Source organism: Lynx rufus, unplaced genomic scaffold (genome assembly GCF_022079265.1).
Source record: "Lynx rufus isolate CCGP_SWC_20201006 ecotype Redwood Valley unplaced genomic scaffold, mLynRuf1.p SCAF_36, whole genome shotgun sequence".
NCBI classification, from domain to species: Eukaryota; Metazoa; Chordata; class Mammalia; order Carnivora; family Felidae; genus Lynx; species Lynx rufus.
In genome coordinates, this window is record NW_025814852.1 from 1,229,431 (window position 1) to 1,290,378 (window position 60,948).

Here is a 60,948-nt window from a genome sequence, read left to right on the forward strand (position 1 = left end):
ATTTGGTTCTAGCCTAATATACTTGAAACCCCAAATGGATGACTTCCACAGCAAATGCAAGCGTCCAAAATAAATCAAAGAAGACCAGAGAAAAAGTAGACAGGTCCCTCTGCCAGGCAGACAGACAGACAGACAGATCGATAGGTGCAGAGCCCCCGCCCGCTCCCCGGCCACCAGCATCAGGAGGGCACAGACAGGTGCTTCAGGGACAGAAGGTCAGCAGCGGGCAGCTCCATTACCTCACGCCTGACAGAGACTGGCAGAGACAGCACAGTGACAGAAAGCCCTACCAGGAATAGTGCCCTTGCACGGCACCAAGGGGCTCCTCCCTGCTCTGTGTTCACAGATGGCCAGTTCACCCCTACGACCGCGCAGGGGGCAGGCACCAGGTACGCCTCCCGATCCACCTGCCCGATGGGTCAGCCGGCCCGGCGTCAATGCACACAGCCACCCAGGACACCCCACGCATCAGCACGAAGCCCCTGAATGGCATAGTCGCCCCTGGGATCTAACAGGGGGGCATCGGGGTGAATTTCATACCCAGAAGACATCTCTGAACAAACTAGTTTCAGGTAACAGAAGGCGAAGGGGAATGGCTTCTCTGTAGGTGGTGAAGTCTGTTAAAACTCCTTCCTGTAAATTCTCTAAATGGACATGGGGAGGTTTCCAGCGTCTGCCGTTACGTGCTAACTTCTGCGTGGGAAAGGACGGCCATGAGCACGTATGCAGGAACCCGTGAGAAGACACTCAGGAAGGAGCACACATCAGTGAGTTAGTGATCTACCGCGAGGAACGCAGGTGTGCAGGCAACAAATTGGCGGGCGCAGCTTTTCATGCAATTTTAAGTTTCGAACCAGTTCATACCTTAAATATTTTAAATGTAAGACAAAAATAAAAACTGAAAGGCAGCAAGCCATAAAATGATAAACAAGCAGAAACAAATGAATCTAACTTCTATAAATTGACCATTTCAGAGAAAAATTCCCAACCTTTTTTTTTTTTTTTTTTTTTTGCCAGTGACATGTTTTAATGCCATACGGAGATCGATCTGCCATGAGGCGTGGTCAGTTCCAAGATTAGGGAACATGGACAGTGATGGAATGAGTAGCCTCATCGAGAAATCTTGGCCGGATGCCACACTCTCTGGTCACCCCATGTTCACTGTGCTGTGTGCCCACCTGGGGGTCTCGCCCCTGCGACAGTGCCCCACTTACTCGTACTCAATCTTGTGTGGACTATATTCTAGGGAAAAAGAAATCTTAACATCAACCTAGTAGTAACATTTGTGTTGGTGACAATACGGGTGTTCTTTTCAGCTGGAATCCAATTTGAAACAGATGGAACTTTAGGCGTGGGTCTGATCGAGGACTCATTTAGAGCGATCTGGTACCAGGGAAGGAAGGAGGGGGCTGGGGACAGCGGAGCCAACCTCTTGCCACGCACAGTTACGAGGACAAGGGACAGGGAAGGACTCATGTTGTCATTGGAATAAATGAAAAGGTCAGTGGAGCAAAGTAGACTGGCGGGAAATTTGTGAAGAAATTTAATGGAAGGTAAGAGTGGCATTTCAACTCGAAGGAGACTTAAGTCTTCTTTAGTGAATGGCACACAGCCAGCTGGAACCTGTGTGGTGCGAGCCTCATAATGTGAGTTGGGGAGTCACCCCTCGGCTTGTGGTTTCTGGAAGAGTTTTTGCAAGATTCACGTTACTGCTTTCTTAAATGTTTAGCAGAATTTAACAGTGAAACCAACTGTGGTTTGAGATTTTGATGGTGGGGGAGATTTTTATCTATAAATTCAATTTCTGCAATAGATCTACGTCAATTCTGGCTATGCATTGCTTCTCTAATAAGCTTTGATACTTTGCATCTTTCCAGGAATTTATGCAATTGTCCAAGTTATCAAAATTATTTCCATAAAGTTACTCAAAATGCTCCCTTGATATTCTTCTAGAGTCCGTAGGATCTGTGCTGGTGTCACATTCTTCATCCCTAATAGTGATACACGCCAGCTATCTGGGTTTTCCTGATTAGTCTGGCTAGAGGTTTATCCATTTTCCTCATCTTGTCAAAGATCAAACATGATTTGGGTTGATTTTCTATATTGCTTTTCTGTTTTCCATGTCATCGATTTTTGCTATTACATCATTTCTTTCCTCTTGCTTACACTGGTTTTGACTTGTTCTCCTAGTTACTTAAGCTACAGACTTAGATTTTTAAATTGAGCATGTTATGTGGTCTAATGCTGGAAGCCGAGCTCTCCCAGCCTGAGTGGCAGGGCCCGGGCTGTGGACAGATTGGTGACTGCAGGGAGGCCCGCCGACAGGGAAGCTTCTGGTACTCACGCTTTTAGGTAATTTGGCTTTATTTATTTTTTTTTCCACGTTTTTTTTTTTTTATTTATTTTTTTGGGACAGAGAGAGACAGAGCATGAACGGGGGAGGGGCAGAGAGAGAGGGAGACACAGAATCGGAAACAGGCTCCAGGCTCTGAGCCATCAGCCCAGAGCCTGACATGGGGCTCGAACTCACGGACCGCGAGATCGTGACCTGGCTGAAGTCGGACACTTAACCGACTGCGCCACCCAGGCGCCCCTAGGTAATTTGGCTTTAAAAGTACCTGGGGTATTGTCTGTTGGGGAATCGCCCTCAACAGGCCCTCTGGGAAAAGAACCATTAGGAGAGAAAATAAAGTTCCACAAGAAATTGTGCGGCCTTACGTTTAGCCCTGGCCATTCCCCATGGAGACTCCTTTACTTACAGGAAGGATAGCCTTGTGCATTTGCCAGCAAAGGCGGCCATCGAAGCAGAGACATATGGATCCGAAAGCCCCACTCCAGTAACTAAGGAGTGTATCTATGGACACAGGTCACTCTGACCCCTAGGACCGCTTGGCCCCCAGGAGGCATTCCAGATGATGATTGAACCTCGTCGGTTAAAGTACAGAATGGTTCATTGGTTCCTAGGTGCATTGTCTCTCTGAGAATGTATAAGGCGTGGGTTTCTAAGGCCCTCTTGGCCCCCTTCCTGGCACCTGGGACCCAGGCGAACGCTTTTGTTCTTCAAAACCACGAATGGTTCAGGGAAACAACTAAGAGGTTGTGTCCCTGTAACTGTTCCACTTGAGGTGTTGAGAGATAAATGACCTTTCATGAAAACAGCAACGCAAATACTTTATAAATTATAGATAAACATAGATACATAATAAAAACAATAAAAGAAATCAATCAACAAGCAAAGGGCAGGAGGGAACGTTATGATAAAACAATCATGTTATTCCTTATTGGGTGATTATACAATGGAACAATTTTAGAATTGGGTAATGTTAGAAAAACATAGATGACGTACGTTACAAGGAAATCACTAGTATATATAATGCCACGTTTACTGCAATAAATTGGCCAGTTCAACACACTGCTGTTGACTGTGTCCATTTTTATTTTAGTTTTTTATTTTCCAGTTTTTTATTTTAGTTTTGTTTGGTTTTCACTGACACCGTTCTTCCTTCGGGAACCCCTGGTTGCTGGAGCTGGTCTCCGGCAGTCTAATAATAAGCATCAATGCCACAAATTCCCTTCAAAGTGCTGCTTGAGCTGTGTCCACATATTCTAATAGATTTCGTTCTCATTTTTACTTAATTCAAAATACTTTTCTGTGAAGGAGCAAATCATATCTTTTGTCTATTGAGTTCTTGGTACTTCCCTATTGATTCGTAGGAGCTGTTTATGTATTAAGGAAATTAGATTTTATTTGTGCTATCAGTTAAAAGAGTTAAACATAATTTTCCTCAGTTTATCATTGCTTTTCTTGCTTGGCTAGTGGTGTCATTTTAAGGTGTTTCCTCTATGTGGCTAAACTCACCGGCGTTTCCTTTTGTGGCTTCCGATCACCGTCACAGGGCTTCGATCATCTTTAGAGAGGCTTTTCTTATTCTAAAGTTGAATTCCTGGATGTTCAATATTTCATCTTTTGTGCTCAACATCACTCCTCATCAGGGAAATACAAATCAAAACCACACTGAGATATCACCTCACACAGAGTGGCTAAAATGAACAAATCAGAAGACTATAGATGCTGGAGAAGATGTGGAGAAACGGGAACCCTCTTGCACTGTTGGTGGGAATGCAAACTGGTGTAGCCACTCAGGAAAACAGTGTGGAGGTTCCTCAAAAAATTAAAAATAGATCTACCCTATGACCCAGCAATAGCACTGCTAGGAATTTACCCAAGGAATACAGGAGTGCTGATGCATAGGGGCACTTGTACCCCAATGTTTATAGCAGCACTTTCAACAACAGCCAAATTATGGAAAGAGCCTAAGTGTCCATCAACTGATGAATGGATAAAGAAATTATGGTTTATATACACAATGGAATACTACGTGGCAATGAGAAAGAATGAAATCTGGCCTTTTGTAGCAACGTGGATGGAACTGGAAGGTATTATGCTAAGTGAAATAAGTCAGGCAGAGAAAGACAGACACCATGTGTTTTCACCCTTATGTGGATCCTGAGAAACTTAACAGAAGACCATGGGGGAGGGGAAGGGGGAAAAAAGTTACAGAGAGGGAGAGAGCCCAACCATAAGAGACTCTTAAAAACTGAGAATAAACTGAGGGTTGCTGGGGGTGGGGGGGCAGGGGAAAGTGGGTTATGGGCATTGAGGAGGGCACCTGTTGGGATGAGCACTGGGTGTTGTATGGAAACCAATTTGACAATAAATTTCATATTAGAAAATATTTCATCTTTTCTCCATCAAGAATTCACTTGCTTTAATTCATGAGTTAGCACTCAAACAGTATTTTCCAACTATCCACCCTGTTCTCCCGAAACCGTCTATAACTACTGAGTTCTCCCACATTCGTGATTCTCATGTGTATTTTGGTCTGTTCGGAGGCTTCTCATCCATTCTCCTGGGCTGTCCACGTGCCAGAACCCCAGTGGTTTTGTTCTGTGTGTTTCCTTTTGGAAGCACAGCTGACCCACAACATTACGTTAGGTTCAGGTCAGGTGCACAACATCGTGATTCAGCATCTCTGCACGTTGTACTGTGCTCACCACAAGCGTGGCCACCATCTATCACCATACACACTATTGCAACATCACTATGTCCCCCATGCGTCCCCCATGCTTCACCTATCATCCCTGTGACTTATTCATTCTGTAACTGGGAGCCTGTGCCTCCCACTCCCCTTCACACATTTTGGGCACGGCTCCCTCTCCTCTGGCAGAAAACACTTTTCTAGAAAATTGTCTGTTTCATCCAACTTTTCATTTATTCCGTGAAGTTAAATAAAAATTTCCCTTCTAACGGTTCTTTACTTTTTTCTCCTTTTGTGGTTATTTCCCATATTTGATGTATTTTTTTCTTTTTCCTTTTTATCTTGACTAAGGCACCTAATGGCTTCCCCATTTTATTGATATTTTTCAAGAACCACCACTTGACCAAGTAATGGTTTTTCTATTTTCTTTAAGTTTCTTTATTATTTATTTATTATTTTGAGAGAAAGAGAGAGAGGAAGAGAGCGCAAGTGGAGGAGGGGCAGAGAGAGGGAGAGAGAGAATCCCAAGCAGGCTCTTTGCTATCAGCACAGACACCTCCCCTCCCATTTTCCTATTTGCTAATTCAGTAATTTCTGCTTTTATGTTTGCAGAAATGTAAATATTATCTTCCTTATCCTTTATTATGGTTATGTTGTTTTCACCCCTAATTTTTGAGTGGTCGAGCTAACCAATTCCTTTTCATTCTTTTCATTTATTAACATCATCTTTAGGACAATAGATTTTCCCAGATCCCTCAGAATCTGATGTGCTATGTGTTCATTTTTATTTTCTAAATACTCTGCAATTTTCTCTTTCACTCAAGAGTTGCCCTACAATCTCTATGTTCTTGCTGTAAAAAGAACCACTGACTAGTCTAGCTCATAATCCAATTTTGGAGGGGAAAATCGAATTTTGATCATCCTAAAACGTGAAGGGTCCCCTGGTTTGTCCTCTGGGTACCAAGCGTATCTGGGTAAGTGGAGAAAGCCTGGGAATGACAGGGACCAGTTTAGGACTCTGAGTCCTACTTTGACTCTCTCCTTGTAAATATTTATCAGCACCAGCTGAAAGCCCTAATTACCACTTGCAGCCCTGAGACTGAACTGGTGTTCACCTCCTTCCTGCCCTACTCAGTTAATGATCAGACCCAGCTGCCACTCAGGGTTACTGGGAAGTCTCAGCAGGGGCCAAAAATGGGGCCAGCAAGACACAAAGACCCATTATGAGGAAGTGCCTGAGGACTCTGCAGAATCTGGCAGGTGTTGGGCTCACTCTGGGTTCAGGCGGATGGCCCCGCACCGGGTCTAGGAGGGCCCTGCGAGCTGGAAGTGACGTTTGTTCCAGAACCTGCTTCTGGCTGACCTCAACAGCCCTGGACTCTAGGCCAGCCTTGGCCACTAACTGTGGGTCAATATAGGTCAGGCACTTGGCACATTAGATCTCGTTCTTGACACCTGCAGAGGAAGCTGGCTGGGAGGTGTCAAAAGTGACAAAGGACACGAGAGCACCTTGGAGAGTTGGAGGAATTGTGAGAATGAGACGCTAAATGTCCTGTCCAATAGGAGTTAAGGAAGCCATTCGTCCATTTTTCTACCATCCATCCATCCATCCATCCAGTTATTTACCATCCATCCACTAACCATCCATCCATCCACCATTTATCCATCGGTATACCATCCACCCATCTATTTAACATCCGTCACTCCTTTTCTCAAACACCATTTAGAGCGCTGTGTGACCTGTTTTGGGAATCTTTGCTGTCTCAACGCTACCTCAGTAGAGCCCCTTGAACAGTCAACCCTGGGATAAATACTGCAGAGGTTTCCTGTGTAGAGTACAGGTAACTTTCAAAATGCAGAAACAATTGTTTCTGCTACACGAATGTGGATTCATTAGTGTTATTGGTGACGTGACAGATACACATATCAAGCGAGGCTGACAGATTCCGCTGGCAAAGAAACAATGAGTCCTTTTTAGATTCAGAAATTGTATTACTTACACAGCAAAAGCGAGATCGGAAAGGGTGCCAAGTCCCAGGTCCCTGCCCCTCCCTGCCCACCGCGTCCCCACGTCCTCCTTCCTCTCTGGAGTTGGTCAACTTGCCGGCCATGCACTTGTCCACCTGGGCCCAGGGACCCGAGCCCCCCTCTCTGCCTACCTGAATTCCCACTCCCATGACAGCCTCCACCCCACCCCCAGACCCGCAGAGGGAGCGAAGGTGAGCTGACTGCCCGTGCTTCAGGGGCACCTAGAACCTGTCTGAGGGGGGCTTTGGGAGGGGGCACGGTCCTCTGTGCACTCTGTATGCCACTGGCCTGCCCAAACATCTGGGACTGCAGCCTTTGGCCCCAGAATGATGACCTGTGAGCCCAGGTGGCCACGCAGGAGCGAGGTGGCTGTGGGGTCCTCACGGTCCTCAACAGAGCACGTGGCCATGTCCGGCCCAAGGGCACGCAAGCTCAGAACAGCGGTGTGAACTGGGCATCACACAGGGAGGGGACCAGGAATGTGACAAGGTGGGCCCCTTGCGCTCGACAGTCAGCCACCCACGGGCATGATGTCTACAGACCCAGGGGCTGGCATAGGGATCTCTGGCCATTGGTGGAGCCCCGGGGCCCACCTTCCAGGACACAGCTGTCCTCAGTGCTGACTCTGACCTGTTGTTGCCCAAGATTGCGACCTGGGAAGTGTTCCTGGTGCTGGCGACCAGCCTGGACCCACGCCCCAGACCTACCCCTCTGGGGCCTACCAGGAACCGTCCAGGCCTCAGGGACACAGGGGCCTTCCTGTTTGGACTGGAGTGGGGGAGTCAGTGGCACTGGAAGAGGGCCTCAGGCTGTCCTGGAAGATGATGTCCTCGGGACCTTGAGGATAAGCCACGGGGCATTCGGGGAACCGCATGGCTGGGGTCCCAGAGGTCCTGACTTGCAGGCCCCGGCCCCCATATAAGGGCCCGAGCCCGCGGCCTGGCCTTCCTCAGTCCCGGGAGCTCAGCGCCACCCGAGCCGCAGCCATGAAGTGCCTCCTGCTCGCCCTGGGCCTGGCCCTCGTGTGTGGCCTCCAGGCCGCCACCATCCCCCCGACCATGGAGGACCTGGATATAAGACAGGTGTGGGCGTGTGGGGTGGGTGCTGGGGGGCCTACAGAGGGCAGGAAGGCCTGACTGCAGAAATCTAAGGGAAGACCAGACGAGGCATAGAGCTAGGCCAGGCCTTTGTCCCCCCAAACGCTGGCTCCGACCACCTGCCTGTTTCCCTCTCACTCCCGGGCGGAGTCACCCATGACTCTGCCACACTCCGAAAAGGAGCTCACCCAGGACAGCGCTGGGGGGAGAGGGCAGCTATTGCAAATATGCCAGAACCCCTTGGGGTGTTGGCACACGGTAGGAGGTCCTCAGATGCGCCCTGAGTCCTGACGTACCACAATCGCGATCCCACTCGAGAAACCCCGGAGTGTAGGGGACAAACCAGCAGGCGGGTCGGAAGGAGAGCCCGCTGTGGGGCCGGGGCCGCCTCCCCGCCCCCGATGGCAGCTCAGGCCCCTCTCCAGGTGGCTGGGACGTGGCACTCCATGGCCATGGCGGCCAGCGACATCTCCCTCCTGGACTCGGAGACCGCCCCGCTGAGAGTGTACATCCAGGAGCTGAGACCCACGCCCGGGGACAACCTGGAGATCATTCTGCGCAAATGGTGGGTGACCGAGGCCCCCGGGCTGGGGGCCGGCGAGGGCCTGGGCCCAGGGCGGGCGGGCGGGCAGGGTCCTGACGGGAGCTGGCTCCGTGTGGGTGGTTCCCGGTGGCCTCGGAGGCCCAGCCTATGGCTCCGGGCCGACGGGCCGATCACACAGGGCGGCCGCAGGTCAGTGTGCAGAGAGGCCCGTGTGGAGGCCGCCGGTCAGCTGGGGCTGGGGCCCTGGGGGCCTGGGCGGTTCCTGCCACGAGCCCTGTCTGCCCTGGAGAGAGGGCCGGGGTACCCAAGGAATTCTCACTGTGATCGGTGATGAGATCCTTAGAGGCACTGTGACCAATCCCCCCGTGGACGGGGTCAGTTCTGAGCTAGCCCCCGCCCCCCACCCCCAGCAGCTTTCTGGGCTGGCTTCGTCTATCCCATTGTCACCTTGTCCGAGTCACCTGCTCAAGGCCACAGGGCCACTCACATTTGGGCCAACACCTCATGGCCTTGCTCACAGCCGGCCTAGGGCTGGGTGTCCTCAGGGTCTGTGGACGCTTCCTGGAGCCCAGCTCCTGTCCCTCCACTGGGGTTCGGGGGTGACCCCCACCACTCTGGCTTTTCAGGGAAAACCACGCATGCATCGAGGGGAACATCATGGCCCAGAGGACCGAGGACCCAGCCGTGTTCACGGTCGACTGTAAGTGCCCCCACCCCGTGCCCGTGGGGCCACCCCCTGGTCAGCCCCCCTTAGGTGCCGTGGACAGAGTGCTCCCTCCCGCTCTGAACCCCCCACCCCCGACCCCCGCCACGTCCTGACGGCAGGGAAGAGTCAGAGGGGTGTGTGGCCTGCCCTGAACGCCAGGCCCAGCTTCTCCTACCCTACATCGCAAAGGGCACTCCCGGGGAGGGGGGGGTGGATGAGGCCTGGGGACCAGCCCCCGCCTCTGGGGCTCAGTCTCCTCCAGGCCCCTTGGCTCCCTGCTCAGGTAGGAAGACGGCGGAGAGGCATCTGGTTCCCTGCGAACCCGGGCAGGTTCGGTCCTCGCAGGGAACGCCTGAGGGCAGGCCTGCGGCAACTCCCCTGCTCAGGGACCAGCGGCCTGTGGCTCCTTAAAAATACCCAAATAAACCAGACCGGTGGGCAAACACCCTGTGGATTTGCCGGTCAATCCTGGAACCTGCTTCTGGAACGTTCTGGGCCTCAACTCCAGCCTTTCTGCCCGGGCCCTGTCTCCTGGGCCTAGAGGCCTCATCCGGGGCGGGCCCCGGGCCCACCCCCTAGCTTCCAGCCCTCCTCTGCCACCAAGGACGGCCACCGAGCACCCACCCCAGCACCTCCCATTCTTAAGCTATGAGCAGGCTTTCCAGCAGGACCTCGGGTCATCCTGGGAAGGTGACGGGGGCCTCCGAAGAGCTGGGCGGTGCCCGGCAGGGACACTGCTGGCCCACCCGCCGCTGTCCTGCTCCGAGCCCTGCCAGGCCCACGGCCCCACAGACTTGGGGTCCCCACGCGCTTCCGTTGGCTCCCCACCTTTGAAAAACAGACATCACGGCCCTACCCACCGCGATAATTCTCCATTTCCTTCTGCCCATTGATGTCCACGTAGAGCCGCGACTCCAGTGGGGCTCCGGTTCTGGATTATTTTGTCATCGCTCCCAGGACCTGGGCACCTGTCACAGGAATTGGGGGGGGGGTCACCTGGGTCTTAGCGCCTGAGCGTGTGCACGAATATCTGAAAGGTTGAAGGGCACAGCCAGAAGTGGGGACGAGCCTTGGGCCAAGCAGGGCAGAAAATCCCAGAAGGCTTTGCTGCCGTGCGGATTTTGAAAGACATGCCCACGGTCTCGGCCCAAGTGCAGGGGGTGCCGGTCCGGCGCAGCCAGGGCCGCTCGGAGGGCCCCCCGCGGGGTCCCTGCCAGGTGTGGGCCGTGGAAATGCACGGCAGGTGAAGGGGAGGCCCGAGGTGGCGAGGGGGGTCGTGGGCCGGATCTCAGGTCTCTGTTCCGGCCTCTTCTCCAGACCAGGGGGAAAGAAAGATCTCCGTGCTGGACACTGACTACACCCACTACATGTTTTTCTGCATGGAGGCCCCAGCGCCCGGCATGGAGAACGGCATGATGTGCCAGTACCTGGGTGCGTAGCCGCCCCGGGGCCACCCTCCAAGGCGTGGCTCGTGAGCACCCCGGGGGCCCCGGTGGGAGGAAGGGAGCAGGGCTGCCTCCTGGCCTCCATGGCTCACGTTAGCAAAGGTCCTGGGGTGTGATCCGATGTGGAGTCGTCCACACGGGGAACCCTACCATTGTTCTCAGGTGCTCTCTCCCAGGGCTCCCGAGGGGACCGTGGGCTCTGGGCCAGCAGGACGCTCCCTGGCCAGTTGACTCACGGTGTCTTGATGCGGCAGGACAGCTGATGGCCCGGGGGCTGTGGGCCCTCTTGTCCTGTGTCCATGCAGACCCCCCCGGTGCTATCCTGGGACTGGGCCGGGGGAGGGGCAGGGACGCTGGAGGGCAGGGGGGCTGAGCCCCGGAGGCCACCCCGGGAGCTGACCTCAGGACGCCAGTGTGTCCTTCCTGCACTTGCTCTCTGGACGGGGGGGACCTCGGGCTCCCCAGTGTCATCAAAGCCCCGCGGCCCAGGGACTGACCCACTGCCCCCCCCCAACGCCCCCCCAGCCAGGACCCTGAAGGCCGACAACGAGGTCATGGAGAAATTCGACAGAGCCCTCCAGACTCTGCCCGTGCACGTCCGGATCATCCTGGACCTGACCCAGGGGAAGGGTTAGCTCTGCCCTCGGTTGCCCCCTCCTGGGCTTGCTGTCCCAGCTCTGGGACCCATCAGTGGTTCTGTAGAAATCAGGACAGCGTCATCCTTCATCATTGGTCCCCATTCCCGGGTTGGGGAGGGGGTGCAGAGCCCCTGGGGCGGGGTCCCCCTCCCACCCCTCTGGGCCCAGGGCTGCCCCGGCGACCTGTGACCTCTCCCCCCCCCCGGCTCTCTCTCCTCCTGCAGAGCAGTGCCGCGTCTAGGTAGGTGAGCTCCTGCCCGACCCGCCTCCTGGGGTAACGTAGCAGCCCTGCCCCCACGTCCTGGGCACGTGCACGGGTGGGGGGCGTCCCGGGGGACCCCAGCTCCCCTCCGTCGGGCCCGGCCCCTCTGCGGGAATGGCTGGAACCCGGCGTCTCTCCTGCTGACCGCGGGGGCCGGGCTGGCTGTGTATCCACTCTCTCGAATGGCCTTTGTGGGATGTCGTTCCTGTGTCCCGGTCGAGCCCCCATGCGGACGTCCCCATGGGCTCTTCTGGGCAAGGGCGTGGGGTGACCAGCACTCAGCCTGAGGTGGAGAGGCCGTCCCTCACCCCCAGGCTGGGAGGGGCCGGCGAGGGTCCGACAGGCTCCCCAGGAATCACAGGGGAGCCCTGGTCCGTTTCAGGGCCCAGAGAGGACGACACCCCTTCCAGCCCCGTCGGGGGGACTCAGGGACCGGACCTGCCGGACCTGTTCATCCAGCCCCCAGGCTCCTGGGGTGGGGGGGTCCCAGCCTGGGGTCTCCTGCCCTGAGCCCCTCCCCCTCCAGCAATAAAGAAATAAAGCAGGGAACAGTCTGCCTGGGTCTTTCCTGGCCTTGCGTGTCTGGGGATGAGTGGGGATGGCGGGGGGTGAGGCGCAGGCCGGGGCGGGGTTCGGGCTTCTGCACCTGAACAGCCCATCACATTTGGGGACCAGCACACATGATGGGGGGGCTCTTTTCAACCTGAAGAAGGAGATAAGAGGGCACAGGGGCAGCCTGCCAGTTCATACTGTGGGGCAGCACCCAAACTCCACAAAGGATGAGAAATGAAAACTCGCTGGTCACGTCACCTAGTCAATATTGACAGAAAACTATCAGTAAGTTACTTTCCGATCCAATTCCATGCTCTCTGCAAAATGCGGCCCATGACCCTCCAGGTCGTCTTCCAGGAACTTGAGCACGATCGCTACCACCGGGAAGTCCCGGGGCTTCAAGCGTCATGTGCCTGTGAGTGCGTGGCTCTGCCCTGGATGATATGACAGAGATTTCCCCCGGGTCGTGGTCTGGGCGAAGGCAGCAGAGGTGGAAAGAAACTTGTTTTCCACTGACTTTAATGTACAGAGCCACAGAAACAGGGATTTTCAAATAACAAACTTTACATATAACAATATATACACATGTTTATATATGTGCCCAGTTATATACACATGTTATATGTCATTTTATGTTACATTTTATGTAACATTTATGTTACAGCAGGCTCCCGGCTCCGAGCTGTCAGCCCAGAGCCTGACGCGGGGCTCGAACCCACGAACCGCGAGATCATGAACTGAGCCAAAGTCGGGACGCTTAACCGACTGAGCCACCCAGGCGCCCCTGAAGTTTTTAAAATATAGATGGAACGGAACATTTCTAAAAAAAGATCGATTACCAATATTGGCTAAAAGGAAAACTCGAACAAGATTTGTAAAAAATGTTTAATTAAGGAACAGTTGACATAATGCTATTAGGTTCAGGGGTACACTGTCGTGATTCAGCAGCTGTACCCTACAGAATGCTCACCACCTGTCACGGCACAGGGTTGTTACAGGATTATGGGCTGTATTACCTGTACTTCCCATCCCGTGACTTATTCATTTTATAACCGGAAGTTGGCACAGCTCAACCCCCTTCCCCTCTTCTGTCCAACTCCCTCCCGCCTCCCCCTCTCTGGGAACCACCAGTTTGTGGTTCTGTATTTATGTATTTATGTCTTCGTGTTTTGCTTTGTGGTTTGTTTCTTCATTTGTTTTGTTTTTTAGATTCCACATATGAGTGAAATCAAATGGTGCTTGTCTTTCTCTGTCTTTCAGTTATCATAATACACTCTAGGTCCATCCACGTTGTCACAAGTGGCAAGATTTCACTCTTTTTTATGGCTAGGTAATATTCCATTGCATACACACCCATCTTCTTTATCCGTTCGCCTATGGAGGACATTTGGGCGGCTGCCCATCTTGGCCATCGTAAATGGTGCTGCCGTGATCATGGGGTACGTGTATCTTTTGGAATTAGTGTTTTCATTTTCTTCAGGTAAGTACCTACAAGTGGAATTTCTGGGTTGCATGACATCTCTATGTTTAATTTTTACCAAGAAAACTTTAAAAGAACAATAACTATAGAAAATAAGAAACAGTTCCAGATCTTCTGAACGTATGGGTGAGAACCAGCACACTGCCATCAGATGGTTCCTGGATCACGCAGTCGTTCCAGGGTGTAGACATAGATGGGTGGGAAATTGCTGGATTCTCCTATAACAGAGCTGGGGGATGAGGGTACAAGAGAAGAAAGGAGAGGACAACCATCCTTTTGCAACAAAGACAAATGTCTGAATAATTTATTAGCAGGCTGAATCCAACAATGAATTCAATACATCATGATTTAACCCAGACAGTGAAGGACATTTCCATATTAGGAAATACCAAAAACTCACTGGCTAAGAGACTAAGGGTGACATGTGCATATAAGCACTTTTAATTGATTTTTTAAAATATATTTCGGGACGCCTGGGGGGCTCAGTCGGTTGAGTGTCCGACTTCAGCTTAGGTCATGATCTCTCGGTTGGTGAGTTTGAGCCCCGCATCGGGCTCTGTGCTGACAGCTTGGAGCCTGGAGCTGCTTCCGATTCTGTGTCTCCCTCTCTCTCTGCCCCTCACCTGCTCGTGCTTTCTCTCTTTGTCCCAAAAATAAATAAACATTAAAAAATATATATACATATTTCAAAAATATCATACCCTCTCATGAGGTAAAGTTCTCACGTATCAAGAGAGTCATTCAACAGAAGCTGGTTTATGCTGCATTAACAAATGAACTTAAAATCTCAGTGGCTGCAAACATCAGATTTATTGATTGTTTACGTGCAATTCCCGTCACAGGTTAGCAGGGATACTGCACCTCAGGGCCACTCAAGGATCCAGGTGATCAAACAGTCACCCCCAGGAGGTTGTTGGTCACCACGCTACAGGGAAAACACAGACACCCACAGGGCCTCAAACCGTTGCTCAATGCTCCACCCTGAAAGGCACACACATCCCACCCGGCACCCCCTCCCCCCCTCCCCCAACCATTGGCCAGAAGTCACTCAACGAGGAAGCCAAAAATGCAACCCTTAACATCCCTAAACTGATCATTAACAAAACAAAATGAAACAAAACAGACAAAACAAAAAAAAAGTAAGCAGCTGACATCATTCTTAATGGTGAGAGACTAACTGCTTCCCCCTAAGACTGACAGCAAAGTAAGGTCGGCCTCTGCCAGTTTTCCTCTTCAACATCATGCTGAATGTCTTAGCGCAGTAAGATAATCATAAGAAAGGAAAAGCATAAACACTGGCAAGGAAACATCTAGCATGACTGACAAAGCGCGAAGGAGAGAAGATACAAATTTTAACTCAGGAATGAAAGAAGGGATATCATCACAGCCACTGCAGGAATCAAAGGATAATAAGGCAATACTATGAATGCTTCTGTATACATACATTTGACAACTTAGATGAAATGGACCAGTTCCTTGAAAAATACAAACTACCCGGGAACGCAAGCTGGGGCAGCCGCTCTGGAAAACAGTCTGGAGGTTCCTCAAAAAACTAAAAATAGAACTACCCTATGACCCAGCAATTGCACTACTAGGTATTTACCCAAGGGACACAGGTGTGCTGTTTCGAAGGGGCACATGCACCCCCATGTTTATAGCAGCGCTATCGACAATAGCCAAAGTCTGGAAAGAGCCCACATGTCCATCGATGGATGAATGGATAAAGAAGATGTGGTATATAGATACAATGGAGCATCACTTGGTAATCAAAAAGAATGAAATCTTGTCATTTGCAACTCCATGGGAGGAACTAGAGGGTATGTGCTAAGCGAAATTAGAGAAAGACAAAAATCATATGACTTCACTCATATGAGGACTTTAAGAGATGAAACAGATGAATATAAGGGAAGGGAAGCAAAAATCATATAAAAACTGGGAAGGGGACAAAACAAGAGACTCATAAATATGGAGAACAAACTGAGGGTTACGGGAGGGGTTGTGGGAGGGGGGATGGGCTAAATGGGTCAGGGGCACTAAGGAATCTACTCCTGAAATCACTGTTGCACTATATGCTAACTAATTTGGATGTAAATTTTAAAAAATAAAAAATAAAATTAAAAAAAAGAAAAATACAAACTACCACAACTCATCCAATATGAACTAGATAATTTGAATAGCCCTACACCTATTGAGAAAATTGAGTTCCTAATTTTAAAATTCCACAAAGAGACATTTCCAGGTCCAGGTGATTTCACAGGAGAATGACACTAACTTTGTAAAGAATTAGTGTGAATGCTACAAAACCTCTTGCAGAAAATAAAAGAGGAAAGGACATTTTTCAGTTCATTTTATGAAGCTGATATTACTCTGATACCAAAAGCCCACAAAGATTTTTTTTTAAAAAAAGGAAAACTACAGCCTAATGTTTCTTATCAATATAGATGCAATTCTTAACAAAATATTAACAAATGGAATTCAGCAACGTAAAAAAAAAGAATTATACACCATAACAAAGTGGGATTTATGCCAGGGATGCAGGGCTCCTTCAGCACTTGAAAACCAATCAGTGTAACCCTCTGTATTAGTAGGCTAACAAGGAAAAATTATATGATCACATCAATCAACGTAGAAAAAGCATCTGACAAAATTTGGCATTCCTTCATGATTTTTTTTTAAAAACTCAGAAACGTAGGAATAGAGGGAGCTTCTTCAGCTTGATCAAGGCATCTACATAAAACTTAGAAACGTGGTACTTACTGGGAAATGATGAAGACTCTCATCAATGATGAATGGATGGTGAATACTCAGGAAAGTGGCAAGGACACCTGCTCCCAACTCTCTTATTCATCAGAGCGCAGGAAGCTCTAGCCAGGGCAAGAAGTCAAGAAAAGGTAACAAAAGACATACAGATCTTAAAGGAAGAAATGAAAGTATCTCTATTTGCAGATGACACATTTATGTAGAAAATCTTAAGGAATCAACGAAAACAACAAAATCTCCTAGAATTAATGAGATCACCAACGTGGCAGGATACAAGATAAACATACAAAAATCAATTACATTTCTACATACTAGCAATGCACATATAGACACGGAAATAAAAAACCAGCACCATTTGTAGGCGCCTGGGTGGCTCAGTTGGTTGAGGGTCTGACTCTTGATTTCGCCTCAGGTCATGATCCCACGGTCATGAGATGGAGTCCTGAGTCGGGCTCCACGCTAAGCATGGAGCTTGCTTAAGATTCTCTCTCTCTCCCCACCTCTGCCCTTCTACCCTGCTCATGGTCTGTCTGTCTGTCTCTCTCTCAAAAAAAATTATATATATCTATATCTATATATATATCTATATATATATCTATATATATCTATATATATATATCACACCATTTATAATCACTCCCAAAAGAGTGGAACACTTCAATGTAAATCTAATGAGACATATACAGAATCTGTATGTTGGAGACTATGCAATCTTGCTAAAGGAAACCAAGGAAGGTCCAAATAAGCAGACTTACTGTGTTTATGAGTTGAAAGGCTCAACAGAGCAGAGACGTCAATTCTCCTCAAGTTGATATATGTTTTTTAGTACCATTCCTATCAAAATCCTAGGGGGGTGTTTTGTAGACATAGTTAAGATTATTCTAAGATACATATGGGAAGGCAAAGTACTAGAGTATCTAAAATAACTTAGAAAAAATAATAAAATGGAAACTGTCAAATTTTAAATCTTATGATACAACTCAAACAATCAAGACTGTGGTATTTGCAGAGGCACAGACCCACAGATCAGTAGAACAGAGCAAAGGACCCAGAAATAGATTCGCACAAATACACCCAACTGACCTTGCTGTCTGGAGAATTTTTAAAACTCCAGTTTTTAAAATCCAGAGTGGGGCATCCCTAAAACCATGCTAAACCCTTCCTAATTTGTGATCGAGCTCAGGCAAGGCTCCCAGCACACAGTGGCCTCTGCTTGTCTCATTCTCCACGGGTTTCCTCCTAGGAAGGAGCCTTTTTTCCCCTCCAAATCACAGCCCGGCTCTGCTTGACTAGCCAGGGGGCACCTTGGAGATTCTGCTACTGCCCACTTTCCGCCTAATTGTCAGCTGCTCCCTTCGAAACCCTTCAGCTGAGCTGCCTGGTCGGGGGTTGGGTGGGGAGCTGTGACAACGGGACACCTGTTCCACTCCAGAAGGATGCGGAGATATTGGGGTTCAGAGCAAACAGTCGTAAAGCCCTGTGCGACAAAAAGTCTCATGAAAGAATTCTTGAGACATCTTTGGTGCTTTATGAAAGCACGGGGACAGGTCCGTGGGCAGGAAGAGCTGTGAGAAGCGACTGCTTACCCACCGCCAAGTCTGGAGGGGGCTGGGGACAGCACAGGCCTCCAAGGGATTTGGGAGCAAGGTTTCCAGGGCCCCGAGAGGGCTCACTATTGTTAGGAAAAGGTCACGTATTACCGTTTAGCAAACCCTCAGTCATGAGACCTTTCAGATGCGTATCAGGGGACTTTACGCTTGGAGTTTGATTGCTACCTTATATCTTGGGGGGTAGAGGTGAAGGATGTTTCCAAAAGGATTTTTACGTGATAAAGGACACTTACAGGATCCCGGAGGTCGGGATGAGGTTAAGCTAAGATCGCCTTTTGCCCCTGGCGAAGTGTCATCACCGAGGCAGCTGGGCTCCCAGAGGGCGGTGACTCTGCCTGTCCCAGGGACTTGTCCAGGGGCTGGACTCAGTGAGGAAATTTAAGCTTTTCCTTATGCCTTTGTTTCCCACATCACAGAACACCAGTCCCCACGACCCACACTCCCATAGACAGCCGTTGTGGTCCTTTCCGTGGCCCGTCCCTATCTTTTAAAAAATTGAAGTCTGTTTCCCGCCTTAAGCGCCAAGCTCGGGAGCAGCTCAGGGCTGTGTCTTCCGGGGCCTCAGGGGGCATGTGGCTCCGGGACCTCACGGGTGGAGTCACCAGCCACACTGATGACGGATCGGCCTCCAGGGTTTCACGATCTGGTGTCGCCGCAGAGGGATGCCTCGCCCTCTCTGTTACCCTAACGCAAGAAGGAAATCGGTGACCTACCAGAAGCATCGGCAGGACTGGAGCTGAAGCGCGCACAGAATGAGTAGTTTCAAACCCAAGGGGAAAGTGTCAGCTCACTGCTAAGCAAGACATCTCGTGGGTTTTCTCACTTTGAAATCGGAAAGATTGAACTCAAATGCAGAGACTTGCTCCCACAGAAGGAAAAGATACTGGTGGCTCCATGGTGACGGGCGTTGATGTCCCCAGGATGGCCACTTGGTGGCACCCGAGCCCTCTTAGTGCGTAAACACGCCCTGGGCCGAGCTGTACAGAGACTGGCGGGACACTCTACCCGAGTGGCTCAAACGTCCTGCGGCACCTTAACTCGGGAAACTCTAGGCCACCCTCGAACCCTCCCGTAAGCAGCCACTTTGGACTATCACTCTCATTAGAGTCCTTCGGCGGCTCCCACAGCGCGGGCTTGATCTCTAGTCTGCCAGGATGCGTCAGCCACGCGTTTAAGCCAACCAGGGCTTTCTGGGTTAGCCTCCGACATGGCCGTGACGGTCCCGGGGCCACCAAGGCCAGGCGTGCACAGTGACCATCGTGCGTGAGCACAGAATCACCTGCCCAGGTGCCTGCCGTCCTGTCCAGCACGGCCGTCCTGTCCCCAAGACCCACCCCAGGATGCACACCCTAGACCCCTCCCAGGGCAGAGGAAGGCCCAGAGGAGCTGTGAGCTGTCACCTGAGATCCCAGGGCCCACCCGGGGTTGCCCGCGGGGACACTCCTTTGGTGAAGGCACGAGTGACCTCTCTGTGGTCAGGAGCTGGTGGTCTCACTGTGTCTGTGGGTGATGGCGGGCCCCAGAAAGGCAGGGCCGGGCAGCACCTCCCCCATCAGACACAGGTGGGCATCATGATGGTAAGAGCAGCAGGCCTGTCCATGGGGTGGGGGGCTGACAGTCCTGCGGCTCCCAGGGCAAGAGAGGAGGTGGCCACAGGAAAGGGCAGCCTCGGGGCGGAGTCCGAGCTCACCTCCCCCCCCCCGCCAGCCTGGCCTTGGGGAGAGCGGGCGACCCCCACGGCCTCACGGCCCAGGAACATCGCCAAAATGTCACCCCGCTTGTGTCCCTCCACCAGCCGCCACCACGAAGACAAAATCCACATTATGCACGTGGTCCAGGGGCTCCTGTGACCTGGCCTCGGTGACCTCACGGAGCCTCCGCACCTTCAGCAAACGTCCGCGTTCCCACGCCGCTCGGACCTCTCCTCACTCAGTCGGCCGTCCCCTGCCTGCCTCAGGGGTCTCACCCATGCTGTTCCACCCACCGGAAACTGTTCCCTCCTCCCTTCACCCAGCCCCCCCCCCCCCCCCCCCCCCAGCGCACAGCTTGGCGGCCAACCCTTTCCGACAGACGGGCAGCATGTGACCTGTCACTTGTGTGGCTCTGTGTGGAGCCCCCAGACGGGAACTAAGTTCCACAAGTCTGTCAACCTCACAGTCTCCATCTCCCTGTGCCCGCAGCTGCCTGGAGTGTGCCGGAGGCCCGCTCGGTGACAGGCTGTGGCCCGCAGCTGCGCCAGCCCCTTCATGGTCAGGGTTTCTGGGCCGTTCTCCTGTTTCTCCTTCCGATGGACACAATCGCTGTCCTTCAGGCCCTCGTCCGGCTCCAGAAGCTTCCCCGCCTTTGGGGTCTGGGGCTCAGTGGTAAAGCCCGTCTTTTACTCTGTCACGAGGTCAGACGCTCCGAGGCTGCTTCCGTCGGCCTGGCTCCGGGCTCCGGGCCCTGGGGTCCAGCTCAGCCTGGGACGTGCTCCCCGCAGGCCTCACACCTGCCCCCTGGCCTCCCGGACCACGGCTCTCCCCCGGACCCCTACACCCGCTTCGGGGGGGGGGGCGCATTCCAGGACGATTTCTGGGAGCGGGACTCTGGCCCTCCCGTGTGACTGGGAGGTCCTAACCCCCGAAACAACTCAATGCCACCTGGGGGTGGAGACCAGGACCAGATCCAAGGATGGGACCCCAAGTTACGGAAGGAGTTCCCACCCACGTGCTGTATCTGACATCAAACCCCTGGAAAACTACAGCCGAAACATCACATCCCCTGCCCCGCCAGCCACCGGGCTCAGCCCGGCCGTGTCCCCAGAAAGCCCAGGGTTGACGGGTCCCCCGGCTTTCCTGCCGCTCCTGGGGCGTCCCCTCACAGCCCCGGGATGGGGGTGCCCGTCTGCGTGGCCTCTGCTCCCAGAGGGCGGATGGAAGGGGATCCCGCAGCCCCACCTGGGAAACCCAGGCCGACCGGTTCTCGCGCCGGCCGTGACCCACATAGGGCCTGACTCCAGCAGGCACAGCTCCCTGAAAGGCTGCTTTCCTCTTAGAAAAAGCGGGGAGGGTATGAAAGAACCCCACACTGTGGACTAGACTGAGGGGGGTGGCCATCGGACAGCGTCCAGCCAGCTGGGTCGTGCAGCTCAGAGGGTCCCGGGAGAGGGGGGTGGGCGGCCTGGTCCAAGTGGCCATGGGGTTGGAGAGGGGGTGTTGGGTACGAGACATGCTCGTCATGAATAGGAACAAACGTCGCCCGGAACTGGATTCTGGCAGGCGTGCTGAGCGCTGTCCTCAGGGATTATGTGCCTTCCAGCTGTCACTCCCCACCACACCCCCTGGGACAGTGGGAGGTGAGGAGGGAGGACTGGGGGGTGGGAGCCCCCAGGGGGAGCACAGGCCGGGAGGAGGGAGGACTGGCGGGTCGGAGCCCCCAGCGGAGCACAGACCAGGAGGAGGGAGGAATGGGAGGTGGGAGCCCCCAGGGAAACACATGCCGGGAGGAGGGAGGACCGGGGGGTGGGAGCCCCCAGGGGAGCACAGACCGGGAGGAGGGAAGAATGGGAGGTGGGAGCCCCCAGGGGGAGCACAGACCAGGAGGAGGGAGGAATGGGAGGTGGGAGCCCCCAGGGGAGCACAGGCCGGGAGGAGGGAGGACCGGGGGGTGGGAGCCCCCAGGGGAGCACAGACCAGGAGGAGGGAGGAATGGGAGGTGGGAGCCCCCAGTGGGAGCACAGGCCGGGAGGAGGGAGGACTGGGGGGTGGGAGCCCCAGGGGGAGCACAGGCCGGGAGGAGGGAGGACTGAGGGGTGGGAGCCCCCAGGGGAGCACAGGTTGGGAGGAGGGAGGATTGAGGGGTGGGAGCCCCAGGGGGAGCACAGGCCAGGAGGAGAGAGGAATGGGAGGTGGGAGCCCCCAGGGGAGCACAGGCCGGGAGGAGGGAGGACCAGGGGATGGGAGCCCCCAGAGGGAGCACAGGCCGGGAGGAGGGAGGACCGGGGGTGGGAGCCCCCAGTGGGAGCACAGACCGGGAGGAGGGAGGAATAGGAGGTGGGAGCCCCCAGGGGGAGCACAGGCCGGGAGGAGGGAGGACTGGGGGGTGGGAGCCCCCAGGGGGAGCACAGGCCGGGAGGAAGGAGGACTGGGGGGTGGGAGCCCCCAGGGGGAGCACAGGCTGGGAGGAGGGAGGACCGGGGGGTGGGAGCCCCCAGTGGGAGCACAGGCCGGGAGGAGGGAGGACTGGGGGGTGGGAGCCCCCAGTGGGAGCACAGGCCGGGAGGAGGGAGGACTGAGGGGTGGGAGCCCCCGGGGGAGCACAGACCGGGAGGAGGGAGGAATGGGGGGTGGGAGCCCCCGGGGGAGCACAGACCGGGAGGAGGGAGCCGAGCCCTGGGGTGAGCCGACGCCTCCAGGAAGCCAGCAATGTAGGTAAACTGCTCTGACAGCACCCGCCCCCCAGGTCAGATGACACCCTTCACGCCCTTCAGACACAGGTGGGTGTCGGGAGGCCACGGCCTCCTGTGGGAGGCATTCTGGGTGCTCAGGGGCCCGGGCCAGACGGCAGGACTGGCCAGGGCAGCTGTCCAGACGAGAGGCCTCTGGAGGACACATACAAGGAAGGGATGGGAGCTGCCCGACCTCTCCCCGCTCTGGGCCCCGCGGTCATGGTCCCCCAGAGAGGGCCACTCCTGCTGCTGGCCCTCAGCCTGGGCCTGGCTTGTGCCCAGCAGACGCTAGAAGAGGTGCCCGTACAGCCAGGCTTTAATGCCCAGAAGGTAACCGAGCCGGGTCGGGTCCCAGCTCGGCCCTGGGACAGGGATGAGGGTCCTGGTGTCTCGTGGTGGCACTCCGCCAGCAGGAGCCAAGGAGAGAGGCCACGTGAGGGGCAGGGGCGTCCCCAGCCCAGGCCCAGCATCTGCCCAGGCCACCGGGCACCCAGCTGAGCACTGTCACCCTTGGGACGGGAAGGGACCTGCCCATTGCCCACCACCGCGGGGGTCGTGGCTGGTGCTGGCTGGCAGGAGCAACCCCGGGCCTCGGTGGTGGCCCCAGGACAGTCCCCCCCTCCCCAGGTCCAGGCCAACAGAGGACGGAGCCTGGACCAGACACGGGAGGAGCTGAAGGGGGCAGGGAAGGGAGAGGCAGCAGGCAGGGGCCCAGGGGACCCAGAGGGCGGCCTGACAGGGAAGGGCATTTGCAACAGGGACGGGCCACTTGTCCCCCACGCTGACCCCCCCCCCCCGCACACCCGCAGGTGGAGGGGCGCTGGCTGACCATCCGGCTGGCCTCTAGCCGTGCACACCTGGTCTCCCCAGCCGACCCCCTGAGGCTCGGCCTCCATTCCATCTGGACCCGGGATGAGGATGTGACGTTCGTCTTGTTCTGGACGTAAGCGTGGCGCCTGCAGCTCCTCACGGGGTGGTCTACCCAGGGGCCTCCCAGGGAACAAGGACCAGGGGTTGGACCCGGAGGGACACGGGGCACCGAGCTGCAGGCTCGAGACCGTCCTGAGAGGTAGGAGGTTTCACTTTAGAAGCCCCCAAAGCTTTGCGACAGGGGCCATGGGGAGACACACGGGGCCCGGTCCTCGGCCGCCGGCGTCCCTTCCCGCCTTGTGAGCTGGAGGGGCCGGGGCAGCACAGCAGTCAGTTGGTCAGGAACATCTATGGCAGTGACGAGCCGTGTTGAACCCAGAGACACTTACAACACTCTGCACCGGTGGCCTTGACGACAGTGAGAGCCACGTCCTTGCCTGCGCTGGGCCACAGACACCACAGCGCTGGCCTGTGCAGCCCCAGGGTCTGCTGGTACCCAGCCCACCCCCGCCCACCCCAGGTGAGAAAGGAAGACCGTGGGGCAGGGGGCCAAAAAGGCTTGGTCTTCGTGTGGAGCCCAGGTGACCGGGGACGGCCAGGACCAGGCCACCCACCCAGAGACCTGAGGCTCCGAGCCAAGGACAGACAGGTGCAAGTCGTCCCGGGGGCTTTGGTTCCGTTCCAGAAACCAGGAAGCCCCTGGTTCCTCACTCCTACCCTCTAGCCCCGTCCAGGCACCTCAGGGGCCCACCCTCTTCCTCCCTGCTGGGTGACCCTCGGGAACCCAGGTAGCCGAGGGATTCAGGCAGACACCTGGGACCTCAGCCAGGGCGCCTCCAGTGCCCCCGGGGGCAGAGCCCAAGCCGGCACCGTCCGGTGCCAGTAGACAGGGAGAGGCCGTGACCCCGGAACGCTCCCTCCTCTTTCCCCAGAGGAGAGGGCGTGTGCCAAGGAGTCAACGTCACCGTCCACCCGACTGGGCTCCAAGGCCAGTTCCAAGGCTCCTGTGAGTGGCCCAGGCCCCCAGCCTGGGTGCCGTGCTGGGCGAGGGGAGGGCAGGGGACGCCCGATGCCCTGCACCAGGGTCACGGGGGAAGCGCCGTGCCGGAGGGAGATGCCCTCCCGGTGCCCAGCGCTGTCCTGGGGGTGGGTCTGGGAGCGGAGGAGAGAGGGCTCACCTGTCACCGCCCGGGGTCTCCCACAGGGGAGGGAGGCAATAGCATACACGTCTGCTTCGTCGGCACCGACTACAGTAACCTCGTTCTTTACGTCCGCCTCGAGGACGCCGGCGAGGTCACCAGCCTGTGGGCACTGCTGGGTAGGTGGTGGCTCTCCCCGACCCCGGGGCGTCTGCCGGGCCCCGTGCTCACTGCCAGCGGCTCCCGGGCCACTCAGAGCTGCACCCCTGTGGGCGCCCCTCAGGTCGGGCATCCCTGCCCGCACCGCTCAATCCCTCAGGAATTCATTCAGCCCATCTCCCGCCTGCTTCGCCTGTGTCCTGGGAGCGGGGACACTGCGCCAGAGCAGAAACCCTCCCCTGTCTTCGCCGGGGAGATAGCCTATGAGCCTAAAAGCCACCGAGTCACATCAGGCTCCAGAAAGTGGAAGTGCCACGTACAGAAGACTGGGGGTCACGGGGGGAGGGTGTGGACGGTGAGCTTCGTGGGGAGGGGGGCGCACCTTGTCCTCCAGACCAGACGGAGGGGAGGGGCTGTCCCAGGGATGGGCCCCACCAGAGCCAGAGCCCAGGGGGCGGGCAGCGGGGAGGGGCGGCCAGGTCCTGCAGGCAGCAGGCTGCGGGGCGAAGGGAGGACCCCCGGGGACCCTCCCCCGAGGGGCTAGGGCTGCACCTGGGCTGCCCAGGGTGGACCTGCTTTCGGAGGGGGGAGGCGGCCCAAGGCTAGATTGCGGCAACCAGCCAGACGGTAGGAGGAGGGGCCCTGAGAAAGGTCGGGGCCCGTGGGCTCTCGGCGTCCCCCCAACCCGACCCTGTGATTCCAGCCAGAACGACGCCCGGGGACCCCACGTGGCTGGGGAAGTACCTGGAGTACGTTAGGGAGCTCCGACTGCACAAAGCCCCGGTCTTCAATCTCGATGGTGAGTGCGTGGACGCTTCCCCGACGCCAGGCCGCGCTGGGAGCATAAGACCAGGGCACAGAAAACCACGGCCAGCCTCTCCGGGGCCCATGTGGGCAGGCCTGCGCTGGGCGCCCTGTAACGTGGTGACCCGGGCACAATATCCGTCTCCATTCCGTGGGTTCAGACACTGAGGCTCAGAGAAGCTTAGAAATAAGGCCAAGGCCACACAGCAGGGCCCCTCACCCTCCCTTCCCTGTGCGTCATTCAGTCCATCAACAAACACAGGCCAGGCTGTTTGGGGGTGCGATGCATGTAGATGGAATGAGACAGACACGTTGTCCAGCCCTTGTGCGGTTTCACAGGGACAGGGCAGTGGGGACAGGGCAGCGGCGACAGGGCAGTTCACTGATCTGCTGGGAAAAGAGAGCCCAGAGCAGGGGAGCCCGGCCGTGCTGTGGGTCACCCACGAGGGGGGCTGGCTGAGGGGCAGGCGGGGTCGTGGAGTCTGGGGGTCAAAGTGAGGGCCCCGGGACCACGGCAGGACGTGGCTGCCTTGGGTGCTGGATGGCAGGAGGCAAGGTGATCCCAGAGAGGGACGGGCTGCGAGCTGTGTTTGCGTGATTTCTAAGTGGACGGACAAAGTCTCGGCATATCCCCATCCTGCTCTCTTCCCTCCACAGCCCGGTGTCCTCCAGCTGAAGCCTAGGTCAGGGCCGCCCGAGGCTACCTGCCCGGCCCTCCTGCCCCCTGCCCTCGCCTCTCCCCGCTTCCCCCACCTTGCTTGCTCCGGTGCCTCCCAACCCCCCGAGGCAGCCCCTCCAGCCTGGGCCTGGCCCCCACCTTGTCCGCCTCCCAGCCTCTCCCGGCCCGGCCCAGGGGCGTGAGAACGCTCTGGGAGGGGACAGGTGGCCCCCGGAAGTCTGGGCCACAGCGAACACAGCACTGCAGTCTGGCGGATGGGGCCACCCGTGGAGTCCCTTCAGGGACACGACCCTGCGAGGGGCTGGACTGTACCCTCTGACCTGCTCCCGCCACCTGGGTCCTGCTAGGATGGCTCCAGAGAGGTGCCCTGGGCCCCGTGAGCCGATGCAACGAGTCCCCGCCCAGGTCAGAGGGCGCCGAGTGAGCACAGCACCAGCCCGTGCTCCCCAGAGGAGCCAGGTCAACACAGGCCCGTGCACCTGCACCACAGATGAGACATGCCAGCGCCGTCCCCTGGAAGTCAAGGCCACTACGAGGGCAGTGCCCGGATGGAAGGCGTCCCCCTCTGCCCAGGTGAGCCGGGGACCACCCGCTGCAGGGCAGGCTGTCAGGAAACTGGGTCAGGGGCCTCCATACTTACCGTCTGGAAATGCCAGAGACAGGTGTGACCGGATCCCGCCCCAGATACGCCCTGGGCAAAGACAGGGCCTCCCAGACCCACGCCTCGCAGCAAGGCAACATCCACGGCCACGTGAGGCCGGCACGACGGCGAGCTGGTAGCCGGATGTCTGGCTGTGGCTTCCTCAGCCCCTGGGGACGAACAGGTGCTCAAACACGACGCTTTCCTGCTCATTCGGCAAGAAATCTGCAGACCGTACGGGGAGAAAAAAATTTTTAAATCCTTACTCTGGGACGCTGAGAAACGACTTGAGAAAATGGATATGGGATATTCCTGCAGAGTCCTTCAACGTCATAAATATCTAATAATCTTCAAATTAACCTGTCTATCCGAGCAATCCAGTCAACGTTCCAGTGGGATCCTTACCCCAAACTGCAAACCAGAATCTAAAAGGAACAAAAGTTTTGAAATGTTTGACAGAGAAGTCATGCAAATACTGTGTTATTCTAACAAAATATGAACGTACAGCGATTACAATTGTGGGGAGTTAGCTCAGGGACAGAAAGAAAGATCAAGAAACAAACCCTAACAAGTATAATAACTCAATGTGGTGTACAAAGGGCCTGTCTTAAGGGGCATTATTTATTCAATTAACATTGTTGGGGGAAATGGCCAAGATATTTAGAGAAAAAAAAAAGTTTTGATACCTAACTCTTTGCATTATCTCAAAATAATTCCTGATTGATTCCAAATAAGCAAGAAACCTTGAGAGTTCTACAGTGTGTGGAAGCATGGGATGGAATCCCACCCCGTGCATCCTACCCTACGGATGGGATGGGATGAGATCCTACCCCACACATAGTAAGGGAAAAGATGGTAATTATGTTTTCGGCGCATCAAAACCATCCTCGCCAAAATTACGTATAAACCTGAACTCAATGTCGTCGACAAACTCGATAAAGGGTTCACGTCACATCTGTGAAGATATGTATCCAAGCCTATGACCGGGGCCCCTATGTGAGAAAAGTGGCACACACACACAGACAGCCCGTCCCTACGGCGTAAAAGGAGCTTTGACATCATAAGGATCCCAGAGAAAGATACGCTATTTTTACTTACCAAATCGGCAAGATTCCATTTTTTCCACAGCTGAGTCAGCACCCACTGTGTGGGGGTGCTCGCACTTGCTCGGAGAGATGGCCCTGGCTTTTGTGTCCTGTGGACAGACCTGCTCTTGGGCCTGAAACTTTTAGGCACGAACACGTTCACCTGCCCTTGTCCCAGAGAAGCCAAGGAACTCACGGATCTGCCGTGATTTCATCAGAGGGAGAAGGTTAGAGCCCCTCCAGTAAGACCCCTGGCCTTGCCCACCCGTCGGGGAAACGCTTCTGTTTGCTCGAGTCAGGTACTGAACCGCACGGCCCCCTCTCAGGCCTGACCTGAGGTCGCTAACGCTAAGCGTCGCGCATGCGGGGCTTGTGGCTCACAGAACATCTCTTTTCTCCGTTTGGAGACATTCACAGAGTTCTGTGTGAGAGCCACTCGGCGAAACACAGGAGTGGGTGTGGCAGGATGCGGTCGAAGGGGCACGGGGCTTGGCCCCAGGTGGACTCGGGGACGAGCCGGCAGCCTCGTGCCTGCCTTCTCGGCCCCCCGCTTCTACTCGGGGGACCGATCCTCAGGATTTCAGTGTTTTATTTGCCGTTGGGGGCACCCTCACTGTATGGCTCACCGGCCGTCACACGGACCCACATTCCGGAGGCTCAAACCTCAGACGCGTATCCGCGCATCCTGGAGGCTGGAGTCCGAGATCCAGGCGGGGCAGGGCTGCTACCTCCCGAGGCGTCCCTCCTGGCGTGCAGACGGCCGTCTTCTCCTGTGTCCTCACACGGTCGCCCCTCTGTGTGTGCGTGTCCCGATCTCCTGTCTCAAAAGGTCAGGGCCCACCTCGTGACTTCACCGTAACTTCATCACCTCTGTGAAGACCTCGTCTCCAGGTAGTCACGTGCTGGGGTGCTGGGGTCAGGGCCTCCACGTGCGAACTGGGGGACACAATTCAGGCCTGACGCTACCTAACCCTCTTTGTTGTCCCATAAAGAAAAGCTTCGGGCCCTCCAGCCCCCGTAGGGACTCTCTAAGCCCTCCCTGCCCTAAACATACAGTGGTCTCTTCCACGATGGCATGCCACCACCCACGGGGGGCAGTTCCCCCTCCAGAGCCGCCCACGTCCCCCTCCTCGCTTTTAGCCCTCCTGGCTACTGAGGCACATGCATATTCTGTGAGCTGATCAACGTCTCCTCTGTATTTTAAACCCTTTGCCCTTTTGGGTGTGTATGTCTTTTTCTGGGCTACAATCTTTCTCCATTTAAAAAATCATTTTGGGGCGCCTGGGTGGCTCAGTCGGCTAAGCGTCCGACTCTTGATTCGGTTCAGGTCATGAACTTGCAGTCTGTGAGTTTGAGCCCCGCATCAGGCTCTGTGCTGACAGTGCGGACCCTGCTTGGGATTCTGTCTCTCCTTTGCTCCCTGCCCCTCCCCTGACTTGTCTCTCTCTCTCTCTCTCTCTCTAAATGAATAAACTTAAAAAAATAAATCATTGTATTTCTCAGAAATGACGTCCCGGCTCTCTACAGTACATGGGTCCCAACGTCACTGTGAGTAGACATTAAATAATCATTTTTATTCTTTATCCTGCACGGACCAAACTGGACACTTCCAAACGGCAAGGAGAAACATTTCCCCTGGGTGGTGTGCACGCGCCAGCCCCGGAGGCCAGGAAAGCGTCAGGACGCCCGTGACCCCGGGAACCTGCCGCCGGGCGTTCGCAGGAGCCGGCGGGTCAGAAGTACCGGCGGGAGAGCCGCGTGGCCTTGACCGACCAGACCTGCGCGGGGGGCCGGAGTGCCGCGGTCCAGCTGTATTCGGGAGACAGCAGCTTGGTGGGCTTGTGCGTGAAAAAATACTTGTTCAGGTGCCTCTCGTAGGTGCTGTTCAGCCCATTCTTGTGGTCCTGAGCGACCCCTTGCAGGTAACCTTCGATGAGGGTTAAGACCTCCAGGGGCCTGCCACCGATGACCGAGCCGTCATAGTAGAAGTCCCCCTGCCCAAACGGGATGCACGCTGCCGATTTGGGCCTCCTCTCGTAAGGGATGTCCTTGTTTTTAAAATACCACCAGGCATGGAGCTGAGCCACGGACGCGCCCAGGGTCTCCACCCCAAAGTCGTTCTGGAAGACCCTGTTGACGGTCATGCTGAACAGAAAGTCGACTTCGTCCTCAATGTGCCCTAGTATGTGCTCAGCCAGGGAACTCATGCGTGTGAGGTGAAAGTCACCCCACCGGTCTCCTTTGATGGGGAGGACCTTGAAAGTTCGGAGAGGATCTGGCTCCGGGTCCGGCAGCCTGGACAAGGCGTCCACCATGATGTAAAAGACAACTCTGTAGCCGCTCATGAAGTGCTTGTTCGCTGATCGCATGAACAGCTCCAGGTACTGGTCCGCAGTCCTGCAAAACACACACGCGCACGGAGGAAGCCGCTCCCCGAACGCTCGCGAGAGAGGAACGCACGTTCCCAAACGTCTAACTGATGAGTCACCGACCCTCCAGGACCCCCAGCAGGAAAGGGGAGACAGGCCCGGTCTATAGTTTCGACGGCACTGGTCAGTGAGAAAGGACATATTGACCTGGAGGGTCTGGGGAAAAAAGCCTTTAAGGTTTTGGAACGACTGTTGGGAAGAAAGAAAATGTGAACTCCGTGGTATCTGTAAAAAGGCAGCCAAGTGGCTTTAACGACCCGGCTGAGGAACGAGTCTTTGTTTTTGTTCAGGACAGCCACATACGGTGGTTGTGGGCAGCTACGGGCAGCCTTTTGGAGGTAGAAGGTCCCCGGGCACTCATTCGTATTTTTTTTTTTTTCCAGAATAAAACGGGGCAAACCGATGGCCCCTACCTGCCAGTAGCAAGGACAGCCAAGCCTATGGTGAGGTTCTGTCTCCCGTAGTATCTCCCCAGGACCTGTCTATTGAAGGTGCCTTCCCATATGACTGGGGCCAGCCAGTCCGTGACTGTGACAACATCAGGGCGTTTCCTGTTAACAGACGAGAAGCCAGTGAAGCCGGTGCCCCAGCGGAGGCCGTCCAAGCGACACCGGCTGACGCCTACAGAGCCCTTACCACGTGCCGGGCACTGTGTTGGTGTTCATTCGGTCCTTGCAGTGGTCTGTGCGGGAAGCACAATTATGGTCCTTGTTCTTGGTGTGCAGAAACAGAGGCACAGATCGGTGGAGCGAGCTGCCTAATACCGCAGAGCTGACACATGTGGGTCAGTACGCGAGACCCAGGACCTGCTGCTTTTGTCACCACGCCACCTGCCTCTGGGCCCAGAGACGACCTCCTCTGAGCTCTGGCTCAGCTGAACTGAGGCAGCTCAGAGTCAGAACACCCTCTGGTATTGCCTGAAGCCAGGGCTGCACGCACACTACCTCTGCGTCCCTATGCTTTATCTTCCCTTCCTCCTCTTTTTCTCTCCCTCCCCTTTCCCTAGAAGATCCAGAAGGTGCTTTCTCTAAACTTCCCCCTCTTGCATTAGGTCCGTTAGTGCAATCTGGCAGAAATAAAAAGTCTAAAAAGGAGAGAGACGTTAGATGTGCTTTCAGTGACAGCACTTAAAGCATGCAAAGCTGGTTCAACATGTGAAAATCGTTTGATGCACCTGCCATAGCAGGAAATTAAAGAACAGTTGGATGCCCATATCGGTTGACACAGAAAAAAACATTATACAAAGTCCAACACCCATTCATGATGAAAAAAAAAGAAAGAAAAGAAAGAAATGAAAAACTCCCAGAAAAAACAGAAATAGAGGGGAATTACCTTAACTTGATCAAGAGCATCTACAAAAATCCTGTGGCTAACATCACACTCGACGGTGCAAGACTGAATGCTTTCTCACTAAACCTGGGAATGAGGCAGGGATGTTCACTCTCACCAGCTCATAGTCAGCAGAGTTATGTGAATTCTAGCCATTGCAATAAGGTAGGAAAAGGAAATAAAAGCACCAGACTAGAAAGGAGAAGATAATAACATCCCTATAGGCAGATGATTTGTTTACATATAAAATCCTACAAAATCTACCCAAATCTCCTAGAGCTAACAAGTGAAGTCAGCAAGGTTACGGGACACAGGATCAGCACACACACAGAATGAATCCATTTCCATATACTAACAAGGAACATGCAGGAACTAAAATTAAAAACACAATGCTATTTGCAGTTGCCTCCAAAAAAAAAAAATGAAATATTTCGATACACCACTGTACCCACCAGAAGTCCCTGTCCATTCCCCCCCCCCTTCCTGTAACCCACGGCAACAACTAATCCACTGTCGGTCTGTGTAGATTTGCTTATACTGGGAATTTCATACAAATAGAATCATGCCGCGTGTGGTCTTTGGTGTGCGGCTTCTTTCGCTTAGCCTGCTCGTGGGGAGGTTCTGTATTGTAGCACGGATCAGTAGTTCCTTTCTTTTGTGGCTAAATAATATTCTAAGGCATGGATTTTGTTTATTCACTTGTCAGTCGATGGACGTTTTAGTGGTTTGCATTTTTCGGCGACTATCAATGGTACCGCTATGAACATTTCTGTGCAAGACTTTCTGTAAACATACATTTTTTTTTAATTCTCTTGGGTGTGTACCTAGAGGGGAAATTTCTGGGTCATACTGTAATTTCACGGCTAACTTTTTTAAGAACTGCCAAACGTTTCCAAGCAGCTGCATCATTTTACGTTCCCACCAGTAGTTCGCGAGAGTTCCAAACTCGCTGCTTTCTCACCAACATCTCCTGTGGTCTAACTTTCGGAATCTAGTCATCGTGCAGTCTTTACGCATCGTAGGGTGTGAAGTGGTATGTCACCGTGATCTGGATTTGCATTTCCCAGATAACTAATGATGTCAAGGATCTTTTCGTGGGCTTATTAGCCACATAGTCGAAACAGCTGAATTAAGTCTTGGGGCAACAAAAGCAAAAGCAAACAGCTGGGACGACATCAAACTAAAAAGCTTTGGCACAAAAAAGGAAACCGTCCACAGAATGAAAACGCAACCTACTGAATGGGAGAAGATATTTGCAAATGACATGCCCGATAAGGGATTAATATCCAAAATAGTTTTAAAAACCCATACAACTCAACACCAAAAAACAATCCAGCAAGAAAAATAGAGGGGTGCCTGGGTGGTTCAGTTTGTTAAGCGTCCAACTCGATTTTGGTTCAGATCATGATCCCAGGGTCGTGGGATCAGGTTCTGTGCTGGGCACGGCGCCTGCTTATGATTCCCTCTGCCTCTCCCTCTGCCCCCCTGCCTCACTTGCGCACACACTCTATCTGCCAAAAAAAAAAAAAATGGACAGATGGGGGCACCTGGCTGGTTTCATCAGTACAGCGTGTGACTCTCCATCCCGGGGTTGTGAGCTGGAGTTGGGCGTGGAGACTACTTAACAATAAAATCGTTAAAAATAATAATAATAATAACATAATTTTAAAAAGTTAAAAATGGACAGATGACCTGAACAGACATTTCTCCAAAGAAGACATCCAGACGGCCAACGGACACGTGAAAAGATGCTCGACATCACTCATCACCAGCGAAATGCGAATCAAAACCAAAACGGGGTATCACCTCACGCCTGTCAGAGTGGCCAGTAGCGAAAAGACAAGAAACGACACGTGTTGGCGAGGATGTGGCCCCAAGGGACCCTCAGGCCCTGTTGGTGGGGACGTGAGTTGGTGCAGCCGCTGTGGAAAACAGTACGGAGGTTCCTCAAAAAAGTCTAAAACAGAAATTTCAAAACAGAAGTAATTCCACTTCTGGGTATTTACCCGAAGGCAACGAAAACACTAATTCTAAAGCTACATGCTTCATCATGTTTATAGCAGCATTGTTTACGACAGCCAGGGTGTGGAAGCAGCCCGGGTGTCCATCAGGAGATGAACAGAGAAGATGTGGTGTGTTCACACAATGGGGTACTAATCAGCCACAGAAAAGAATGGGATCTCGCCATTCGTGATGGCACGGAAGGAGCTAGAAGGTATTGTGCTAAGCGGAACAAGTCAGAGACAGACAAGCACCATGTGATTTCTCTTATACATGGAATCTGACAAAACAAATGAACAAAGAAACAAAAAAAACAGACTCCTTAAATGCAGAGAACAAACCGGTGGTTGCCCGTGGGGGGGGGGGCATTGACAAAACAGGGGACGGGGAGTGAGGTACAAACCTCCAGTAATAGGAAAAGCAAGTCACAGGACGAGAAGTACGGCACAGGGAATACGGCCCACGACACTGTACTGAGTCTGTAAGGGGACGGTTGGGGCCACACGGAGGGTGGGGGGGTGGGCACTTTTGTTGTCTGCTCCGGGGGCAATGTCCCCCATGTACAGGCCATACTGTCTTTTTCTCTGTCTGGTAATTTCAGGTTGAGAAACGGATCATTTCAAGAATGTGGCAGTCTAGAAACCTGATTCTTTCTAACTGACCAGGGATTTCAGCGAGACCATAAATAACAAAGAAAACAGACTTTAGGGGGCTCCTGGGTGGCTCAGCGCGTTAAGCGTCCGACTCTTGATTTCGGCTCAGGTCATGATCCTGGGGTCGTGAGACTGAGCCCCGAGTCGGGCTCCACGCTGAGCACGGAGACTGCTTAAGATTCTCTCTTTCTGTCTCCCTCTGCCCCTCTCCCCCACTTGTGCTCTCTCTCTCCCTAAAATAAAAAAAAAAAAAATACAGTCTTTATAAAAGTCATTAAACAAAGGACCGTAACGACATAACGAGAAACAGGAAACATACCCAGGGTGGGGGGAGGGAGGTCTGGCTCAAGACTGTCGCAGAGCCAGAGAGAGCACCCAGTCCAGGGCGAGTTATAATGCCGGAACACTTACTTTTCTTACTGAGTGTCACCTCTTTCTTTTTTTTTTAAATTTGAGTTGGACGCTTAGCCAATTGAGCCCCCCAGACGCCCCTACGCCTGTCTTCTTTGACCTAATGGCTCTGTCTTGGGGATCTGTCCCACAGATCAACTCACACGACAGTTGAAAAGATCGACGTCCAACATGTGTCGCTGAAACATCATTGCAAAAGCCCCAAACCGTAGACAATCTAAAACCAGTAGGGAGTAGGGTGAGTGCCTGACGGTGCATGGCCCTGAAGTCCAACACTCCTTGGCCGTTACAGACGGGGATGGGGCTCCCCAGCGCGGGTGCCAAAATATAGAGGGGCCATCACGGCATCTTCAAGCCACCCCCAAAGACAGTCTGTCACTCACTACGCCAAGACGGTTAAACCAAGTACCGCGTGTCCATATCGACGGCCTTAAAAACTGCAACTCTGGCCGCAGGAAGCCTCCCGGGGCAGCTATGATTGGGTGACCAGGAGAGGCCTATGGCTCCAAACTGGGCATTATTATCCTCGTGCGGGGGTGGGCATGTTCATTCTTACCCAGGATGAAACCAGTCTGAGAGCCTGAGTTCTTCTGCGGGAGGCCTGCGAGCAAAGGGAAAACCGAGTTATTATAAGTCACCCATCCGTTCAGCAAATATTTACGGAGCTCCCGCAGCGTGGCGGGTGCCGTCCGGCACTGGTTCCACGGCTGTGGCCCTACAGCCTTCACACTGCCCTGGGGGAGCTGAGGAGGCGACCAGGGGCCCCCAGGCTTAGGGGCTGCCGGTGGGGACAGGCTCTGGGTATGTAAGTGGTCCATCCGACCCGATTTGGAGGTCAGCCGAGCCACGTGGAGAGGAGTTATCTCCGCGCGTCTGGAAGGGGACACGTGGTCAGGAAGAGGGGCAGGGCGAGGAGGCGATGGCCACAGTGGGAAGGCAAGAAAGGGCTTGTCCGCGTGTTGCTGACTTGTGCGGATTCAGCGCCCTCGTTCCCCGCGGAGGGGCTTTGCCATGTTAGTGTGAACGGGCTGGAGAAGGAGTCAGTCGTCGTCTTTGGTTTTCATCTAAGTACGTGATTCACCTCGAGTTCTGTGGTGCTTTAACGAGCGCATTAGGTGGCTTGCTCCCGTAGTGCTGGGACGTGCTGTCCGTAAGGGAAGAAGCTCGAGAGCGCACCCCAATTTCATTATCGGACTCTCCAGGATCAGACTGTCAAAATCCAGACGGCCAGTGCCGAGCTGCACTAAAACCACGAAGTGACAAACGGCCAACTCACTACAAAGTGGCCTTTCTTTTAGAATGTCGGTGTCACGGGCTCCTGGGGTCGTACCGAGCGTTGGAGGAGTGGAAGACGCAGTTGGCTGAGGAGGGGGTCCTGACCTAAAGACACCACCACCCGGGAGAGAGGGGCCCAACGCACAGCGGAGCCGGCCTCGTCCCAGGCGGGTGGGGGAGGGGCTGAGCCCACGGGACGCAGGGAAGGGCGCCTGGCTCCCTGCCGCCCCCCCCCCCCCCCCGTCCCCGCCCGGTCTGGCCCGACCACCCACGCTGTGTGCCTACACACCCAGCTGCTTGCAATGCGGCCGACTTTACGGACCCCACAAACCTGCACTGGCGTCTTCTAATCACCGAGCAGCAAACCGTCACATGGACGTGTGGTTCTCCTGGCTTCCCCAAGGGCTCCAGGGACAACAAAGCTTGCGATGTGGGACTGTCATCTCTGTCCTGCTCCCTGAACACCCCTCTCCTTGGACCTGCCCCCACCACACACACACACACACACTTGCCTAACGGAGACGCACTGTGTGCAGAATATTCCCGAGCTGGTAGGCAAGAAAGCTGACTTTCTGGATGCCTCTGGGACTTTCTGTCTCTGGTTTTCCATCCCTTCTGGCTTGACCACCACTGGAACCGCCTGGCTCCTGCTGGCTTCGCTATCAATCTGCAGGGTCTTTTTTTTTTTTTTTTTTTTTTTGGTGAGAAAGAGTGAGTGTGCACAGGGGAGGGGCAGAGAGCGAGCGAGCGAGACAGAATCCCAAGCAGGATCCACACGGTCAGTGCAGAGCCCAACGTAGGGCTCGAACCCACGAACCATGAGATCATGACCTGAGCCTAAATCAAGAGTCGGATGCTTCACCGACTGAGCCCCCAGGCGCCTGTGGGTCTTTATACAACAAAGCTTCTGGCCACGAGATGCCCCTTCTGGAGGGAGGTTTTCCAGACAAGATACACGACCCCCCCCGCCCCCGGGATGTGAGTTTAACATACACCGCGTGGCCTTTTCAGATGGGCTTCCTGTTCTTTGTGACCCGCATTTAAGGCTCACCCGTGTGTTCGTGGCTCCGTGGCTCATCTCTTTTTAGTGCCGCATAACATCGCCTGGTCTGGACGCACCGCACTTTATCCGCTCACCCCTGCAGGGCATCTTGGTCGCTTTAATTCTCAGTAACTGCGAATAAAGCTGCTATAAACACCTTGTGTCGGTTGTTTGTGGACACAGTGTTGAGACCACTTGGATAAATTCTCAGGAGCATGATTGCTAGGTAATTGGACAGACTGTGTTTAGGTCTGGAAGAAGCCGCCAGACAGTCCTCAGTGTGGCTGCCCCGTGTTGCGTGGCCCCTGCCACGAACGAGAATCCCACTGCCCCGCGTCCTCGCCGGTGCATGTGTTGTCGGGTTCGGGATTCGGGTCGTTCTCACGGGCGTGTGGCAGGGGCTCCTTGTTTGATCTGCAATTGTGTCGTGACACACGATGTGCCCGTCTGCTCCCTGCGTAGCTTCTTGGGTGAGCTGTCCTTTCGGATTTGCCGTTTTAATTAGTTGTTTCCTTGTTGTTGAGCTGTAAGAGATCTTTGCATATTTTGGACACAAGTCTTTTATCAGATGTGCGTTTTGTGAGGGCTTCATGTTTAAACATGTTCTTTCTCACAATATGATGCCTTTCCAATAGCTCGTGGGGAGAGAGCCCTGCTCCTGAGGCCGTCGTGAGGAGTGGGGAGGGGTCGAGGATCGGGAGAGAGGCGCCCCCTGGGCCACGCCTGCCGCTGTGGCTCGGACGCCGGTCATCGTGGACACAGGCTGGGACTGTTTGTCTGGAAGAGCAGCCCCGTGCTATCGCCGGCCTTGCTTCCCTTTTCCGTCACGACTTTTATTGTGCAAACTCCCGATGGGCGTCCGCCTCAAGCCTCTGGACCGTCTGCCTCCCCTCCGTCAAGAATGGAAAAGCTCCCAGGAGCAGGTGCTATGGGTCAACGCTGCTCCCTCAGAAACAACCCTTAGCCATCGCACGGTGCTTTGTCCCACGGAGGGAAGGGAACTTTCCAGAGTGTTGTCAACGTCTGGCCAAAGGCCAGCACCCCACCCCATCTGTGCCAGTCACTACGGGTTGTGATTCCCTGGCATCTATTTACCTGAGACGATGCTCCAGCAGCAGGAAGGAAAACACACATGAAACCAGCACCAGAGTCTTTCTCTTCAAATTCATCGTCTCCTGGACGAAAAAGGAGAAGAGAAGGAGATGTCAGATAGTCAACATTCACACGCCTTTGCCACTTGCAACCATGGTTTACAACGTCTAATCCACAGACACGGGGACACCAACCACAGCCCCTGCTTCCAGAACGCTCGGCCAGCAGCACCAGGCCAGCCGGGGTGGGGGTGGGGGGCTCTGTCCTCCCGCAGCTCCTCGGGGCGCCGGGTGCCCCCCCGGGACCGAGTGCAGGGGCCGTGGTCCTCCTCGATTGCTCAGCGAATGCCACCCGCGTGGCAGAAAAGAGACGCAGGAAATCTTCCCCACCGCACAGCTGGGAAAGTAAAGCGAGGTCACGAGAGGAAGTCTTCCTGAACTAGGAGGCGTGGTGTGTCCCCGGAGTAGATCTCTTGTTCTTTTTTCTCGCACAGATAGTAGGATGGCTCATTTGTCCCAAGACTAAATGGGGGTTTAAACAAAAACTGTGAGCCCCCGCGAAGGTCGGTGCTTGTAGACAGGGATTAAAGCCCAAAGCGTAGGCCCTACATTGAAACGTGGAGCTCGGCTCCAGCCAGCTCACACTGGAAGGTTTACGCGGGGTTTCTGTTCACACGTCTGGAGGGTTACGTGGCCGAAGCAGAGCGGAGGCCTCCGATGCCTCACTTCTGAGCACTCAGTTAACGGGCAAGAGGCTCTCGATCCGCGCTGAGCAGCTCAGTCGCCACCAGCCACGTGCGGCTGCTCTGACCTCAGCTGTGCCCCGAGTGCACAAAACACACTGAAGGCAGACGGGGGGGAAAGAAAGGAAGTAAGGGATCTCCTTAATAATGTCACATTGGTAAGATCTTGAAATTATAATAGGCTGGGTCTACCGAACTAAGTGCCGATATGCTGTGAAGATTAATCCACTCGTTCCTTTTAGCTTTGACAACGTGGCCACTAGAAAAGTGGAGGCTGCAAATGCCGTTCTTCCGCCAGACGGTCCGCTTGGACAGCACCGCCCTGGACACGGCTTTCACGCCCGTGACGGGCAACGGGCCACCGCTCGAATTCAAGGGCGTCAGAGATGCCAGGTAGAGGGGGACGGAGGGGTCTCTCTAGCATGTGCCCTGGCGACACCACTCCAAGCAGGTGCCACTGTTACCACAACCCCTCGAATTTTTCCACACCCCCCCCCAAAAGGGTCCCTGTACCTCGGCCAGGAGGATGGAAGAGCCCAGGTGGGTGTTTCCCAAGCATTCTGTCTCCGGGTCTTTGTGAAATCACAGGCCGGACCCCGTGCCCTGCTCTCGGGGATGGTGAGCCTGCTGTGGATGGTGACGTCGGCGGACCCTTTGATGATGCGGACGTCAGGAAGTGACAGTCATAATGATGCACCTGCCAGCAGGGGCTTCTCACGGTTGCCAGACGACGGGACCCGTCCCGTCCGAAAGGCAGAGGATATTTCTGAGTGCTCCTTTGCCTTTCGCTTCCTCCGTTTTCCCTCCTCATTCTCTAGGGACCGACCCTTACCCACCGCGGGGTGTCTTGAATGCTGCGTGTGCTCACCCACACGGCAGAAAGAGCGTGCCCGCTTCTCTTTCTTCGCCCTGCAGGTGACGTCCACCCCAGCCCAGGAGCGCGTCCCTTGTGCTCCCCAGCAAGCCTATGCAGGACTCCCCTCTCCGACCACAGAGGTGACACGTTCCTGTGCCGTGCGGTCTGTCAGGTCCACTAGCGAGCAACGAAATCACAGTCACGCGTGACCCCTGCGTCCTGATCTGTGGTCGTAACATGCGTCTTCCTTTACCCTCCCCTTTGGAAATAAAGGCGTTGTTATTACTGGGAAAGTAGCACGTATGTGTGGCGTCTCCACCCCCCAGGGCTGCGTAACAACTTGTCACCGCAGAGTCGTGTGCCCGCACAGCAGAGGGGGCCCGAAGTGCGGGAAGCAGGTGTGGGCACGGCGTGCTCTCCGGCCTCGGTGCAGGTGGGGGTCCCCGGCGCCCTCCCCCCGCCACTCACAGGCTCCTGACTCCGCCCTCCCGTGGAAGCTTCTCCCGTGTGCCCGAGCTTCCCCGTGGCGCCCCCGACTGCTCACGCCTGTCTCTGCGCACTCTGCCCCTGGGCGGCCGGCCTGGCGTTCTCAGAAGACCCGGGGCAGGGGCCTGCCCATCCCCCAGGAGAAGCGCCATCCGGCGCCCCGCCCCGGAGAGCCTGACCTGGGTGGGCCTGCTTCTCCCAGCAGCCACGGCTGGCCTAGAACACGGATCCCCCCTCTCCCTCCACCGGCCCCGGTGACACTGCCTTCACCTGAAAGTCAAGACCAGCTTTGACTCGTTTTACGTTTTCTCCCAATTTTTCCATTCGAGCAGGTGCTGAGTTCTGTGCTAAGAGAAATTTGACTGCGAAGAAAAGCGGGAGACCGAGCTGCACTTGAGGGCGTGCGCTCGAGTGTGAGTGCGGGTATGTGGGTGTGCACGTGTGTGATGGTGTGTGTGTGCATGTGTGTGTGAGCACGTCTGTGCCCGTGACCGTCCAGTGTCTGTGGAGCGGAATGTCGATGGCCGTGTCCAGAGGCAGAGGCGGCCCGGGAGGACAAGGGCAGTGGGCAGAGGCTGAGGCCGCGGGGGGCCGGGTCTGAGTGAGGGGAGGCTTCTCTCATAGAGGGGAATCCACATTCCACCAGCCAGCGTCCCCCCCATCTTCCAGGGGGCTTCAGGTCCCTGAGCCAAGGGTCAGAGGGAGTCGCCGTCACGAACCGAACGCACCCGCCCCGCCCTCGCACTGCCTCGTGTCCCCGCCTGGCCTTTGCTCAGTGATGGAAAGACTCGTACCTGAGACCACGCCGTGGGGGCAGGACCTTCTCAGAGGAGTCCCTGAGACTGTGGCTGCGGGACTCACCCGGTTTAGGGAATCCCGACTAAGCCCCTCCTCCAAGGACAGCCGGACTTAACATCCTTTAGATCACTTTGTACCTGTCGAGGGACCGAGGGAGGCCGGGTTTGGTCGGAGGGAGAAGTCGCTGCCTCGGGGGTGAATCAGACAGGGAAGGGGACCCCTGGGAACCGGAGCCCGATAACGAACAACGAAGCGGAATGGGGGGCGGGGCAGGGACCCGTTACTTCGGGTGCCGTGTTCCAGAAGCCACACACCTGAACAGGACAGAGGCGTGGAGACAGAACCGGCCGTAACGGGGGATGGCCAGGGAGGGGGCCCTTCCCCACGAGGGGCCGGCCAGCAGGCTGGAGGGCAGCGAGCGCGGCAGGCAGGCCCCGGTCACCACCACTACCACCTGCCTGGTCTGCCTCCCCCTCTGCCAGGAGAACCCCTGGGACCCGGCAGGTGCTCAGTGAAACAAAAGTACCCCATCAGTGCATACGCTGAGACCTGGTGTTTTACACAGGATTGGGGGTCCCACGTCCTGCTCAGTCCCGGCCCCCGACCACCAGCCAGCCTTGTGCCCGCAATGCAGCACAGGGAGACGGGGGTCCTTCCACCACTGCTCTGGACCCTGGCCGGGAGGGGGCAGGGTAGGGGTCAGGCCCACATCTGTCCGAACCCCCCTCTCTGTTCTCCAGACCCCAAACCTCAAAACCTCTGTCTCGTTCCGGCCCCTCTCCTGGGATTCGGCACTTCCTGGGCTCCGTGGACCTTCACTCCGAGTCCACGGTCGCATCGTCACGGCCAGGACGGCCGCACAGTGTCCTGCGTGCTTAGCTGCACGGGCACGACGATGCTCTCAGGCCCAGACACGTAGGCCAGGCGGGGATGGGAACTGCAGGGCCGTCTGCTGCCCAGCCCCCCGGGGCGCGGAGAGGCCAGCGAGGCCCCAGCATCATCGGGGCCTCTGCAGCCCGCGGGGGCTCCGGCCCAGGGTGCCTATCGCCCAGCCTGCCCGACCCGACCTCCCTTTGCGGCCTCTGACCTGGCTGGACACTCCGTCCAGGTGGACTCCAGGGCGCTCCCGTCATAGGCTCTAGGACATCCATGAGGGGCGGGGGTGGGTGGCAGCGGTGGCGGCCTTTGGCTGTGTTCCCGGCACTCGGAGGAAGGGTGGGGAGGACAGGCTGTGCTGGGCACAGAGGGGTGGCAACCATGGAGCAGAAAGGGGTATAAAGGCAGTGGGCCGCAGGTGAGGCCCCCACCAGAGGCCATGGCTCTCTTCCTGCTGGCCCTGGGGCTGAGCCTCGTCTCTGCCCAGGAGCTCAACCCCCAGGCCATTGTGCAGAAGAACTATAACATGGCCAAGGTGGGTCTGCGGTCCGAGTCTGGGCCTCCCCCGGGGGCTGGGCTGCGGGGCGTCCGTCCTCCCTCCATCCAGGGTCTTTGACCTGTGACCAGGCCGCTGCTCCTGGGGGTCTGCTTCTCCTCCCTGAGCTGAGAGGGCAGGGGGAGGTCTCTGGGAGGAGAGGGGCGGGTCTCTGGGAGGACGGACGTGTCCCTGGAAAGGCAGAGGGGGACCTCGGAGGACAGGGTCTGTCCCCAGGACGGAAGAGTGATCTTTGGGAGGATGGGGGTATCCCTGGGAGGGCAGGGGGTGCCCAGGAGGGCAGAGGGGTCCTTGGGAGGATGGGGGTGTTCCTGGGAGGACAAGGGTGTCCCTGGGAGGGCAGAGGGAGTCCCTGAGAGGATGGGGGGCGGGCTCTGGGAGGGCAGAGGGGGACCCTGGTAGGGGGCCACACACCCAGGGCCTGCAGGAAGGAGTTGGCAAGAAGCCCCAGGGCCATACCACACGGGCTCCTCGTGCGTCTGCGGGGCCTCGCCTGCAGGTTTCAGGGATCTGGTATCCGGTGTCCATGGCCTCCGACGACATAAAGCGTATCGAGGAAAACGGGGACCTGAGGGTCTTCATCCGGAACATCGAGAGCTTGGAGGACGGGCGTCTGAGATTCCATTTCCGCACCATGTGCGTGCTGACCGAACCGGCTGCGCCCATATCACGGGAGGGAAGGCCGCGCCTGGGGCCGGGTGGGGGCTGAGGGAGGCCGCCCAGCTCACGCCCCGCTGGTTCGCAGGGTGCACGGGGTGTGCGAGCACGTGGCCATGGTCTGCGAGAAGGCGGAGAGGGACGGGGAGTACAGCATCAGCCGTAAGTGGAGGCGGGCGCTGCCCCGTCCGTCTGGTGGCAAAGCACCGCGTCTCCTCGGGCCCTCGGCCCCCGCCCGGGGCCCTAGGGGGGCAGGTGCGCCAGCCCGGGGCCGGGGGAGGGGGCGCACGCCGCTGCCACCCACGCTGCCCAGGGACCCCCGCCCGGAGTGACACCGCTCCCCCCGCCGAGGCCCACCGGCCCACCGTCCGCACCCACGGCCGCTCAGCACGCCCGGCCCACGAGCCGTGGGTGCCGGGTGCCGGCGGCGGGCAGGGGCCGCTCTGAGCCGAGTGTCCACACAGATGAGGGGAACAATACGGTGCTGCTCTCGGAGACCGACTACGGACAGTACATCACCTTCCGCCTCCGGAACGTCAGGAACGGGACACAGACCACCGTGCTGGCGCTCTATGGTACCGCCTCCTGACCCCTCCCGTCGGGCCTCAGGGTCCCCCTCCTCTGAAGACAGGCCCTCGGCCGGTGGCGGTCTGGCCACGTCCCGAGGTCCCCACCTGCCAGAGCACCCACAGTCAATCACATCATAGGGTGGGGTTGGGGATCCCAGGTCCAGGCTTCCGAGCCGCGTCTGGTCCCCCACCTTGCACGGCCCGTCTGCTCAGGGCACCCCCCCTTCGGCCTCAGCACTGCCTGAGTCCCCCTCCCCCCCTCCCGAGACCTTCTCCACACACCGTCCCAGGGGAGCGGTGAGGGACCCCGGCCCCTGCTGCTGCGTCCTCAGGACGGGTGCCGGACCTGGGTCCCAGCTTCCTGGACAGATTTGAAAAAGTCTGCAGAAAGTACGGACTGGGTCCGCAGAACATCATCAGCCTCGGCAACCAAGGCGAGCCTCCCGCCTCCTGCGTCAGCAGCCCTGGGCCAGGAGTGTTCCGGAGAGTCCCGGGGCCTCAGGGCTGGGGGTGGAGGCCCCAGAGAGGCTCCATCTGAGACCCCCCACCCCGGGCTCTGTCTCCCCAGATGCCTGTTTCAAATACAGGAGGTAGAGACGCCCACCCCGGCCTGACGGTGCGTGAGTTTGGCCTCAGGGCGGGCGTGGGGGCTGAGGCAGCACTGGGCACCGTGGAGGAGGCCGGGGGCAGGAGGGGGCCCGCTTCCCCAAACCCACCCCTCACCCTGTCTGCGGGGTTTCCCCGCCGAGTGGCGGGGAGCCTTCTGGGGAGAAGCCCACCCTGTGTCAGTGTCCCGAGGCCGCCCTAGCCGGTGACCACGGACTGGGGGCGTAGAGCCACAGAACTCATTCTTCCCAGCGTGGAGGCCAGAGATCTGAGGTCCAGGCCAGGCAGGGCCACGCTCCTGTGGAGCCTCCATCGGGGGGGGTCCCTTCCTGCCTCTTCCAGCCTCTGGGGCTCCAGGTGTCCCTCAGGCCTCTGTCTCCATGTTCATTTTTTTAAAGTTTATTTATTTATTTTGAGGGGCGCCTGGGTGGCTCAGGCGGTTGAGCGTCCGACTTTGCTCAGGTCATGATCTCGCGGTTCGTGAGTTCGAGCCCCGCGTCGGGCTCTGTGCTGACAGCTCGGAGCCTGGAGCCTGCTTCGGATTCCGTGTCTCCCTCTCTCTCTGCCCCTCCCCTGCTCACGCTCTGTCTCTCTCAAAAATAAATAAACATTAAAAAATTGTTTTAATGTTTATTTATTTTGACACAGACAGAGAGAGAGAGCAGGGGAGGGACAGAGAGAGAAGGAGAGAAAATCCCAAGCAGGCTCCGAGCTGTCAATGCAGAGCCTGACACAAGGCTTGATCTCACGACCCTGGGATCATGACCTGAGCCAAAATCATGAGTCAGACACCCAACTGAGCCCCCCAGGCACCCTCTTCTGTCTCTGATAAGGTCATTTGTCATTGCATTTAGAGCCCACTGGACAATCCTGGATGACCTCATTTCAAGATTCTTACTATAATCACATCCGCAAAGACCCTTTTTCCAAATAAGGTCACACTCACAGGTTCTGGACACTAGATTGGAACACGGACATACGTGGGGGACCCCACTCGGCCCACAGTTTCCTTCTCTGAACTGTCCTTTTCCAGGGCCAGCCGTGTCCCACTGCAGATCGCCCCCTACCTTCCCAGGGACTGGTCCCCCCGGAGTGCCTCATCTGGGGAGCGAGGGCCTGGGGCACCTCCGGTAGGGGAGTCGGATGGAAGGCGGTTCCCCAGCAGAGAGGGACAGGTGGTGACCGTCATCCCTCAGAGATCATTAGTTGCGCAGCTGGGACACGCACCCCGTGTACGGCGGATACGTGGAGAGTCCCCACTATTCCGTGGTTATTCTGTGGACTCCAAGCGATGGCCCAGCGGGTATTCACCTCAGAGCTAGGGAGGCTCGCACACGAGACCCGGACACAGACGTCCGTGGCAGCCCTGTCCACGTCCCCCGCCTGGAATCGGCCTAGCAGCCGCCCTCGGGAGAAGGGTGACTGAACGTGCCACGGGCCACAGCTCCGCGTGAACAGGCGCAAGCTGGACGGCCTCAAGGCCGTGGGGTCGGGGAAGGCAGGCAGCCCCAGAAGGAATCCGTGTGTAGACCAGTCTCAAAATGTCAAATCCACAGCAACAGGGAACCCTCCGTGACCTCCAGGGGTTAGGGGTGGGGAGGGCCGAGAAGGCAGCAGGTGTGGCTTAAAGGGGCCACAGGAGGGGGTACCCCCAAATCCGGACTGCGGTGAGGCGTGCGGCTTTCCCTGCCAGGGAAAAGCACAGAACTGAGCGCGCAACCCACACTCCACGCGCACGAGCAAGTCTGCGGGGGCAGGGCGCGGAGGGGACGGAGTGCAGGACGGTCGCATCGGGAGGACAGGGGACGGGCGCCGGGGGTCTCCTGAATCTGTTCTCACAGGTGCCTGTGAGCTACAGTTCGCTCCAAATACAAGGTGAAAAAGAGAAAGTGTCTTTCTTTCCAAGTCAGCCTAGAAAATGCTAACAGGCTCCTTCTGCACTGTCCCCACCCTGGGGCCCAGCCCCAGGCCCCACCACCCTCGCTGCCCCCTCGCTGCCCACCGGGCTTCCTCCACCTCCCCTGCTGCCCCTCAGAGCAGAGACCAAACTCCCATGCGTGCTCTGCAGACGCTTAGCCGGCTGCCACACAGCCCCAGGGAGGGCAGCCGGACAGGGCAAGGAGGGGGCTCTCCTGGCCCCTCAGCACCCCAAGTGTCCACAGGTGAGCACAGCCTGACACCTCCCCACAGCCCACTGATCCAGAAATCTCCAGGATGGAGACACGGGCTGGATGGCCCTGGCTGGGGTCAGCAGGACAGGTCGAAAGCCAGCGGCCACCCTCAGGGGGCCCGTTCTCCGGGGTCCCCGGGGGAGCGGTGTCTGCTCATAACAGCTGAGTCGGCTGCTTTAGGACCAGGGCTCAGGCGCTCCAGGCGGCTGACGGAGAGCTTTGTGCCCTTCCAAAGGCGCCAGACGCGCCCAACCCTCCCACGGCCCGCCCGGCCTTCCGGCTCCTCGCCCAGAACCTCAGTCCAGCCTGCGGGGCCTGGAGGAGGAGGAAGCTGCCCCGCTCACGTGGGAAGCCGCATTTGGGGATCAGAACGGGGGGCTTCCCGGGATGGATGCTAGGACGTGGCAGATGATAGGGCTTGAAGAGACCCCAGGGCCACCACGGAGCCCCGCCCACCCCAGAAGAAGGTCCAGAGGAGCACAGAGCCCAGGCGCGGTGGGCAGGGAAGCTGGGCCCATGGTCTCGAGGTCGGGGGAAAGCAGGACTCGGCGGGGCATGAAGGAACCACCAAGAGACCGTCATTGCCACGGGATCTGGGGCAGCTGAGGTCCACCTGCAGTGAGTGAGTGGGACCTGAGGGGTGAGTCTGGCATGATCAAAATGAAGCAGGCTTGTTCCAGGAGGGTAAGTAGAAAAGTCACCCCGTCACCCCCAGAATGCCAGTGTGATGCTAAGGGGAACGTGCTTGACCCAAAACGACTTTACTTCCAGGGGAAAGGCCGTCCATAACCCTGACGACACCTGCCCGCCGACCGCACCGGTCCCGTCGCGCTTCTAGCGGCTGGCTGCCGAACCAAGGCGGGGCGGGGCGCCCAGTGGCATCGGTCAGGACACCAGCGGGGTGCCCCGGGACACCGCTCCCCACGGCGGCACGGATCCCCACTGGGGCAGCCTGTGCCAGCCCAGCGTGTGCATGGGAAGCCCCAGGACAGCTCCACGGTCCTGCGCCCTAAGGACAGAGGGGTCAGACCGCACGGCCCTGCCGGGGGAGGACAGGAAGGAAGGGCTGCCCCCCCTCCCGCCCCACAGTGGTGCACGGGGTGGGCAGAGCTTGCAGGCACGGAGCGGTCTTCTTTCAACTTTGATTGCCCCCACGGTTTTCCGGAAGGCTGCATCCTCCTCCCTCGGCTTCAGAGGAGAGAAGGCAGGAGGTCGGTCTCCTGGTGGGTTTTATCCAGAACACTGATGTGCATAATGAGGACCCACCGCCTCATTCCTGCTTCCCCAGAGACCCGGGGAGGGGTGGAGGCCCCGGCAGAGGGGACGCTGGGCACGGGGACCCCGGTCCCTGCTCGGGTGAGGCTGAGGGCAGAGACCCCGAGCCAGGCGGGCAGCCCATCGAACGCTCACTCTTTCCTTTCCAGGAACAGAGCCTCGTGTGGGCTGCTGGGTCTGGACTGGGGACACTTCTGCTGAAAGAGGGCCAAGGAGGAGGGCCAGCCACGGACTTGACAGGTCAACACGCGCACGTCCAGGGCAAAGGGGGTTTTGGAACAAGTAACATCCGGCGAACAGGTAACCTCCCACGCTAGGCGAAGAGACGGCCGGTTCTGTCCAACTAAATCAGGTGCTTGTTTGGGGGATGGGAGAGGGCGGGCGGGGGACAGCTCACCGGAGCAAAGGTCCCCATCCTGTACCAATCAGTGCCACCCCCAGGCCTGGCACCGCTCCCTCATGCAGCAGCCAGACCCTCCCCTGGCTGCAGGGCTGGGATGGCTCGGGTAGGAGTCCCTGCTGGGACCTGCAGCTCAGGCCACGCCTCCTGAGCCCCTGCCACGGGGGGGGGGGGGGGGGGGGGGGGGGAGGGGGGGGCATAACACTGGCTCGTGACCTCATGCACCTCCAGCGGCCTGACGTCCTGCCTTTGAAGCCCTCCGAGCCTGGAATTTTTCAGGTGTTCCCAAGGAAGGTGCCTGGAATCACCCCCTCCCTCAGTGAGCCACGGCTGCCACGTGGGGCCGTCCAGAGAGGTCAGGGCGCCGCTGAGCACGTGGGCGGGAGCTGGAGGCGGTGGCGGATGGCACTGGGCCCCCGATCAGCGCTCCCGGCAAACGCCGGGCTGTGGGGACCAGGGCCAGGCCGGCCGGACGGCACACGCGGAAGATGGACCCGGGGGGCCCGCAGTGCGGACGGCCGAGCCCCCCTGGGCTGTGCAAACATGCGGCAAATCCACGGGTGGAGTCGGGAAAGCGGTCTACTGTGCCCAGAGGGCCACAGGAAGTTTCCAGACGGACATCCTATAAAGAGCATTGGGATGGGCAGGGCCGCCTCGGGTTAGAGCCCAGATGTCTGTGAGCACCGCCTTCCCCCGTGGCAAACCTCTCACGGCCACGTTGGAGGCAGAGTCCCAGTCAGGTCCCCGTAGCTCTGACCACACGGACGCGCACCTCCCTGGGGGGAGGGGGGGGGCGGCGCTGGGACCTCTCCCTCCCCTCTCACCCGGCCCTTGGGGGACATCTGGGGTGCTGGCCAGGACACACACGGGCCAGACAGGCGCTTGGGGGCCAGGGTCCCCGGGGCGGGGCCTCTCGGTGCTTGTTCACGTCTGTAGAGGCCAAGGTTGAGGCCCAGCTGGGAAACGGCTCAGAGCAGCCGCCTAGAGTCTGGTCAAGGACAACACCTTTGTCCCCTGGCCCCCAGCATTCACAGTCCCCCAGCAACGCCCACCAGCAGAGGCCGGGTTGTCAGGATCCCGTTCAGCCGAACGCAGGACCCACAGCCCCAAGCCACAGGCCCGGCCACAGCCTCTCGATAACTTGCTCCCCGAGGTCGACCTGCAACCACTGAATTCAGTTTTGTGAGCAGGGTCTAGCTCAGCTTCCAGAGTGAACATGGCCAGCAGGGGCCAGGTGGGAGGGGGCCAGAGAGGAGCCCTGCCGCAGAGATCCTGCATGACAGGGTCAGGGGTCAAGGCCGTGACACAGGGAGAAGGGTGGGCAGAGGCATAACCCTGGCCCGTCCACCTCACCCACGGACCCCAAGTCCCCAGAGGCACGTATACGGCCTCCTCGTCGTCCACGTTCCCAGCCCCACGCCCGTCACAGGCCCCGGGAAGGTAACGCGAAGGGTCTGGCGAACGAGGGTGGGTGGTCTCGCACGCGGCACCGGTCCCCCCGGAGGGCTGGTGGGGGCCACCTGGAAGGCCCTTGGGCTGAGGGCCGGCTGACAGGTGCAGCCAAGCTGGGCCCAGAAGAGACAGAGACAGACACGGACCCTTGTGTGGGAGGGTCCCTCGGGGCATGTGGGGATGACGGACGGGAAGGAGCTCAGGGCTCAGGCCCCTGGGACGGAGGGCAGATTCGCAGGCGACAGCACGGACGCCCTGACAGCGGGCCGTGCGTGCTCCAAGTCCTGCTCTGCCTGGACGCTGGGGTTTAACCGGGGCACTGCGAGGCCTCGGGCAGGGGAGGCCACGGCGAGGGGCCCCTCTGCCCCCGCCGGGGACACGCGTGCGACTGGAGCTGCCCTGGGCACACTTGGCTCCAGCCTCGGGGAGGAAACCGAGCTCGGTGTCCGGCGAGCAGACCCACGGCCCGGCGGCACAGGCCTGGGGACGCTCCCCGCTCCCTTCTGTCCTCAGACAAGAGGCTCCAGGTCCTTCTGGGTGGCCCCCGCCCCCGGCAGCCAGGCTCGTGGCACTTGCGATCCAAGTCAGCGCGGTGGCAGGTCCAATCAGCACTACCATCTAGAGGGACCCTGGGGGGGGCCCCGGAACACTGGCTCCTGGCCGCACCCGCTCAGGACCCCGCCCCCCCCCCCCCCCCCCCGGCCTGAAATGAGGCCGGGGGCTGCTGGGTGCGCCAGGGCGTGAACCCAGGACGCTTCTCGCGGCACAGCCTTCCCTGACACAGGCCACCGCAGGTCTGTCTCTCACGACTGCCCCCAGAGGGCCCGGAACTCAGGGGCGCCCGCCTTCCGGCAGGAGGAGGGGGGCGGGCCAGCAGCAGGTTCCCCGGGCTCCAGAGCAGGGCAGGCTGGGCGGGGCCCCGCCCGTGACTCCTCCCAACCCCGGTCACTGGGGGGGGGGGGTGTCAGGGGCCACCTGAGCCGTGGGGAGGCGGAGGGGCCTGGCTCCCCCTCTCTCTCCGACAGCCCCACGAGGGGGCTGTGGCGCTCCACTCTCCTCCCGGGGCGCCCTGAGACCCAGAGCCCCCCGCACTGGCTTCTCCGGGGCCTCCTGCGCGACCTGGTGCTGCGACCCAGGCCCAGGCTGCTGGAGCCTTCTCCACGCTCCCGCCGACGCCAGCAGGGCCCCTTCCGCTCGGGGCGTCGGGAAGGACTCCCGGCCCCGCCCTTCCGCTCGGGGCGTCCGGGAAGGACTCCCGGCTGCGGCCGGCCTCCTACCGTCCGGTGCGCGGGCCGACGGCCCCGAATCACCCCCGGGCCCCGCGCCCAGAGCCCCCAGCCGACCCCCCAGCGGGCCACCCCGTGTGTCCTCCGCACCCGCCGGCTACCACGTCCCCCTGAAAACGTGGGTCTGCGTTCTGCTTCCAAGCGACGCGGAGGGGCGGCAACGGGGCGCGTGGAGAGGGAAACGAGCCGACGCGCCAGGGAAGAGGCGAACGGCCATCTGAAGGGACGGGAGAGGGACCACGAGACGGCGGAACGGGACACAGCTGACACCGGAAGCAGCAGCCCCGGGTGAGCTGCCATTGTCCCTCCTCCCCCTCCCCTCCCCCTCCCCTCCCCCTCCTCCCCCCTCTCCCTCCCTCTCCCTCCTCCTCCCTCTCTCCCTCCTCCTTTCCCTCCCCCTCCCTCCCTCTCCCCCTCCCCCCTCTCCCTCCCCTTCCCTCCCTCCCCTTCCCTCCCTCCCTTCCCTCTCTCCCCCTTTTCCTCCCCCCTCCCCCTCTCTTCCTCCCCCTTCCCTCTCCCCCTCCCCCTTCCCTCTCCCCTCCCCCTCTCCCTCCCTCCCCTTCCCTCTCTCCCGCCTCCTTTCCCTCCCCCTCTCCCCCTCCCTCCCTCCCCCTCTCCCCCTCCCTCCCTCCCCTTCCCTCTCTCCTCCTTTTCCTCCCCTCTCCCCCTCCCCCTCTCTTCCTTCCCCTTCCCTCTCTCCCTCCTCCTTTCCCTCCCCCTCTCCCCCTCCCCCCTCTTCCTCCCCCTCTCCCCCTCCCCCTCTCTTACTCCCCCTTTCCCTCTCCCTCCCTCCCCTTCCCTCTCTCCCCTCCTCCTTTCCCTCCCCCTCCCCCCTCTCTTCCTCCCTCTCTCCCTCCCTCCCCCTTCTCTCCCTTTCCCTCCCCCTCTCTGCCTCCCCTCCCTCCTCCTCTCCCCCCTTCCCCTACTCCTCCCCTCCCTTTCTCCCTCCACCTCTCCCTCTCTTCCTCCCCTCCCTCTCTCCCTCCTCCCCCTTTCCCCCTCCCCCTCCCTCCTCCTTCCCTCTCCCCTCCCTCCTCCTCTCCCTCTCCCCCTATTCCTCCCCTCCCTTTCTCCCCTCCTCCTCTCCCCCTCTGCCTCTCCCTCTCTTCCTCTCCCTGACTCTCTCCCTCCCCCTCTCCCCCTTTCCTCTCCCCTCCCCCTCTCCCTCCTTCCCCCTTCCCTCCCTCTCCCCCTCTTCTCCCCCCCCTCCCCCCCCCAGCTTTCTGCCTGAGCACAGGTCCCATCCAACTGAGGCTGGGTGGCTAACACTCACACAGAAACCTTCGATCTTACCGGCTGGAGGACCCAGAGAACGACGTTGGAGGCAGCCTGGGGAACTGGCCAGGGCAGCGGAGTCCCAGAAAGGAGGGGGAGCCCCGAATCTGCGTGTGTGCCCCGCTCATCTCTCTGCGGGCTCCTGGGACAGAATGTGCACCCAGCCTGGCCCACAGGGAAGGAGCGGACCTTTCTGTCCCGGCAAACAAACCATATCCTTTCCTCCGTGGTCTCGGCATTTGTAAGGAGCCCCAAAGTGTCCTGACTTCTCTGGCCCAAACTGCAGGGGCAGCGTCCAGTCCTCGCCATTCCTGCGGGGTCTCCTGCGGGGCCTCCTGGAGTCACACGGGCGCTGGACATATGTGGCTCAAGCGAGGAAATGAGAAGCCACAGTTCCGGGAATTCACGAAGGCTGAGCGAGCCTACAACTCTCTGCCAGCACCGCGGATGCGCACCACGAGCGGGAGACCTGGCCACGGAGGAGCGCGTGGGCTCGGGTGGGCTCCCCTCTACACGTGTGGCGGCGCCCGCGGAGGGGCCCGTCCGCTCCGCCGGGTTGTGCGGGGTCAGCGCTGCGCTGCGGCCCAGCCTCTGCGGCCACTCCTGCTCCACGTGTGGCCCCGCTGTCCCCTCTGGGCTCAGGTCCCGGTGTGGCCGAACCGAGCTCCCACGGGCCGGGCGGCTTAGCGCATCAGAGGCGTGTTCTTGCGGCCCTGGCCGCCCTCCTGGAGGACCCATCCCCGCCTCCCCGAGCCTCTGGGGAGGCGGGCGATCCGGGGTGTCCTGGGCTTACAGACGCATCACCTCCCCTCTGCCTGCAAGGACACCCGGCCCGCCCGTGGCCAGCATGGCCCCATCTCCAGGACATCTTCGAAGACCTCGTTCTCAAATCGGGTCACGTTCTGAGCTTCTGAGAGTGAGGACTCAGTTTTGGAGACTGGTTGCGTGGGAACATGACATTTTTGGTGCCAAAGCCACAGAGAATACACAAGAGCTCACCAATGTTAAGATATGGGTTAAGACATTAGCGTGAAGAGTCCCCGCCGGCCTGCGGGGACAGGGCAGAGCCCTTGCCGTGTGACCTCGCCCCCAACCATGCAGCTGTATAGACGGGCCGCGGGGCCCAGCTGTGCAGACAGGACCAGAGCCCGCGAGTCCCCAGCTGTCACCAAACCCAGACAGACGGTGCCGTGGAGATGCGCTTCCTGCTGCTGACCGTGGGGCTGGTGCAGGCGTGTGGCCTGCGGGCTCAGGAGAAGAGCCATGAGGGGTCCCAGAAGGACCCGTCAAAGGTGAGACAGCAAAGGATACGGGGGCCGGTGCTCCCGGGGCGGGGAGGGGCCGGCGGGGCTGGAGTGAGCGTCACGGACGGTGGGTGGCCTGCCCCTGGCTGAGGCAGAGGCCTCGTGTCCCAGGCCTTCTCGGGGTTCCTCCAGGGAGCAGGACTCCAGGCCCCAGGCAGCCAGACACTCCCCCATCTGAGTCTGAGCACAGGAAGCAGGGCTGGGAGGCGCACATACCACAGCCCCCTCGTCAGCCCCGTCCACCGCCGACGGGCGCCACTGCCCTTGGCTGACCGCACGCAGACCCAGGCCGGGACACGGGGCCAGAGCCGAGGCACCGCTTTGGGGGACTTGTAAATGAACCTTAGGGCGAGTCCACGGGGTGGGGGTGGGGGCCTGTGGGGGAAGCCCACAGGCGGGTTTGGGGGCTGCAGCCCCCACCACGGTCTCGGAAGGAGCCCTGAGTTCGCTCCAGAAGGGAGTGAAGCATCCCCCGGGGCAGAGGGGGAAGAGCTGGGCAGGGGAGCCTGGACGCTCGTCCTTCCTGGGCACACACGCCCGCTGGTCCGCTGGCCCGAGAAGGGGCCAGTGCAGCACACGGGGACTGTCCTTGGGTCCGCCGGCCCCGGCAGCGTCACGGGGCATTCCTGGGTGCGCGTGAGCACACACCAGGCACTGAGAGGGCGCCGGAGAAGGGCGCGGTCCAGGCCTCCCCGCACCCTCTCTCTGCCCCGCGGCCGTCCGGGAGCTGGTACACCACGGTCATGGCCTGCGACCACTCGGCTCTGATCTGGCCCGGCGGGGACTTCAGGCTTTTCAGCAACCGTGAGAACGAGGGACGGCAACCTGCACGGGGAGAGCCTCGTAGCATGCGCGCAGGGCGTGGCAGCAGAGTGGGCCCAGGGAGGGGACGGGGGCGCTTTGCTCCGCGGGACAAGCCTCAGGGGTCTGACTGCAGACCCCATCACTGCTGCGTGGCCTCGGCCACCATCCTGCCCCCTCTCGGCACGGGGTCCCCAGCAGGGCTGCCGTCACTGGGGTGCCCCCTCAGCTGCCGCCGTTGACTCAGCGTCCAGGCATCGGAGGGGGCCAGACCTGGAAATGCGGTCCAGGAGCAAGGAGGACCGAGGCCACCCTCAAGCGGATCGACTGACGTGTTTGTCAAATTCCTAGAACCCCACACGGAGAACAGTGACTGCCACTGTGGGAAAATCATACTTCCATTTAAAACATGATGGGGCTCAGTCAGTTAGGTGCCCGACGCTTGATTTTGGCGCGGGTCGTGATCTCACGGTTCCTGAGTTCGAGCCCCGCACCTGGCTCTGTGCTGACAGCGCGGAGCCTGCTTGGGATTCTCTCTCTCCCCCGCCCCCTCTCTCTGCCCCTCCTCTGCATGCGCGCGTGCTCTCTCTCTCTCTCTCTCTCTCTCAAAATAAATAAATAAGCATCAAGTAAGTAAATAAATAAATAAAATTTATAAAGAAATTAAAAAGCGCAGGTGGACAGAGTAACCCCACCCCCTTTGACTGCAGGGAAGAAGGCCAGTGCAGGCAAGTCTCCTGTCACTACAGTCAAGACTGATCAGAAAAACCAATTCAAGTGTACCGTGTGCAGACAATGGGCCCCCCAAGGGCACAGCCCCAAGGTTTGGCTCTTGGGTTTAGAGCCATGTGGCAAGGACCCTGCAGCTCTGTGCCTGAGGGATGGGTGGGCACCAGGACTCAGGCCCCCGGCCAGCCTGGCGGCTGGCAGCTACTCTCAGGGGGGCAGAGCCCCGTCCCCACGAGGCGGGGCAGGATGGGAGGCACCGCCCGCATGCACAGAAAGTGGGCCTGTAGTCTCCCCACTGGGCGGCCACCCATCTCCCAGCCTGTATCAGCCCCAGCATCCTCCACAGTTTCTGGAAGAAACGATGATCTCTACCTGGTGAAGGTGAAACCCAAGGACTACGTGATTCTCTATGTGACCAACCGTTCTAAGAGTGCGACCAGCCTGATGGCCAACCTGCTGGGTACGTGTGGTCCCCTGCGGGAAAGGAGTCTACACAGCCCCTGGGGGGCGAGGCCTGTTGCCCACCCAGCAGGAGAGGGAGGTCAGGGGCCAGATGCCGGCTGAAGGCTCCGGCCCCGGCCACCCTCCCACCGAGCCTCCCCGCCCGCAGCCCCTGGGCCCCGCACAGCCGCACACACTCATTCCCCGTGGCCCTCTCGCCAGGACAGTCCCATGACCACGATTCAACCTCCACACTATTTAGGGCGCTGGGAAGAGGAGACGGTCACCTCCTCCCATCTCATCCCAAGGGAAGAGGGAGTCTCTCTCTTCTCCCACATCAGCCAAATTTCTCACCAAGACACGGACACTCCTCTCCATCCCAAGAGCAAGGCACCCTGACAGCCCCACGGCCCCCGATGCCCCCGAGCCCTGCCTGAGGCCTGCCCCTGTGCCCTGCCCCCACCCTCCGCACGGCACCAGGCAGGACCTATGCCTGTTCCCCCGCAGTCTGGGACCCCATCACACACCCCAAGTTCCTGCGGGAATTCGAGTCCGTCTGTGAAGGCCTCGGCCCGCCCAAGAAGCAGAGGGTGGTTCTGGGCCCTCACAGTAAGGCCTGTTCCTCTCCCACGCCCTCAGGGCCCCTTGGTTCAGCGGCCGCCCAGTGGCCACAGGCAGGCCGGGGGCGGGCAGGGGCTCATTCCAGGTCACTGTGTCCCCTCAGATCGCCGCGAGAATTTCAGAGACCGGGGCCATCGGCCCCAAACAGGTGGGTGGTGCTTCCCTGCAGCTGGGCCCCGCCGGGCTTCTCCAGGGCCTGAGTTACACAGAGGGGCCCGGGAGGTGGACGGAGCCCCTCCCCTGACCCCTGGGCTGCCTTTCAGAGCCCAGACCTGCCCCCACCTCCTGTGCTGTCCCTTCCCTGATCTCTGCCCCCACGGGCAGAGAGCCAAGAAGTGGGGTCTCAGGTACACAGGGACTTAGACTTGGAGGTTCAGGGTGCTCAGCCCCCCTCCCCGTCTGCAAACCCTCCAGGGATTCTGCCGAGAACACCCACCTGCGCGTCTGTGTGCGGCCCTGCGCAGCCTGTCCCCACCGCGCAGGCCCCCCCGCTACACGCCTCGCCCCACCCCCGCACTGTGGCCCCTCCTTGCACAATAAAGGATATTCCTTCTAGAGATGACTGTCTGGTGGGTCAAAATTTCTTCTGGGGCTGCAGAAACGAGCAAAGGAAAAGATGAAAACGCCACCCCCCAATCGGAGCACTTGAGCAGAAGGGGTCAGAGCCCTCCCCAAAGCTGAGTGACCACAGAACTCAGTCATATCGCCAAGGGACGAGGCACACGGTCGTCACGTTTTCACTCTTTCAAATGCGCAGACGCACGTCCATTAGGACTCTCTTGGCTTGAAATGACAGAAAATCTTACGCACGCACGTACAGCTCTAGCAGTGAATGGGATGTGTTGGCTCTTACACGCGGAAGGTGCTTGGGTAGGCTGCTTGCAGGCATGGCTGTATCCGGGGGCAGAAAGGCCATCTTCCTCCGCCCCTTGCCTCTCCTTTCTCTCCTTGTTTTCTCCATTCTTGGGCTCCACCATGGCTGCCGGCAGACCACCTCCTCCTTCCTCGAGATGCAGTGAAGCGACCTCACGCCTCTGCAAAGCCCTGCAGAGGCCTCTGCAGTGCGGCCTGAGGGCCTGCCCGGGTCCCAGCCCCTCCTGTGTTCACCTCCAAGTGGAGACAGGTGACGCTCTTGCTTCTTGCCAGTGGCCAGGCCGGAGTTGTGCGTCCTCGAGAGTCAGGGGTGGGGGCATCTTCACCCAAAGCCTGGTGTCTAAGAAGAGACGGTGGTCTTCATGAGAAAGTGGTTAGTGGGTGGGGGGTAGGGACACAGGCCCCACCTGGGTCCACACCACCGGCCGCAACCTCTGTCCTGTGCCTCCTCCCAGTGATGTGACTGCACCCCAATCCCCCAAACACCCTGAGATAACCCAGGGTGCAACTGGGGCCCCCGTCACAGTGCAGGTGGCCAGGGGTGGGGGCTGGGGGTTCTTCTCCTCAGGGGAGAGGAGAAATCTGGAGCAGGTCAGAAAGTTAACGGCCCAGCACTCCCAGGACCCCCCGCATGAGCGAGGACGAGGGCAAGCTCCCAAGTCCAACCCGCGGGTAGGAGTGGGGCCAACAGGCCACCTGGGGGTCCTGCCCGAAGCTGCACAAGGAGGGAGTGGTCCCCGGTAGAAGGCGAGGCCATTCTCCTGTGCTGGGACCCTGGGGCAACCGCCGGGAGCCCACGGCACAGGCTGCCCGGCCCCCCACCTCCTGAGGGGGCGCCCGGAGGACGCGCTGGCAGGTTGAGTGATCCGGGCGGTCCCTCTGCCCCACAGCTCTGAAGAGGGGCTTCCCGGGCAAGACAAAGTCCTCCCTAAGGGCGCTGCTCTGGGTCCACACACCGGGCCAGCTCCCAGAGCTAGCAAGGCACAAAGAGTACGAAGAAGCGATCCACCAAAGAAAAACTTCAAATGGCCAATAAAGATACGCAGCTATGCTTAATCTGGGCAGCAGAGACGTGGGAATTGGAGCAATGAGGCAGGCCACTTTTCAGCCAGCCACAGAGGGGCAAAAATGAAGGAAAATGCAACAGCTATTTACAACATTCAGAACTCAGGACCACGTGACAACAGCCGTTGCGTCAGATGCACACGTTCTCAGAACCAGAAGCCCCACCTGAGAGGGGAGCCGGTCCTCCAGAATCGTCTCCTCTCAGAGAAGCCGAGGTGATCCCAACACGCGCACCATCGCCTGAGAAGGCACGGGCGAGCGGAAGCCAGGGAAGACAGGACAGTCCGCAGCGAGGCGCGAAGGGCCATGCCCAGAACCCTCTGAGGTGCGCCAGAGCCCCAGGCGGCCCACGCCGGCGGTCAGGGAGACGCGACGCCCAGGACAAGGAAGGACGGAGCGGGAGGAGGGCCAGCGGCCACACCAACACACAAGGGCACAAGGACACCCGTGGGAGAAAGGCATCACTAGACAAACGTGAAACCAAAGCAAAACTGAGACGCAGCCGGTCACTTTGTATCGATGATCATTTTTATCCTTTGTCACGACTCCTCGGCACCACGAGCTGTGAGCAGAGCTTGAGAAACAGGACACGCCGGGGCTGTCCTCCCGGTCTCCTTCCGATGGCAGGCAGAGGCCGAGGACAGAGGAGGTCGGGTGGGCTCGCACGCCCAGGAACATCACCAAGCGTGGGGGACGCTGGACCCCCCGGGGCCGTCTGCCAACTCCCCTCCCTCGACGCACTCACTTCGCTGTCTCGCAAGGACGCCAGGCCAGGTGCCACGTGGACCACAGTGGAAAAGCAGGCGGGACCCAGCCCCCAAACCGTGGCAGTTATCCAGGGTGGGTGGGTGTGAGACTCACCTGCTCCCCGGCAAACACCAGCCCGCTTCTGTGGACGTGGTCAGAGGAGAGTGAAAGGGTGGCCGGTCCGTGATCTGTGGCCGGGCACGGGCACGGGCCCGGCCCGCCCCACCCCAATGCCAGCCCGGCAGTGTCAGCCCCCCTCCCCGTGCCTGTGTCCCCAGCCCCTGCCCCACCCCCACAGCCCCGCCCACACCACAGGTCTGAGAGCTCCCTGCCTCTGTTTCCCTGCGTGGCCGCCAGCCGCCCGGAGCGGGGAACACCACCTGCTTGGAACACAAACAAAGACACCCGGGTCTTGGCATCCCCAGCAGAGCCCTGCCCGGTGGTGCCGCGCAGGGGACAGGGTGCGGCCGCTGCTCCTCGACATGAAAACATCGCCGCCCTCCCCACTGGTGCGGACAAGCTCAGAAGGGACGCCGAACTCCCCCGGGGGAGCTCCGGGCGGAGGAAGTTGCCCTCGGATGGGTCTGCCACACCGGCTGGCCTGAAGCCGGGCACCCGCGGTCCCCGGCAGGCTTCGGGGAGCCCCTGAGACCGCCAGCAAGAGCTGCATTTCACAACCCGGCGCGCCTCTCGGTGAGGGGCCATTTGCCTCCTCTCTGTCCACAAAGGGCTCCGTGACCCAGAAAAGGAAGATTTCTCCCTGAAATAAGGGTGTGCAGGCTGAGTGCCGTCTGCCGGCTGGAGACACCCAGGGGATGGCTTGGGCCCCGGGCAAGTGTGGGGTGGGGGTGGGGACCGGGACCAGCGGGCAAGGAGGCAGGGGTGGGGACCAGGAGCCTCAGAGGGGCTGGGGCGGGCACGGGCCGGGCCTGGGCAGACGTTCCCACCTCTGGCTGGAGGGTTCTGGGCGGTGGAGGCCACGGGCTCTGCGTTCACCTGGCGACCCCCGGCCTCTCTGACTCAGGGCATCTCTGCCCAGCACAAACGGGCCTCTTCCGGCTCTGGGACTCAGGAGTCTGAGATCAGTCTCCTTGGGCCGCAAGCAAGGCACCAGCAGGACCACAGTCCCCCTCGGGAGGACCTGCTCCCTTACCTGCCCCTAGAGCCGCCTTCCGGGCTTCGAAGCATCTTCTGATCTCTCCACGCACACAGTCTTCCTTTTGAGGCACATATCCTGCTGCGTCCCCACTACAAAGACCCTTGTAGTTGTGTTTAGAGCCCGCCGGGTGATCCAGGAACACCCCGCCCCCCAGGGATGCTCGATGTCCAACTGCTGTGCACAAGGTCACGGGCACACGGGGGCCTAGCCTCTCCGCGGGCCTCGCACAGCAGCCGATGGGACCCTGAGCCGGTGCAGATGCAGGTTTGAAGAGAAATGAGCCAGCGTGTGTCCACGATGTGCCGCCCTCAACACTCCATGCACAACCCCTGCCCCTCAGGGGCCCAGAGCATGCATGCGGACGCTCCGCGTTTGGGCCGTAACGTAGCAGCCTCAGGACGTTGCAGAGCAGCTGAACCATGGGCTGGGAGCTCCTTTTCTCTTTCGTTGCTAATAAATTCTGCGTTACCGTTTTTCCACCAGATGATCAGTTAGACTGCACTTTAAGGAAAAAACCTTCACGTTACGTATACCCGCCAAGGGGCTCATGTGCAGGATTATGAAGGACAACGAGCCAACGGCAAGAAGCAAACAACCCAATTAACCGGCAGCAAATGGGAACAGACACTTCACAAGAAAAGACACACGCGTGTGAGTGGCCGACAGGTCCACGGAAAGGCGCGCACATCATTAGTCACCAGAGATGCGCCACACCGCCGACGTGGCCCGTGGCTTCGCACCCACTGGAACAGCTAAATTAAGGGCTGACTCGTGCAACGCCGGCGACAACGTGAAACCAGTGTGGTCGGGGGGCGTGCGAAGCGGCACAGCTCCTTCGGGGGCTTTGCGGGGTTTTTAGTAACACTGGAAGGACATCTGCTCGTGACCCAGCGATTCTGCTCCTAAATATTTCATCACATATTTAGCTTCTCATTCAGTGTTTAGTACTGAACAAACTAAATGTTTGTTCAGCATTTAGTACGATTCCGTATTTAGCCCCTAAATAAG

At 58.2% G+C, this 60,948-nt stretch overlaps 5 protein-coding genes across 5 annotated transcripts; 4 read left to right on the forward strand and 1 right to left on the reverse strand.

Annotated features, from left to right (window-relative positions):
* The first annotated feature begins 8,053 nt into the window (after positions 1-8,053).
* Positions 8,054-20,763, forward strand: LOC124522332 (beta-lactoglobulin-2). Its single transcript, XM_047093708.1, has 7 exons — positions 8,054-8,149; positions 8,590-8,729; positions 9,335-9,408; positions 10,732-10,845; positions 11,385-11,489; positions 20,342-20,410; positions 20,615-20,763. The coding sequence occupies exons 1-7, from the start codon at positions 8,054-8,056 to the stop codon at positions 20,761-20,763; spliced, it is 747 nt and encodes a 248-aa protein (XP_046949664.1).
* A 2,043-nt stretch (positions 20,764-22,806) lies between these two features.
* LOC124522333 (beta-lactoglobulin) lies at positions 22,807-26,242 on the forward strand. The gene is made up of 6 exons (XM_047093709.1): positions 22,807-22,917; positions 23,397-23,530; positions 24,390-24,463; positions 24,662-24,775; positions 25,459-25,554; positions 26,217-26,242. The coding sequence occupies exons 1-6, from the start codon at positions 22,807-22,809 to the stop codon at positions 26,240-26,242; spliced, it is 555 nt and encodes a 184-aa protein (XP_046949665.1).
* A 3,454-nt stretch (positions 26,243-29,696) lies between these two features.
* Positions 29,697-38,272, reverse strand: GLT6D1 (glycosyltransferase 6 domain containing 1). The gene is made up of 4 exons (XM_047093710.1): positions 38,199-38,272; positions 35,343-35,387; positions 30,806-30,943; positions 29,697-30,360 (listed from the first exon to the last, which is right to left on the reverse strand). The coding sequence occupies exons 1-4, from the start codon at positions 38,270-38,272 to the stop codon at positions 29,697-29,699; spliced, it is 921 nt and encodes a 306-aa protein (XP_046949666.1).
* A 4,120-nt stretch (positions 38,273-42,392) lies between these two features.
* LCN9 (lipocalin 9) lies at positions 42,393-53,877 on the forward strand. Its single transcript, XM_047093711.1, has 12 exons — positions 42,393-42,488; positions 43,009-43,145; positions 43,255-43,328; positions 43,631-43,741; positions 44,105-44,245; positions 47,801-47,868; positions 47,937-48,087; positions 49,213-49,369; positions 49,555-49,627; positions 50,776-50,922; positions 51,068-51,213; positions 52,203-53,877. Exons 1-12 carry the CDS (start codon positions 42,393-42,395, stop codon positions 52,885-52,887), a joined length of 1,986 nt encoding a protein of 661 aa, XP_046949667.1. The 3' UTR covers positions 52,888-53,877.
* A 1,029-nt stretch (positions 53,878-54,906) lies between these two features.
* Positions 54,907-56,633, forward strand: LOC124522443 (uncharacterized). The gene is made up of 2 exons (XM_047093889.1): positions 54,907-55,494; positions 56,200-56,633. The coding sequence occupies exons 1-2, from the start codon at positions 55,101-55,103 to the stop codon at positions 56,457-56,459; spliced, it is 654 nt and encodes a 217-aa protein (XP_046949845.1). The 5' UTR covers positions 54,907-55,100; the 3' UTR covers positions 56,460-56,633.
* Positions 56,634-60,948: the final 4,315 nt, after the last annotated feature.

What these genes read in the sequence shown, in the direction of transcription:
- LOC124522332 (XM_047093708.1), top strand. Translation starts at nt 8,054, where the DNA reads ATGAAGTGCCTCCTGCTCGCCCTGGGCCTGGCCCTCGTGTGTGGCCTC. An exon ending in AGGACCTGGATATAAGACAG is followed by an intron (nt 8,150 to 8,589) that starts GTGTGGGCGTGT and finishes GCCCCTCTCCAG; the next exon opens with GTGGCTGGGACGTGGCACTC. An exon ending in GGACCTGACCCAGGGGAAGG is followed by an intron (nt 11,490 to 20,341) that starts GTTAGCTCTGCC and finishes CTGTGCCCGCAG; the next exon opens with CTGCCTGGAGTGTGCCGGAG.
- LOC124522333 (XM_047093709.1), top strand. Translation starts at nt 22,807, where the DNA reads ATGGTCCCCCAGAGAGGGCCACTCCTGCTGCTGGCCCTCAGCCTGGGC. An exon ending in ACGTTCGTCTTGTTCTGGAC is followed by an intron (nt 23,531 to 24,389) that starts GTAAGCGTGGCG and finishes CTCTTTCCCCAG; the next exon opens with AGGAGAGGGCGTGTGCCAAG. An exon ending in CAGCCTGTGGGCACTGCTGG is followed by an intron (nt 24,776 to 25,458) that starts GTAGGTGGTGGC and finishes CTGTGATTCCAG; the next exon opens with CCAGAACGACGCCCGGGGAC.
- GLT6D1 (XM_047093710.1), bottom strand. Translation starts at nt 38,272, where the DNA reads ATGAATTTGAAGAGAAAGACTCTGGTGCTGGTTTCATGTGTGTTTTCC. An exon ending in TCAGACTGGTTTCATCCTGG is followed by an intron (nt 30,944 to 35,342) that starts GTAAGAATGAAC and finishes GTCTGTTAACAG; the next exon opens with GAAACGCCCTGATGTTGTCA. An exon ending in GCTGTCCTTGCTACTGGCAG is followed by an intron (nt 30,361 to 30,805) that starts GTAGGGGCCATC and finishes TGTGTTTTGCAG; the next exon opens with GACTGCGGACCAGTACCTGG.
- LCN9 (XM_047093711.1), top strand. Translation starts at nt 42,393, where the DNA reads ATGGCTCTCTTCCTGCTGGCCCTGGGGCTGAGCCTCGTCTCTGCCCAG. An exon ending in CACCGTGCTGGCGCTCTATG is followed by an intron (nt 43,742 to 44,104) that starts GTACCGCCTCCT and finishes CTTCCTGGACAG; the next exon opens with ATTTGAAAAAGTCTGCAGAA. An exon ending in ACCGGAAGCAGCAGCCCCGG is followed by an intron (nt 51,214 to 52,202) that starts GTGAGCTGCCAT and finishes ACACTCACACAG; the next exon opens with AAACCTTCGATCTTACCGGC.
- LOC124522443 (XM_047093889.1), top strand. Translation starts at nt 55,101, where the DNA reads ATGGGCCCCCCAAGGGCACAGCCCCAAGGTTTGGCTCTTGGGTTTAGA. An exon ending in CCTGATGGCCAACCTGCTGG is followed by an intron (nt 55,495 to 56,199) that starts GTACGTGTGGTC and finishes GTGTCCCCTCAG; the next exon opens with ATCGCCGCGAGAATTTCAGA.